The following is a 71,828-nucleotide window of genomic DNA, read 5'->3' as shown; positions in this document are numbered from 1 at the left end:
GGTGAAACGTTCAGAGTGTCCCAGGTAGAAATGTAACCGATGGAGCTCCTGAAGTCGTCAGAACTGGTTTCCACAGCCTCGGTAACTGTACTGAGAATATTCTGACAGTTATACGTTAGCTGAAGAAGGTAAACATTTTGAATGATGAAGTTGAAGAGTAGGAATATTAGGAAGATGAGAACCAGTAAAGGGGGATAGGTGGAGTCAGAGTGCTGAGTGCTCATCGGAAAGACCCCAGACAGTACATCTCTCTGACAAAGGCCTCCCCACAGGGAAGGAATTCCGTTCAGACTCTGACACCAGGCCCCTGTACAAAGAGCCAGCATTGTATTTAAAAAGTGTGGCATCACAAAAGGCCCCCTCACAAAGGAAAAAGCACTGTTCTGTCTGCCCGGTTTCCTCCCCGCCAGAGCTAAAAAGGCACGAGCAGCGGTAGGCTAATCCAGCACTGGGAAAGACCATTCCCGTGGCGAAGGGGTAGAGGACTCCTATGAGACTCTACAATCAGCTCTGTTGCATTGCGTTCAACCTGCAGCCTCTGTTGCACTGGCTTTGACTATTGGTATCTGTTGGCTTGTAATACATGGATCCTGACGCCTCACAGCTGTTGTGGCAGGTAGCCTAGCGGTTAAGAGCGTTGGGCCAGAAACCAAATGGTCGCTGGTTCGAATCCTGAGCCGGCAATGTGGAAAAATCTACCATTCTGCCCTTGAGCAAGGCAGTTAACCCCCAACAAAAAATGCTCCCTGGGACATGGCTGTCGATTTAAAAGGCAGCCCCCCCCCGCACCTCTTTGATTCAGAGGGGTTGGTTTAAATGTGGAAGACACAATTCGGGTTGAATGCATTCAGTTGTGCAACAGACTAGATGTCCCCCTTCATAAACAACCGGTGTAGACTAAAGTCCAAGTCCATGTGCATGTAGATATGTAAGTAGATATGTAAATATAGCCTAGGTAGGGGTAAAGTGACTAGGCAACAGGATAGATAATACACCGATAATACACCGTTTGGTTAACTATTTAGCAGTCTTATGGCTTGAGGGTAGAAGCTGTTCAGGGTCCTGTTGGTTCCAGACTTGATGCATCGGTACCACTTATTCCGTGCTAGCAGAGAGAACAGTCAGTGGCTGGATTCTTCGGCAGTTTTTAGGGCCTTCCTCTGACACCGCCTGCTTCCACTGACACCGCCTGTTTTTTTCCCGGCCCAGATTACACAACCACCGACTTTTGCGAGGGAAGCTACATTACGGTCAGGCTGACAAATGCGCGAGCAGACATTTTGTAATTTTTTTCAGAGCTCACAGATGGTTGGATTCCTTCCACGGTCGCAGTTAAACTGGGCAGACTCAGAATAGCATGACCCTAAAAATCACTAAACCGCCCTCAGTGTGTTTTATGTAATTGTACATTTCCATTGAGACAATACTATTTTCAGAACACTTCTTACAAACATATAATTCCACAATCCCCCCCCCCCCCCCCTTGCTTTGTTGTGGGAGTACTAATCTCTAAATTTCCCCCCGTCTGTATATGTTGTTTTCTATCACTCAGGTTTAGGCTAGATACAGGCCTAGCCATCTTACTTTTTCTGCAAATGTCACTGACCCTTAGACCTTGAGTATTGTTTTTTTCAATTTTTTTATAGCTAAAACGCCTAAATCCTTAAAAGCTTTATTCACAAAAAAGCATAAATGGAAGAACTGCTGCAGTATTAATCCTGCTGCATTTATAGACACTCTGCTAATGAAGGGAGAGGCAACAGCAATGAGTGTGTGGCTGGGATTTGGGGAATGGGGCAATCTAGTATATTGATCGTGTTTCTCTGACCAGGGAAATGATTGAAGAGCACTAGATCCCATTATCAATAGTCATTGAGATTGGTTGGTGGTATCACTGTCAATGGATGTTTGGTTAGACTGATTGGATTCTCAAAACGACCCTGAGGGATTGGGACAGTGGCCTTTGTCTAAGTGACGCAGACCCTCCAACAGTTGAGTTGGAACATTGTTCTCATAATGTTTTGTATTATATCAATTTATAGACTTTTCAGCGGCCGCTTTTAGAGCGTTATCAATATGCGTGCGGCTATGGGAAAGCCCCCTTTTGCAGTGATCGAGTCTGACTCAAACATATATCATATAAATATATCTGCTCCTGAATGTGCAGGTAGGTAGCAGGCAGCCACGCTTAATCCCTGCCTTGGCTTTCCCTGCTTGGTTTTACAGTGACTTAGATGCTTATTTTCAGTGTCACCAAGTCCATTCTCGAAGCCAAGCCAACTGCTGGTGATAGAGCAGTTTTATGTGCTAAAGGATGTATTTCTGAATGTGTGTCTTAATTGTCCTTATTTATGGGAACACTTGTCTGTGCGTATAAATCAGCTGGGCACCGCTTTGTTTTTCTTACGTCACACCCCCGAGGGCAGCGCTGCACTCTCCTCTCCTCTGACTCACGTAGCCAGCCTCCTCAGCAGCAATTGGAAGAGCGCACGAGACACTTCCGAGCAGCGATTGGACGGAGCAGTCCTCTTTGGAGAGTTCTCTCTGCATCATCACTGTGTGTGTGTGCATGGTTCAGTGTGCATAGACTTACCCTCTTCTTATCTGCCATTGATGGGGATGATCCTGTTGGATCTCTCGTTTTCCACCATTCATCCAATGGATTATTGCTCCGAGTTTGGTGAATGGATGAAATGTGGCCAGTGATTTCCCCCGGAACCTACGTCATGAAATGCGCGGGAAGGACACGAAAGCCTTTTAGCTCATCGCTCTGCTCTTCCTGCTTTGAAAATGGCCTCGAGGTCAAAACTGCAGGCACCCATTTCCAACTGTGTGCTGCTCTGCTCACACACAGCCCAAGCAGCAGCGCAAACCAAGTTGACATTGGCATGGAGGGTTCGAGCAGCGCGGAACTTCAGAAATCAGAGTGAACTTAAATGTACTGGTGCTGCAGTGCCAGATGATCGGCTTATCCATCTCGTATACTCATCTGCCTAGCCGTGGACAAGCCCCCTACGTTCAATGGTGTGGAGGCCAGAGAAGTCTCCCACCATTTAGGACCCCAAAGATACTGTTAATAGAACACTTGTCTCTGTTCCAATCTTGTGAATTTGTGGTCTTTTTTTCCGTTTGGGGTTGTATGGCATGGTCATTGTGTGGGTTTCTTCTATTGGATCTGTGAGGAGTGGGTGGGGAGAAGGAGATGGCGGCTCTCTCGGGGTAAAGGGGGGTTTTTAGTGTCCAGGAATACTGAGGGCAATCCAGCCCACGCTGATTCCGACCCTGGGTCCTGCCTGGCCGTGCTGGCTGTCCCTAAATGGTAGCTGAGCAGGGTGAGCCTCTGGCTGTCTGTCCGGATTTCAACGTTAACTTTATTTTTCCTCACTGTCCCAGTCGGTGTCTCTGTCCTGCTCACAGAAGAAATAGAATGATTAACTGTGTGGGTGTCTGATATGCTGATAAGTGCAGAAAACCAGAACCTCCTGACCAGCTGTCCCAAACGCCAAAATCAGCCCATAGTAGACACTCTGTTGGGTCTTCCCTGAACCTCCAAACTCACCCCCCCCCTCCCCCCAATCCAAAGTCTAAATAGTGTTCGGCCTGCAAATGTCAATTGTAGTAAGCAATGTATTTTAGTCTTTTTTTTACATTTGAAGTGAGAACCATATCTTAAATGTAAAATAAAGTACAAAGGACAATCAAACGATGCACTGTTTCATTTTGTAGCTGCAAGCATATCTTGTTTTCTTGTGAGGATTTTCCACTCAAAACATTTGTTTTCAGAGCTAGGCCTACTATGCTTTAATATTTCTGTTGTTAACAAATCTGTTCACTCAGCCCCACATTCAGTCTCTCTAAATAGCGCACTATGTACGTTTTTTTGTTGTCATTTTGTATCTCGTCTCAGTATAATCAGGGGGCACTTTGTCCTGCATTATCTGGGTCTGTTTTGATCCAGTCCTCCTCTAATGGAGTGCTGTTCCGCGACAGCAGGGCCGGGGATGCTGGATAAAATGGGTAGACCGCTGCGTGGCCTGGCCTCTAGCTCGTCTGTTGTGTTAGGCGAGACGTGGCTGGCGGAAGCGAGTGAATGAGGGAAAGGTGTGTGTGTGAAGGAGTGTATATGAGGCCGTGTTAGTGGGCGAGCTCCAAGAACGGCCTCTTCAATTGCTCTGAAGGTCCTGTAGAGCAAAGGAGTGCTGCTGCTTTTAGGTAAGCACCAGGGAATGACGTAAGTGGAAACGCAAAGCACTTTGGGTAAGCAGTATCCTTGAGCCTCAACTTATTATTGTGACTAAAATAAAAATTCAATATAGGATGTGTTCCTCCACTCAGCGATCTGTGAATAGTTGCTGCTTACCCCGCAGACTCATAGAAATTCTACATATTCAATTTCTAGGCTTTTATTACCCGTTGGAGATCCATATTGTTAGAACAGTGTCCCATTCTAAGAACTTCCTCTTGTAAGGGTTAAGCAGTGTGTTCCCTTCCTGAGAGGAGGGGGAGCAGGCAGTGTGTGGGTGTTCTCTGCCCTGTCACCCTGGCCAGCTGGTCCCAAAGGGGAGCTTTGTTTCTCCCTCAATTACACTCCTAAAAAGGACTCCGGTCGGAGACTAAGTTGTTGACATGGCCTGTGCTCTGCTCTTGTCCTGTTAAGCCTAGACTAGTTTCTAGAAAGTTGTCTTTTCAGGATCGCTGAGTAGGCTATTCAATACCAGGTCTCTATGGAGTAGTCTGGTGCCCTGTTCCTCTGTTTCCCCTGTTTGCTGACAGACATTAACCTCGCTGTCACAAATGTTGCCAGCCAGTGATTGGTTTGGTGCCTGCCCTGTCTTGCCAGTGATGTGGCGTGGCGGACGGGAACATGAGATGTTGACACAAAGTGGAGTGTGTCTGTTATAATTGGAGTCATAACATTCATTACTGTCAGACCTCACCGCTGCAGTCGACATGAGATGTGCTTTTTTTTCTTCTCTCTGAACAATCAGGATTTTCTGACCACCATTAATCTTTTCTCCATTTTATATCCCTGACCCTGATCTTTCGCCAGTCCATTTGTTTTTGTTAAGCATTTAGAACCAGAATTCATAAAATGGACCTTCAATCTCTGCTGTCGAAGGCTGCCACCACCATGTCACAGTGACCTGATTTAATTAAAACATTTTTTTTTTTTTTTTTTTTTTTTTTTTTTTTTTTTTTTAAATCTCGGCAAACAGCAACGCAACGGACTCCTGGACAGTCTGTTCCAAGAACTTGTTTGCCTGTGGGTAGCCAGCTCCCCTGTGAGGAGAGTCGGAGTGAGGTCTGAGAGGATTAACAGCCTGTAGTCGCTCCCCTATAGAGACACTTCCATCCTTCCTCTGGCTGACTACTGACAACCTTGCAACAGTTTGCATGTCTCTTTTGCACTGACTGACTTAGTGGGTGGATGACAATGGTAGGTTTCATGAACCATGGGTCTCTTGAAGGGATGTAGCATTATGGTTAGTTTTGACCAGTATCAGCTAAAATGGGCAGTAAGAGGCAGATTGGCTGACTCGTTTGAAGACTGTTCTGATGAGAACAATGGGACACTCATGCCAGGATGTCCTCAGCCCACCCTGCCAAGACTCTCCTCAACTGTGCCAGAGAGACTTATGGTGTCGATAATCTCTTCTCAGTAGGCCTAATTATCTCACCCTTCGTTACCTTTCGCAGTCTGATTTTACACGCACTAAAGATCTAGGTTAACCCATGTCCTAAAGACCGATTTGGAATCTCTTAAAACCAAAGCACAGCTCAATCCCATACTTCCTCTTATAGCCCAGTTAAGACTGGGTCTGGTTTATTTGTTGAAGCTACCATTCCCCCACCATCCACATTGTAGCAGTCCAGGCTCCGACTTCTGTCGCTACTGCTGAGTGCACACACACAGGGCTATCCTCCCTCCCCTGGAATCAAAGACAATAAGCCTTCTCTCTGTCTCTCTCTCACTCCCCTCTACTGTATCTTCCATGAATGTTCCTCTGCTGTAACGAACTGATCTGTGAGCTCTCTGAGAGGATAAGTACTCTGAGGAATGGCCTGTCTGCTCTTGTTGGCATGGCCCAAGGCCTGACTGCCCTGGCAGTGCCATGTCAGAGACCGATCAATCCATGTCATCTCTCTCACAGACGTGTCACCGTCCGCGGCGGCCCATTGGAGTATCCTCTGTTTACTAAACACTCTGTTAGGGAGTTTTCCCTTCCCTTTAGCTCGTCAACTGACTTCACCTTCGTGTCTCCGTAGCGGAAAAACCCCACCACATCAAAGCTCACTCAGTTCAGTTCGATCCCGCGCTCGGTTCTGGTCATTTTTATTGCCTCAATGTTTGAAAGATCAAACTTCTTCACAGAGGGTGGTAACTGACCAAAAAATACTCTGGGTTTTTGTCTTCCCGTGTTTGTTAAGCTTGGCAACATGATATGGAGGGGGATATTGGCAGAGGATGTTGGGAGATATATATTTTAAATGCCTCACTCCCTCTAATAGCTAAATGACAGCATCTTAGGATCTGGTCTGTTTCAGTGGACCGAGTTGTCATGCAGTCAATCATTACATTGTAGGCACCTCTTCTCAAAAGTGTTTTGAAAAGCGATGTGAATGAATCTGTTCTATTATAAATCTCCAGGCCCCAACACACACTGCAGATCAGTGTCCAAGCAGTGAGCAGCCAGCCCATCTCATGTCTGCCGATGTGGGGTAGGCTAGTTCCCAGGCTCCTGTTACTACGGCCTGCTCCTCAGCATTCAAACTTCCTTCAGGGCATCACGTTGTACTGACTCAATCATATTGCATGTCATGCCAGTATGGGCTCCACATGCAGGCTTGTTGTCATCCTCCCATGATTGGTGCATTATTGATATCAATGCTTCTGAATGCATAGTTAGTTCTGGTTGTGGATGAGTAAAGGAGACCGGAAGTGAACTTAGTCGGACTAGTGTTTGCCCACTGAATACAGTCCTTCGTTGTGGAGAAGACGCCATGAGGAAAGTCTGTGGACTGGGAAAGAGGAGAGCGAGAACGGAGACAGAGCGATTCCACACGCAGGTGGGATAGTCTGGGGATTTGGCCAAACGGTATCTTGCATCTCCTTCCTATGTTGAGGAAAAACATTTTCTCTAATGAAAAAGGGATGACGCAATGTGTAGTAAAGACAAGGTAGGCTAACCTAAATTGTAGCTAAAGAATTGTCTATAGATAATACCTAGGTATTGGTGGGAACCAGAAACAGAATGTGTAGTTTTTTATATTTTGACAGGGAGTCATGCTTTCACATCAGTAAAAAGGTACTCAATCAGCCTTGTTGAATTGCCCTAGAGGCACCAATTCAATAGTGGAAAAACAATCAATGAATGTGTCAATACAAGGCATTTCTTAACATTGTGCAAATATTTCCCCTCAACATGTCCTGGCCTCCCTTTATTGCTTCAAGGGGTTTGTGTCTCTTTCCTGGTCTGATCCAGCTGATGTGCAGTCATGTCTGAGACTCTTCTTCTCCCCATCCAGCTATGAGCCCTCCAGCCAGAGTAGAGCGCAGTCTGTAGCTAGTGTTGGCAGTACAAAGAGTGCCCAGAGTTCAAACGCCTCTCACACACATCCTCCAACTGCATATACAGAGTGTTTCAACAGGCTGGTGTCGTAATACGTATTCTTATAGTACATTTATCCTGGACTCACTCTTTCTCTACCTCCCCTATTTCTTTTCTGTTTCACTTTCTCACTCACCTCCTTTCCCTCCCCCTCAAACGGTTCATTCCTCTTCCTGTCTGGCCTTCATTCTTCCTCGTTCTGTCACATCCCTCCCTCTCCCCTTTCTCATAGTCCTCCAACCCACCCAATAATCAATCAATCAAATTAATTTATGTAGCCCTTCTTACATCAGCTGATATCTCAAAGTGCTGTACAGAAACCCAGCCTAAAACCCCAAACAGCAAGCAATGCAGGTGTAGAAGCATGGTGGCTAGGAAAAACTCCCTAGAAAGACCAGAACCCAGGAAGAAACCTAGAGAGGAACCAGGCTATGAGGGATGGCCAGTCCTCTTCTGGCTGTGCCGGGTGGAGATAATAACAGAACATGGCCAAGATGTTCAAATGTTCATAAATGACTAGCATGGTCAAAAAAAATAATAATCACAGTAGTTGTCGAGGGTGCAACAGGTCAGCACCTCAGGAGTAAATGTCAGTTGGCTTTTCATAGCCGATCATTCAGAGTATCTCTACCACTCCTGCTGTCTCTAGAGAGTTGAAAACAGCAGGTCTGGGACAGGTAGCACGTCCGGTGAACAGGTCAGGGTTCCATAGCCGCAGGCAGAACAGTTGAAGCTTGAGCAGCAGCACGGCCATGTGCACTCGGGACAGCAAGGAGTCATCATGCCAGGTAGTCCTGAGGAATGGTCCTAGGGCTCAGGTCCTCCGAGAGAGAAAGAAAGAATTAGAGAGAGCATACTTAAATTCACACAGGACACCAGATAAGACAGGAGAAATACCCCAGATATAACAGGCTGACCCTGGCCCCCCGACACACAAACTACTGCAGCATAAATACTGGAGGCTGAGACAGGAGGGGTCAGGAGACACTGTGGCCCCATTCGATGATACCCCCGGACAGGGCCAAACAGGCAGGATATAACCCCCACCCACTTTATCATCCTCCCAGGCCTGTACTGGTCCCATGTGTCTCCGGCACCTCCCTCCCTGTCTTGTTTTCATTCTCTCTGTTGAACCATGGACTCTGCCTGGTGCGATTCCACAGTATCAGATCTGATCACATCTGTGCCTGTTTATTTTCCTCATGACTGTAGCCTATTGCTTTGTGCTGTTTGAAGCCTCTCCTCGCTGTTCTCCTGGAACTCTTTCCAGAGATTGACCCCATGGTGGCTGGTTGCTCAGTGGGTATCACTCAGCTCTGTGGCTTCACCCTGGAACAGCTTACCCTGCAGCCGACCCTAGTGAGGCTGGGCCTGGAGCAAACACACATGCCGGCCTCAGGATACTTCTATAGTAATATGACTAATATACACTCGTGGCCAATTTATTAGGTACACCATTCACAAATGGTTCGCTCCTACAGACAGTCACGTGGCCGTAGCTTGCTATATAAAACAGGCATCGAGGCATTCGGTTACTGTTCGATTGAACATTAGAATGGGCAAAACAAGTGACCTAAGCTACTTTGAGCGAGGTATGATCGTCGGTGCCAGGCGCGCCGGTTCCAGTATCTCAGAAACCGCCGGCCTCCTGGGCTTTTCACACACGACAGTGTCTAGGGTTTACCGAGAATGGTGCTACAAACAAAACCATCCAGTCAGCGGCAGTCCTGTGGGCCAAAACAGCTCGTTGGTGAGAGAAGTCGAAGGAGAATGGCAAGAATCGTGCAAATAATGGCGCAGTACAACAGCGGTGTGCAGAACGGCATCTTGGAACGCACAACGCGTCAATCCTTGTCCTGGATGGGCTATTGCAGCAGATGACCACACCGGGTTCCACTCCTATCAGCTAAAAACAAGAAGTGTCTCCAGGGGGCACGCGATCCCCAACACTGGACAATTGAGGAGTGGAGAAACATTGCCTGGTCTGACGAATCCCTGTTCCTGTGACGTCATGGTGACGGCAAGATTTGACGTAAGCAGCATGAGTCCATGGCCCCATCCTGCCTGGTGTCAACGGTTCAGGCTAGTGGTGGTGGTGTAATGGTGTGGGGAGTTTTTTTCCCCTTGCACAAGTTAGGTCCCTTGATACCAATTGAGCAACGTTTGAAAGCCACAGCATATCTGAACATTGTTGCTGACCAGGTGCATCCGTTCATTGCTACAGGGGGTCCGAACCAGTACTAGATGGGTGTATCTGATAAACTGGCCACTGAATATATATATATATATGACTAGAGCACAATAATAATAATAAAGTATTTATCCACAATTATAAACCGGGTGGTTCCAGCCCTGAATGCTTATTGGCTGAAAGCCGTGGTATATCAGACCGTATACCATGGGTATGAAAACATGTATTTTTACTGTTCTAATTACGTTGGTAACCAGTTTATAATAGCAATAAGGCACCTTGGGGGTTTAACGTATATGGCCAATATACCCCGGCTAAGGGCTGTATCCAGGCACTCCGCGTTGCTTCATGCATAAGAACAGCCCATAGCCATATAGCACACTTCCCCGGGCCTTATTGCATAATGAGACCTCACCTTTGGTGGTCTTGGCCAGTCAGTCATGTTACACAACTACCAAAAGCCCGCCTTGCCAAGCGAATACACTGCCACCTGGTGACGCGACCTTGCCACTGCAAATGCCTCTGTCTGGGCTGAGGGGCACCTATCCTCCCCAGACACTGTAAATGTGGCACGGGATGGTCGTTTGGGCCATGGGTTTGCCTGTGATTCTGCCTGGCTGGCTGGCCAACATTGACCTGGTTCCTCTCTAGGCTACAGTCAACTAGCCATGCCTAGCTCCATTGAGAGGTGACAGTGTGTTGGGTTAGCATCTATTATTTACATCTCATTAGCCTCGCAATCACTGAACATGCATAATAATGTCTATATTATGTGCTGGGGTGCTGTGCAGTGCGGCAAGGTTAATACCGTTAATGCAGACTGCAGTAGGATGCAGGGAGAGAGAAGGCTAGTATTCACTACTATGCAGCATTGGTGGTGCGCCACAAGGCTTTGATCTCTGTCCTGTCTCACCCCGGATGCGGGATTGGCCCAGCCCAATCCCGCTTCAGTCATTACTGGTGGTATAGAAAAGGATGAATCCGATGTATTCATTTCATGCACTAATGTGGACAATTAGGCCTGACTATGAGGCATTGCCTTAGCCGCATTGGATAGAGATCCACACGTTTGCTCTCTTGTCGGTGATCAAGATGAATGGTCTTCCTGACTACGGTCAATAATATTTTCCTGTAATCTGTTTAAACATCTCCTCCCTCTGCTCTGTGATCCGTGTGTGTTACTGTTCGGCAGGAAATGTAGGCTAACCAGTTTTCTAGAACGGTAGCTCATTCATCATGCTTTGCTGATAATCCTTAGCCTGGCATCCAAACTGTTTTCCCTGCGTTCCCCTGTTCACTACAATGGTGGGCACAGCGTTCAGTCTGGTTTAACCAGGTTAGGTAATCCTAGTGCCGGGCCAGAATGCTGCTATAGGGCAGGCAGTTTACCCTGTACCCTGCTAGAAATCTGTGGTTCTCCCTCCCTGTCTTTCTTGCATAACCATCATCTCTCACTCACATGTTAGCTAATGCTATGCATGCAGCTGTGAGCACTGTGCACGCAGGCCTGCCTTTTAATGGCTCTGCGTGGTCAAGCCGTCATCTGAAGTGGCCATACAACATTTACTGCGACGCAGCCTCCGCAGACGTCAGGGCGTTCATACTTCTCGTGCTTAGTTGAGCAGAGCAGAGCTATTGTGGAGGTAGTTGTCAAGGAAGTGAGTTTGTGTTCACACAGGGCGTACCGCCCCCACCTACCGCCAACCAATCATGTCAATGCGGAGCTATACGAAGGCCTCCGCGTTGTTCCAACATTTTGAGAGGCGGGCGGCGACGCGGTACGGAGATTGATTTGGCCTCTGCGTGCGTCCGGAGGCTCCGCAATTACATCACACCCTCCGTACGAAGCCGCCAACCAAATTTTCGGATCAAGCGTGAATAGGCTTTTAGAGCGACATATGGGCATTTGAGGAAACGAGTTGATTTGCGGAGCGTAACATCCGTTCACGTCCTCTGCAATAACAACATTCTCAATGTTGTGGTGGATGGACGTCAGCATTCTGAATGGAACTCATTCATAATCCTGTGGTTGCTCATGCATTCATTGAATGTACGAACAGTGATCATGCATGTCAGCCTCCCTTTTTATTCTGGTGCTGACCTTGTCTAACACCATATTACGAAATGGAAATGATCAATTGCCGCGTTCTTCGTTCTTGGCATTCTATCTCCTATTGATAACCAACACAGTTAGTTACTCTCCTGGAATGTGTCATCAGTCAGCCAGTGTGTCTGATCGCACAGGGCTAAAGCCTTGATTAAGACTGTTGGATCAATGCCTTGTTTACTGACCCTGGGTCCTCTCCTCCTGCCCTATGAAACCTCTTAGACCCAGATGCCATGGTCGTGTGTGTCGGCTGTCGCAGAGAAGTTTGCTCCGGACACTCATAAGGTCAGGAGGCACATGTCCAAGCAGTCCGTGTCCGTCACATTTACATTACATTTACATTTAAGTCATTTAGCAGACTTATCCAGAGCGACTTACAAATTGGAAAGTTCATACATATTCATCCTGGTCCCCCCCTGGGAATTGAACCCACAACCCTGGCGTTGCAAGCGCCATGCTCTACCAACTGAGCCACACGGGACCAGCATGACGATCCGGCGTTAGGACCAAGTCGGATGGCCAAGTTTGAAATCAGTTCCCTGATGCCCCTCGTTGACCTTTTGGTTTGAACTTTGATTAAAACATGTAACAGATTAAAATATTTTGTAAGAAATGAAGCCAAACCTTTGTTATTGTGATCTCTCACTGCTAGGCAAGTGGGCGTTGGTTGTTGTAAACTGCCACCATAGAGATCCTGTGCGTCTATTTCTTCTAGTCTACAATATTTTCTAGTTCAGCAGCCTTGGTCTCACACAAACAGAATGGGCCTAATCACTTACACAACGTCTCTATTGTCTGTCCCAGTGGTGGCAGCCCAGGGTCTCTCCTTGGCAGAACCCACTGTCCTGATCCCCCTGATTCTGAGGTAACACCGCCTCCAAAATACAGCTCTGCAATCCTCCTTCCTACCATTTCTCCCTGGGTCCACCGGTCTACTATGGATGACCTCAATAGTCCCCCAGCCAAGAGCCATTCAGGGTCACAGAGTTGTTGGCCGTGATAAAGAATCCCCAATCCAATCCAGCCTGTGAACAATTAACAATTAAACAAGTAGAGAGAGGAGAGGAAAAACAAAAGTGGGGAACAATTCTGCATTGTTTCTGAGGCACAGCACATGGGTGACAGTCCGGACCAGTTAGGGCTGGATCGGGGGGGTAAAGCCGCATGGGTAAAGAGAGGGTATAAATGGACCAGGCCCACAACTGCTCGTTTTCCAGACCCACCCCCTCTAGTCCAAACACAGTTTCTCACCTCACAGCAGTACACCGAGTCATGTTGTCGAAGAAGAAGGATGAAGACAGTGGAGGTGAACCCAGTAGGAGAAAGGTAAGACGGGAGGAGGAGGATGGATTAGGCTGGGACTTGACAAGCTTCGGTAGAAGCTGAATGAAATTCAATCTACGTATGTATGTGTACAGGCATTTGTGGATCTCATTGTCTTGGGCCTCATTGCCGGTGACTTTTCCCACTCGTTCTGCATTTATTTGGTTGGCAGACGCAGACTTGTGTCCGAGCACTGTATTGTGGGTGTGTAAGGGAGAAGGAGAGAGAGAGAGATGTTTGAGGACTGTGTATATACATTGGGTCAGTACCCTGCATGGTTGTAATGAGAGTGGAATAAATGCCACGTGTGGACCCAGGAAGAGTATCTGCTGCTTCTGCAACAGCTAATGGGGATCCAATTAAAAAGCATTACCACCAGCCATGCTTCTCCCTCTGAGTGAAGGGGAAGGAATCCATGATGAGGGAACCAAGTGGATACTTTGAAGAAGAAAAAAATGACTCTCTATCGTGAGTGTGCAAGACCTTTGTCTACCCCGTGACTCAGAATCAATCTGTCTGGTTGGTGGTGTGAAATTCAGATTGCACAACCATGAGTCACTCCCACTCCCTCTCTCTCTTCCAGTAGTCACGCCGTAGTTCCTGTATAGAGAGGTGAACAGACGTGTCTCGTTCTCTGGACGTGCGTCAGACACTCCGTGGGCTTATTTCGGCGTGACTGTGTCCTGTGTCAGCGTTTTGTGCGTGCACACACTCATTCGACTGTTTACGCTTTGCTTTGCACTCTGGAATGAGAAGCTGAGTGTTTGCACGCATTGCAGTGTAGTCCAGGTGGTTGGAAAACCGGATAGGATTAAAGAATTATTTTTCTGTTAATGTAGTTAAGATTTTCAATTATTTTGGTGCTGCAAAACGGCTATTTTTATCTTGAAATGTCCCGGGATCATATTTGTAGTGATTTTGAACATTTGTACAGCGTTAAATAATCATTCAATAATACCGCTCTACGCCACGGAGATTCATACCTTTTTTTACATCCCGTTTTTATCACGGTCACATCATTTTATTCGATTTTTCCATTTAAGTTGTGTCCTTGTTGCCTGTTATATGGCACCAGTAAGTAATCCATCAATATTACCAGCAGCGTATTCCATCCTAACCAAAGCTCCCTCCCTGGCTCTGGCCATGTAGGTCTTACATAATGCTACTGCAGATAAATCTGCGATTTTTAACCAGTGGTTGTTCACTGTAAATAGAGTCTCGTGGTGAGCTGACTAGGCTCATTTCACCTTAGGGATGAACTGTTGTGCTAAATCAATCACTAGCCCCTAACCCATGGACACTTGATGCCCCCACACCCCTTTATAGATCTTACAGAACCTGATGTGGAAACTCTGCATAGCCTTGAGTGCTACGGTTATCTCATTGCTTAGGATATACCCATCTGATACTTCCTTTAAGATGTACAAGGGGCCCAACAAGGGAAAAAGTCTTATCAGGGAAGGAGTTTTTGTTTTGGACTGGGTGTTGGAGGTTGGACATTGGTGCCTGTGTGGGCGTTGTGGTCTCATTCCTCCCTCTCTGCCAGCAGATCCAGTTTGCGGACCAGAAACAAGAGTTCAACAAACGTCCCACCAAAATCGGCCGCCGCTCTCTGTCCCGATCCATCTCCCAGTCCTCCACAGACAGCTACGGCTCAGGTACCGAGAATATACACACACACACACCTGACACACTCACGAGCCCCCCGATACCCCCTGTGCCTAACTCGAATCACAGCCCAGGTACAGGGTCCAGTATCACACGGTAAGAGTCTATTCCCAGACACGTGGGGAGCAGGACTGTTCTCCGTAACGTGTAACTGGATTAAGATGAGACGATACAGGCCACAGAGAGCCGCTAGTGTTCTCTCTAGTTTCTAACGCTGTGTTCCAGTGAATAATAACTTGCAGACACACACACACCAATGTCCTTGTGAAATTTTGAGATCAGTATTTTTTTTCTTCAGGCAGGCAGGCCAGTGTAAATTTAAAAAAAATAAGGTTGGGGTCCATACAAGAGGGGGGGGGAGAGAAAGTCAAAGGGTGAGAGAAAGGTAGAGGAGAGGCAACGTTCCCACTATACTAGTAGTCCTGGTCACCTGGTTGTCACACTCCTGGTTGTTCCCAGGGCTCCTAGAGGCCCCTTTTCAAGAGAGAGGGAGAAAAAAAGGAGAGAGGAGAGGAGAGGTGACATTTCCACTGAAGCGTTGGGAATGGCTCTGTAGTAGGACGAGGAGGGGCCTGTCAGCCCTGCGTGTCATAAAAAGGGTGTGACCCTTGCTTTACAACCAGAGTTAATCTGGTAGGGAGACATGTTTGTCAGGAGAGAAGTGTGAAATGCCACGTCCCTGGTGTGACTCTGGCCTCTCATTCTGCCACTTGTGAAGAGATGTCACTCAGCCTACCTGGCTGTCCCTCGTCTTTTTGAATGTCACGCACAGACACTCACGGGCCGCTTCGCCCAAATGCCTCAAAAGTCCTCTCTCCCTCCTTTCTTCTTTGTCCTCTCACTGTACCTCATTGCATTCTGTCCCCCCCACTCTCAACCCTTTCTCTTCCTCTCTCCCTCTCTTTCCTGACCCCCTGTACTGTAACCCTCAGCTCTGTGGTTGCTGTAATTATTCCCACAGAAAGAAAGAGTGAACAGAGTCAGAGTCCCTACTGTCCCCCCCCCCCCCCCCCCTCTCTTTCTCTCTCCCTCTCTCACGTGCTCATTGTCCCAGCCTCATTGTCCCAGCCCTGGGGCTTGAGCGCACACACACTGCGGGAGAGCTGTAATTCGACTTAAGGCGTCCGCATGCTTCCCAAACCCGAAACAGTTCGTAGATATATTATGATGACATTTTGTTTTGTATTGGTCTTCAGCATAGTTTTTTTTTCTTCTTCTTTTCGTTTGTTCGAGCGCACGACGTCGGTGATTGGTCGACCGCAGGGATTCTTCAATTGAGTGTTTGTTGTCATTCGAACGAGATACGACTCGTTTTCATGCACATTTTTTCACTTGAGAAATACTGCATCTAACCAAAGGTTAATGTCAACCTGCGTGACTAAGATCTCCTCGGCAAAAACGTCAAATTGAACGACAGATGTCTTGAATTATCTTAAACGAATTCAGACTATTTTGAGGAAGTGTACACTGGCTATGGCGTCTCAAGATGGACAAACAGTACCATTGCCGCTTTTTTTCTTGTTTTTCAAGCCAAGGTCTTTTTAAGGGAGTAATGCGAGGCACAGATGTTCACTTCACCTAGCCAAGTTCTACTAGGATCAAACCGAACCTAGTATGTAGACGCCCATGCTGAGCAGGTGTATTCTGCCCTGGGGCTCAGTCCCGAGATATAGCTCATAATGTGAGCTATGTAGTTGTTTTGGACGTCAGAGTAGATTGTGGCCTAGTGTGTGGTCCTGTCACGTGTGTTTTTAGTTTAACGTCTATATCCTGAGGACATGGTGAATGTGCAGTATAATATGTGGGTGTGCGTGCAGCTCGTGTGCTGCTGTTGAGTGTGCGTAGACGTGTTGTTGCGCGCGCGCGTGTCCTGTCCTCTGACTCCTCTCTCTGCCCTGCTCTCTCTTTCAGCTGCGTCGTACACGGACAGCTCTGACGACGAGACCTCTCCTCGGGACAAGCAGCAGAAGAACTCCAAGGGCAACGGAGACTTCTGCATCAAGAACATCAAGCAGGCCGACTTCGGACGCAGGGAGATCGAGATCGCGGAGCAAGGTGGGCTAGGGCTAGGGACGAGGTGTGTGCATACAAGTGTGTGAGAGACCGAGCGAGAGAGACTGATTCTCTGATGGTGTGATTGTGTTGGATGTGTGTGTGCCATGCTGACAGCCCATCTCCTCCAGGGCTGTGTGCTCAGTGGCCGTATGTTCCCAGCCTGTGAGATAAACAGCAGGGGGGGGGGGTGCCTGCCTCTCCCACTAATACCCAATCGAGCACACCGTGATGGGACACTCCATCCTCTGCTGAAACCCAACAGGACACACCACTGACCACTCACAGTCCCACGTGTCTGTACTGCACCACTGACCACTCACAGTCCCATGTGTCTGTACTGCGTATCATACATTGCCTTGTCTACTACTCAACACACAACCCCAGCGCTGTCTGTACAGCTGACCCCGCGTAGCTCCCAATTATGTTACTACAGACAGACCATAGCCAGAGCTGCATAGCTCCGACTCTGTCTGTACAGCTGACCCCAGATAGCCCTAACGCAGTCTGTACTGCGGGCTACAACACTTTGAACTTTTATAAGTCGCTATACAGCTGACCTCTCAGCCCTGGCTCGGTAGGCCGTATCACACACGGCCCGAGCTCTGTACGTCTAGGTGACAGGGCAACAGAAGCCAGAGGGGAAAGATTCCACCGTCTGGGAGGGTTCCCAAAGCACGTTGGCCAGCTAACTTTGATTTACCCACGTTTAACCACTTGAATTACATTTTTTGATAAAGATTTTTATTTGACATATTTAAAGATTATACGGAGAAGGATGCCTTGAAGTTTTGAAACGGGACCGATGGGTTTTGTAGTAATGTTGTTGTAACGTTGGGTCTAAAATAACTTGTCGGTTGCGTTGTCTCCTCACAGAGATGCCAGCCCTCATGGCCCTGAGGAAGAGAGCCCAGGGAGAGAAGCCTCTGGCTGGAGCCAAAGTAGTGGGCTGCACCCACATCACAGCTCAGACAGCCGTGAGTTACACACACACACACACACACCACCATCCACCGCTCAGTCCACTGTGAATCTGCCGCTTCTGCTCAGAAAACCACGACTCACAGATTCATTCATACTGACTGTTACTAGTCTTAAGCCAGCTTTACACTTCTTTCAGCGGCAGGACTTTGCTTTGAACACGAACGTCTCCGTTGTCTGTGTCCTTAACTGAGCGCGCGGTCTGGTCTGTGTGTGTCGCGCAGGTGTTGATGGAGACGCTGACTGCCCTGGGGGCTCAGTGCAGGTGGGCTGCCTGTAACATCTACTCCACTCAGAATGAGGTGGCAGCGGCTCTGGCCGAGGGAGGTGAGTGTGAACCGGGCCGCTTCATTTGAGCGTCTTTCTCTTTTCACGACCGCTGGCTCTCTCAGTGCCCATCATATCTCTCTCAGGGTTCTCTGTGTTCGCGTGGAAGGGCGAGTCGGAGGACGACTTCTGGTGGTGCATCGACCGCTGCGTCAACCTGGAGGGCTGGCAGCCCAACATGGTACGTGTCTGTCCCCCCGTCAAACGCCATCTCTCAGTAGCGGACTTTGTTGCGGTGTGAGTGGCGTCGTCCTTTATCCCGATCAGTCAGAAAGACGCGCGTTGTGTGTCCCGTTCCAGATCCTGGATGACGGCGGAGACCTGACCCACTGGATCTATAAGAAATACCCCAGCATGTTTAAGAAGATCAAGGGAATCGTGGAGGAGAGCGTCACTGGAGTACACCGGTGGGTGGATCACTGCTCACACGCAACTTCATTATATGTTGACTCATTGTCTAGACTGAGAAAACCAGTATTTTTGCCAGTAAGCTTCCCCTTGTCAGGGGTTTGTTTCGAAGTGGGTGGTCTATCTTCTATGGCCATGTCTCCATCTAGTGGCCATAATGGGTAATGTCAGGTTTTACTGCTTTATAATGATGCCCCCCGCCTCTTTTTGCTGCTCTCTGTGTAGGTTGTACCAGCTGTCCAAGGCGGGAAAGCTGTGTGTCCCGGCCATGAATGTCAACGACTCTGTGACCAAGCAGAAGTTTGACAACCTCTACTGCTGCAGGGAATCCATCCTGGACGGGTAGGACAACTCCGGCATGCCCGGTTCAAAGCAGAAAGACCGAGGAAGATTGCTTCGTTGTTGTGGGGTGATTTAAACATTTGTCATGCTAAGTGCTCGTGATTTGTGTTTCTTCGCTCTCCCTCCAGTCTGAAGAGGACCACTGATGTAATGTTTGGGGGCAAGCAGGTGGTGGTGTGTGGATATGGAGAGGTAAGTCTGTCTTACCTACTGTGAATTAGTGATGGGGGGGGGGGGGGGGACATCTATAGTTGCATATCGCTATATTATTTGTGGACGATATTATATTGATATTTGACTCCCAAGTATCGCTAAAATAATAATACAATAATGTTTTTGCTACTGCAGGTAGCATTAGCTGTACCTGCACCAAATCTCTGCTGTTTTTCTCCTTTTTTAATGGAGCCAACGTGTTTTCAGCACGTTTATTACCCTGACTGATCAAAACTAGCTTTCTCATGCTCTCTCGTCTCTCTGCAGCAGACATTTGGGGAGCAATATGTTTGGAACATCAAATCGTAATACGTATAGAATCGGCACCTACGTATCGTGTTAACGTTGTATCATGAGGTCCCTGGCAATTCCCAGCCCTACTGTATATGGTACACTTGTCATTTTTGAACCCTTATTTTACCAGGTACGTTGACTGAGAACACGTTCTCATTTACAGCAACGACCTGGGAAATAGTTACAGGGGAGAGGAGGGTGGGATGAATGAGCCAAACGGAAGCTGGGGATGATTAGGTGGCCGTGATGGTATGAGGGCCAGATTGAGAATTTTATCCAGGACACCACGGTTAACACCCGTACTCTTATGATAAGTGCCATGGGATGTTTAGTGACCACAGAGAGTCAGGACGCCTGTTTAACGGCCCATCCGGAAGACGGGTCCCTACACAGGGAAATGTCCCCAATGCATTCTACTGGCCCTTCAGCACCACTTCCGGCAGCATCTGGTCTCCCATCCAGGGACCGACCAGGACCAATCCTGCTTAGCTTCAGAGGAAAGCCGGCAGTGGGATGCAGGATGGGATGCTGCTGGCGATCTGAACACCTTATTATATCAAAATGGACCACCAGAGGAAACTATTTACCTTCCAAGTCTATAGTAGAGCCTCCATCAGTCCTATACCCATGTGTGTTTTTTATTTGTGTATCCATAGGTGGGGAAGGGCTGCTGTGCTGCTCTCAAGGCCATGGGCTCCATCGTCTACGTCACTGAGATCGACCCCATCTGTGCCTTGCAGGCCTGGTAAGTTCAGCCAATCAGAGCCTGGCACATGAACTGATCGGCCAATGTCAGCAGGGTGAACGAGGAAGTAACGCGTTTGTTTCCCGTCCCTGTTCAGCATGGATGGCTTCAGACTGGTGAAGCTGAATGAAGTGATCAGACAAGTGGACATTGTCATCACCTGCACAGGTGAACACCTCTCCCTTGTCCCCTCAGTCAGCACTAGATGGCCACGTTAGAACAGATAAGTGGAAACGGTGTCAAAATTACCAACCAGGTGCAAGTACCTGAGCTGTTTGGCATTTAAGTCAGGGTTAGGGTTTCGATTTTTTTTTGTAAAATCGCATTTGTGGTTGAGAACCACTATACTCCCATCCTTTCCAGCATGGGCATAGCAACAATAACCACCTTCTCCCTACTGCTTTACCGCTCGACTGATTCAGCCTGCGCCACTCTATTCTCACACACACACACACACACACACACACACACACACACACACACACACACACACACACACACACACACACACACACACACACACACACACACACCCAGCAGCCTAGAGGGTGACTAGGTAGTAGGGTATTGACCAGTGATCAACAACCGGTCCATCATGGCCTCCCGGGTGGCGCAGTGGTCTAAGTAGCTGTGCCACCAGAGATTCTGGGTTCGAGCCCAGGCTCTCTCGCAGCCGGCCGCGACCGGGAGTCCCATGGGGCGGCGTACAATTGGCCCAGCGTCGTCCGGGTTAGGGAGGGTTTGGCCGGCAGGGATATCCTTGTCTCATCGCGCACTAGCGACTCCTGTGGCGGGCCGTGCGCAGTGCACGCTGACCAGGTCGCCAGGTGTACAGTGTTTTCTCCGACACATTGGTGCGGCTGGCTTCCGGGATGGATGTGCGCTGTGTCAAGAAGCAGTGCGGCTTGGTTGGGTTGTGTTTCGGAGGACGCATGGCTCTCGACCTTTGCCTCTCCCGAGTCCGTACGGGAGTTGCAGCCAGCGATGAGACAAGACTGTAACTACTACCAATTGGATACCACGAAATTGGGGAGAAAAAAGGGGTAAAAAAACAACCGGTCCATCGCCATCTCCAAGGCATTCCTAGTCACCAAACATTTCTGTAAAAAAACTCCTAGCGTTCCTATTTTTCATTTTGAGCTGTTGGTGGTAGGTGCATTTGATTCAGCAGACCTAGTGCCGGGAAGGTAAAATTGTTCCCATTCTGAACCATTTCATGTGTCTGAAAGTAGAACTCTGCCTACCCGGCAGGCCCAGAGAGCAAATCAAATAGCCAGCGGTAGGCCTATAGGTGCAATCAGATGGCTCAGATCACCTTATCTGTGCAGTTTCCTGGAGCCATAGACTGTAAAAAGAAGCCTTTCGAAACGTTTCAACCATGACTGGAGAGCGACTCAACGAATACAGCAAAGAGCTGTATGTTTTAAGATGTTATTCAACCCTGTCAACACTTTGCCCATTTTATGGATTATAAAAGTTTACGTTCTTCCTACTTCCACTCACGATACAACCAGCACTGCAGCTTTAATAAACGAGTAGCAAAGTGTTCCGATAAGCTTGCGTTGTTGTTATTAGCGGCTTGTGACTCTTTTTAATATGGAGGAATATTTCACTTTCTCTGGTCATAGGAGTAACAACATGAATTGGTGCACGATGCAGTGCGACTTGAGTTGCATCGTCGGCTGTCCCCTTTTCTCAGAGGAGGGAAAGAGGAGGGATGGGGAATCGGGTGAGAGGCAGCCTCACCGCTGCTCCCTCCCCTCAGACTGACCATCAGATGCACGCAGGCCATCAGTCCAGTTCTGTTCCTAACTAGTATAACAAATGATCTATTACCAGTGTGGCCATGCACCTACAATTTGTAAATATCATTTCAAAATGGTCTGAGAAGAACCGCATTGGCAGGGCAATTCACGATTTGCCAATATGCGGTGATAATATATTCGGCCTATAACCTACTCCACAGACCTCATTACTACAGAACTGTTTTTAATTGGTTAATGTTGCGTAGGCTTACATTTTGAAGTCATATTTTAAATTTAAAATATGGTGGTTGGTGACCACTGGTGTAGACATTACAGAAGTCGTCTCAATCAGTCCGACCTGGCAGCCATGCGTGTAGCCAGTCCGTTAGTGCTCCACATTCAGATTGAGTGAAGAGTTCATTGAGACAAACTGCATGCCTCCCTAGTCAATTAAGCACGAAGTGTATTGACAAGCTGCAGTCCTCATCCGCGTTAATTGAAAAGGGACAGACAACCTTAATCACTCACGCGAATGTGCATGAGTGTGCACACAAGACATGCACGTGCACACTCAGACTTAGTGGTATACAATGCAATTTAGACACTTATTCATACAGTAGGTCTATGTGGAGAGTGGATGTGGAGCTCTATGGTGCATTTTGAGTAGATTTTTTTTATATATATATTTTTTAAATATATATATATATTTTTTAAATCTAGCACAGGAGATTTATTCCAAGCATAATTTGTGTAGCGTATACAGCAACATAATTCCTTTTTGAAGTGAATTAAACATCATTCGGCATGTATCGACCCAGCAAGAGTTATTGGTAGTGTTCACCGCTCTCCTCTGCCCACTTGTGAATTTCTCTGACGTTTCAGTGTACAGTAGTGAACATGATGAGGGTCATATTGATGGTATGTTTACGACGTTCCCTCTCCTCCAGGAAATAAGAACGTGGTGGTGAGAGAGTACTTGGACCGTATGAAGAACGGCTGTATCGTCTGTAACATGGGACACTCAAACACCGAGATCGACGTGGTGAGTCGAGCGTGTGTGCATGTTGGTGGGGGGGTTGTATGTACGTGGGTGTGTTATTGTGACTGTGACAGCTTAACTGATCGTGTGGGCGGAAGACACTGCTGTCACCAATGCTTGTCACATTATTGTCACTGTGGGGGAAGCTGTGATACAACAATGGTCCCTGACCTGACGTTGTCATAGTTACTTGCTTGCTGTGGCCTATGCCTGTCAGTTATCACTGTTACGGTGACATCCCAGGGTCATAATGAAAACATTTTAGAGACTGTTGTCATCAGGGCCTGAAACTAACTTTTTGGTCCACCTTTTTTTGATATAAAAATCTACCAGACACTCAGATTTTTTACCAGACAAAATATTTTTTCAAAACGGATGAGCATGTTTTTTGTAATGTTTCCAAAACAATACATGTATTACTAGTAAGAAATTAAGTGGTATATCACTCAATGTTATTTCACTTTTAACCAAAATATCTCAGATGAGATAAAAATGTTCAGCTGCCCCTTTAAGGGCGGGAGGTTACCGTGGCAATGAGGGTACTGCGCCTCTGGAGTCGTCAGTGACAGCTTTCCTGTGCTATAGAGAATCTGACTAGTAGCCGATGTCTTTGCTAGCAGTTGAAGCGAACTCAAACATTGAAAAACAACCTAGCTTGTGAACAAAACAATGTAAATAGCCAAGAAACACAAGGACAATCTCTCACTTTATACTTTCAAGTAAATTAGACCAACTTTGGCTTCCCGAGTGGCTCAGCATCATCTGGGTTAGAGGGTTTGACCGGCCGGGATTTCCTTGTCCCATCGCGCTCTAGCGACTCCTTGTGGCGTGCCGGGCGCCTGCAAGCTGACCTCAGTCGACCAGCTGGGCGGTGTTTCCTCCGAACACATTGGTGCGGCTGGCTTTTGGGTTAAGCGAGCAGTGTGTCAAGAAGCAGTGCACGGCTTGGCAGGGTTGTGTTTTGGAGGACGCACGGCTCTCGACCTTCGCCTCTCCCCAGTCCGTAGGGGAGTTGCAGCAATGAGACAAGACTGTAACTACCAATTTGGAAAGCACGAAATTGGGGCGAAAAAGGGCTAACATTATAATTAGACCACCTTTTATACTTGTTGCACCGGTTCTAAAATGAGTCTTCAGCACCGTGCACACAGCTCCCCAGCCAGGCGGTGTTCCTGCACATTTCGCCAGGTGGGATATTATTATAGGAATTGTAGTTCTTTGTGTGATTAGCTACCAGCTATGAAACAAAACGACAGAAATACTTTGCAAACAGCCACTGCAACATTTGTTTAGCTATACATGAGCTCATACTAGACTTCTAACATCATTTTTATTCGCAAATGGGAGTGAAATGCTTGTGGGGCCCTGACACCCGCCGACGTGGCTGGTGAAATGGACATCTTACCCACCAATACCAAAATCGACCCGCGGGTGTTCGTTTTAGGCCCTGGTTGTCATATTGAAGCTGTTCGCGTGGTAACTGTTTCCTGTCCATTTGTTGTCCTCTCCTCCAGGCTAGCCTGCGGACCCCGGAGCTGACCTGGGAGAGAGTGAGGTCACAGGTGGACCACGTCATCTGGCCCGACGGCAAGAGGATAGTGTTGCTGGCTGAGGTGATCTATTATCACCCTCATCACATTAGTACAAGGCTCTCCATGACGACTGCCTCAAATCACTGCTCAGTCACACGTGTCAATGATCAGATCTATAAATCCTCTCAACTTCTGAATAACTGGGCAGAATAGATCCAAATGATCCATAGGCTCTGTCTCTCTGTCTGTCTCTCTCTCTCTCTCTCTCTCTCTGTCTCTCTCTCACATAGCAAAGAGAGGCTCTCTCTCTCTCTCTGTGTGTGTGTACAGCACTCCCTCTCTCATAGCAAAGGGAAGCACTCTGTCGGTCTGTGCAGCAGTCTCTTGCCAGAATGAAACCGCTGAGAGCGAGCCAGGTAGAAGGACAGGCTGGCCAGGTGCTTCAGTGTGCCTGTCTGTTTGATCTCCTCCAGGCTTTAATCTGCTGTTTGTTTGCTCTCTCACTCCTCCCTCTTTGACTCTATTCTCTCCATCTTCACTCCTGGACTCTCTCACTTCTCCTCTGCTGTCTCGATCTGAGAGGCTTTCTCCAAGAGAAGTGTCTGTTTTGTTAGTTTGGTTCCGCAGAGCTCATCTGTAGTCTGTGTTCTGTTCTGCTGACGCACTCCACTCTCTACGGAACAGGGAAGTGTGGGCTGACTCAGTTCCACCAGGCAGTGTGTGCATACTGCATAAAGTAACGGTACGCCCTGTTATACTGTTACTGGTACTCGCAGCGAACAGGGAGTTGAAACGGAAGCTGCACCACCAAAGCTTAATTTCTACATACTAACACGACACGTTGCAGCTCTCTGGGAAACGAGAACATTGTTGCAGGCTTTCTGTGTCACTAAGGAGGGTATGATAGCGGTAGTAAATGCAGATCAGTTCCTCCTCCTTTGTGAACGCTGCCTCGTTAGCAGTCTGAGCTCAGGAACAGTACCAGTCCCTTTTTCTCTCTCTGTTTACATGTCTGTCTGCACCACATCCCAGACAACTTCTATTATTCTGACCTTGGACTCGGCAACACTTTTTCTGATATTTGATGTCAATGTGAAACACACACACACACACACACACACAGTATCTTATCATTGACATGGAGGTGTAGAATCTCTGATTCTGTGTGCTGTTAACTGGTTGTTAACCCAATGTGTCTCCATCTGTCCTCAGGGTCGTCTGCTGAACCTCAGCTGCTCTACGGTCCCCACCTTTGTCCTGTCCATCACCGCCACAACCCAGGTACTGTGTGTGCCTGTGTGCGTTTAGTGGGGTGGATCAGCGTGTGTCTGTGTGTGTGCGCCACTTCGTACAGTAATCGTAGAGATTCGGGTCTCGTGCATTGCTCTGCCGCTGGCACCAGGCCGTGTGCGTCGTGAGCGCGACCGTGGGGTTGCCATTGGTAACCGACGTGTGTGGGATTGACATCCGGGTCTTGTCTCATACCTCAGGCCTTGGCTCTGATAGAGCTGTACAACGCCCCGGAGGGACGCTACAAACAGGATGTCTACCTGCTGCCCAAGAAGATGGGTAAGAGACCGTGCTCTATGTCCACACACACACATACATACATACATACCCCTTCATCCCTCCTCTGTCCTCGGTCTCGCGCGCATACACACTCCCTAATCCTTATTCGCTCAGGTCTCAGCCGAGGCAGCCGGTAGTGACCTGACAGCACCCGTCCGCCTGTCTGAACCTCTGACAAAACCCTTTTAGGAGAAAACATTGAGTTGAAAGGGGATCAGCCAGAATGCACAACAAAGACTCAACTCAGCAAAGAGAAGCACTAGATATCCAGGATGGGGATGAAGATAGTATGAACTCTTCCCCTGCAGCCATGTCTTGGATTGGGTTATAGATGTTCTATGTCATGATACGAAACGAACACGGGGTGTTTGTGTATGTGGTGTTTAGTCATTTGTCATATTCATTTACAGCCATTGCGCGGACTAGGAAAATATGTAATTCATGGTAGAATGCTTTCTATTTAGAGAGAAGAGGTGTGTCTGGGTGTGTGTGTGTGTGTGTCTGGGTGTGCTTCATTCACAGTAGAGTACATCTCTGCATGCGTTGGTGTGTGTGACTGCAGCTGACAGCGTAGCCGGGTCTCTGCCCCCCCCAGCCTATAGAGTAAAAACAGGGAGGACGAGAGGCAGACTGGCAGGGAGGCTCAATATAGGTCAGCCTGTCAGAGCCTGCTGCTAAGCTCACTGCACCATCACTGACAGAGAGAGACGGAGGGAGGGAGAGACCGAGACGGGAGAAGCAGCGCCAATGTGCTCATCACAAACAAATACATTAGTAAATAACCAACAGCCCTGTGTCCCTGCTAGCGAGAGTAACTTAGCGCTCTCACTCTTTCTCTTTATCTTTCTCTTGCTCTTTTTTCTCTCTCTCGCTCCCCCACTCCCTTCCTCTGTATTATTCCAGATGAGTATGTGGCCAGTCTTCACCTGCCTACGTTCGATGCCCACCTCACAGAGCTGAGTGACGAGCAGGCCAAGTACCTGGGCTTGAACAAGAACGGGCCCTTCAAGCCAAACTACTACAGGTAAACATTAACGCCCGAATGCTTCGATTGTCTGCTAATATACGCTGCTCAAAAAAATAAAGGGAACACTTAAACAACACAATGTAACTCCAAGTCAATCACACTTCTGTGAAATCAAACTGTCCACTTAGGAAGCAACACTGATTGACAATACATTTCACATGCTGTTGTGCTAATGGAATAGACAAAAGGTGGAAATTATAGGCAATTAGCAAGACACCCCCAATAAAGGAGTGGTTCTGCAGGTGGTGACCACAGACCACTTCTCAGTTCCTATGCTTCCTGGCTGATGTTTTGGTCACTTTTGAATGCTGGCGGTGCTTTCACTCTAGTGGTAGCATGAGACGGAGTCTACAACCCACACAAGTGGCTCAGGTAGTGCAACTCATCCAGGATGGCACAATGCGAGCTGTGGCAAGAAGGTTTGCTGTGTCTGTCAGCGTAGTGTCCAGAGCATGGAGGAGACATGGAGGAGACCAGGAGACAGGCCAGTACATCAGGAGACGTGGAGGAGGCCGTAGGAGGGCAACAACCCAGCAGCAGGACCGCTACTTCCGCCTTTGTGCAAGGAGGAGTACTGCCAGAGCCCTGCAAAATGACCTCCAGCAGGCCACAAATGTGCATGTGTCTGCTCAAACGGTCAGAAACAGACTCCATGAGGGTGGTATGAGGGCCCGACGTCCACAGGTGGGGGTTGTGCTTACAGCCCAACACCGTGCAGGACGTTTGGCATTTGCCAGAGAACACCAAGATTGGCAAATTCGCCACTGGCGTCCTGTGCTCTTCACAGATGAAAGCAGGTTCACACGCACATGTGACAGACGTGACAGAGTCTGGAGACCCCGTGGAGAACGTTCTGCTGCCTGCAACATCCTCCAGCATGACCGGTTTGGCGGTGGGTCAGTCATGGTGTGGAGTGGCATTTCTTTGGGGGGCCGCACAGCCCTCCATGTGCTCGCCAGAGGTAGCCTGACTGCCATTAGGTACCGAGATGAGATCCTCAGACCCCTTGTGAGACCATATGCTGGTGCGGTTGGCCCTGGGTTCCTCCTAATGCAAGACAATGCTAGACCTCATGTGGCTGGAGTGTGTCAGCAGTTCCTGCAAGAGGAAGGCATTGATGCTATGGACTGGCCCGCCCGTTCCCCAGACCTGAATCCAATTGAGCACATCTGGGACATCATGTCTCGCTCCATCCACCAACGCCACGTTGCACCACAGACTGTCCAGGAGTTGGCGGATGCTTTAGTCCAGGTCTGGGAGGAGATCCCTCAGGAGACCATTCGCCACCTCATCAGGAGCATGCCCAGGCGTTGTAGGGAGGTCATACAGGCACGTGGAGGCCACACACACTACTGAGCCTCATTTTGACTTGTTCTAAGGACATTACATCAAAGTTGGATCAGCCTGTAGTGTGGTTTTCCACTTTAGTTTTGAGTGTGACTCCAAATCCACACCTCCATGGGTTGATAAATTTGATTTCCATTGATAATTTTTGTGTGATTTTGTTGTCAGCACATTCAACTATGTAAAGAAAAAAGTATTTAATAAGAATATTTCATTCATTCAGATCTAGGATGTGTTATTTTAGTGTTCCCTTTATTTTTTTGAGCAGTGTAGTATGTCACATACACTGGCTATACCAAACATTATGAACACCTTGCTAATATTGAGTTGCAGCACCCCCCCCCCCCCCCTGCCTTCAGAACAGCCTTAATTCATCGGGACATGGACATGTTGACTCAATGCTTCCCACAGCTGTGTCAAGTTGGCTGGATGTCCTTTGGGTGATGGGCCATTCTTGATACACACGGGAAACTGTTGAGCGTGACAAACCCAGCAGCTTTGCAGTTCTTGACACACACCCGGTGCGCCTGGCACCTACTACCATACCCCGTTCAATGGCACTCAAATCTTTTGTCTTGCCCATTCACCCTCTGAATGGCAGACATACACAATCCATGTCTCAATTGTCACAAGGCTTAAACATCCTTTTTAACCTGTCTCCTCCCCTTCATCTACACTGATTGAAGTGGATTTAACAAGTGGCGTCCATAAGGGATCATAACTTTCACCTGGTCAGTATATGTCATGGAAAGAGCAGGTGTTCTTAATGTTTTGTCTACTCAGTGTGTATGTTTCGTGGCGTTATATTACAAAGGTGTGATGTTACACTGCATTTATATCAGTTATAATGAGAAATCAATGAATCAATCAAATGTATTTATAAAGCCCTTTTTACATCAGCCGATGTCACAAAGTGCTTATACGGAAACCCAGCCTAAAACCCCAAACAGCAAGCAACGCAGGTGTAGAGGCACTGTGAGACTGCTATGCTGCTAGAGAGATATGCTGGTAGAGAGATATCCACAGTGCAAGATTGTTCCATTCTTCCCATGTTACATAACTGTAACAACATGATTTGACTATTTTTTTTTTCTCCCCAAGGTATTAAACCAACTCTGAAATGAAGAAAATACCAAGGCTCCATAAATCGTACAGAACCCAGAAGAAAGGAGAGAGGAGGAGCTCTGTGCTTATTGCTCAGAGTGGAGGGCGTGGCTTTACCTGCGCTTTGGCAGTGTTTATTTATTTACGCTAGAATAGTGTAACTCTAACCTTTTTGAGCTGCTCCTGCCATTTTGCGCTCCTTAGCAAGCGTCTCCTGGAGTTTCCACCATTTTCGTTTTCTCTTAGCTACTTGTGTGTCAGTCAGTCGTACGTAAAAACTCCATTAACGAGATCTTTTTATTGTTCGTTTAAAAACTAAAGATGGAAAAACTATTGATGAAGAAAAACAAAAAAACTGAAATGTACAAAAAAAATCTGAACGATGACCTCTGAAGATTTAGTGATGGACGTGTGGTTCTTGTCCTGTTGTCTGTCTTTTCCTACTCTTGATTTGTGTTTTGTTTTCAAAGATAAATTGAAAGGGCTTAGATGAAGAGGTGGAAGGGGGGGGGGGGGGTCATTGGGTCCAATCATATCCTGTCTTTCATTTGATCGTTTGATTCAGATTTATTCGTTGTCTTGTTTTTCGGTATGTTTTAATGCGTTGGTTGTTCTATTCCCTCAATCGAACTGGACAGAGACAGGCTTGGGGCCGGGTTCTTTCCCTGCGATAGGTGGGAGAGTGAGGTCTCAACCAATCAGCTGCCTGTCCAACAGTCACTCAATAATAAACTGTGTTCCTCAGCTCCCAAACTGCTCTCATGATGATGCTAGTGTTGAAGTTATATGAAAAGTATTCCGCCAACCAGAGTTTATGACGTCCACGATGTCCGGAGCTAGATTCTCCTTTCAAAGCATTATACTGAATTATAAACTGGGTAGTTCGAGCCCTGAATGCTGATTGGCTGAAAGCCGTGGTATATTAGACCTTATACCACCATGACAAAACATCTATTTTTACTGTTCTAATTACGTTGGTAGCCAGTTTATAACAGCAATAAGGCACCTCCGGGGTTTGTGCTATATGGCAAATAAACCACGGCGTCGTACATAACAGCCCTTAGCAGTGATATATTGGCCATATACCACAAACCCCCTGGAGCTTTATTGCTTAATTAGAGGCATGACAGGTATGGGAGATCATTACAAGGGGATATATTTAGATATTTATGTAGAAATGTCGATTTTTCTATCTTTCCTCCACCCATCTAATATCTTACCTTTTGAAATGAAACATCTGTCATTATAAAGATAAGCAATTAAATGTTATATGATAAATGTAATAAATGTTCTGGATGATTTTTTTGAATGCTGTGACAGACTATTTCAGTGAGATACAAAATGTACAGCCAGGCTGGTACTTGTTTCTTTGGCCGGGTCCTCAATAGTAAGCAAATCTGTATAGTACTTACAGCTCTGAAACCAATTGGTACACATAGCTGTTGTCAGGGGTTAGTTGTGTTTAACTGCAGTGAGGCTATAGCTTGATGACTGGATCATTACATATGCTTGTAATTAGTTGGGGACCGACATTTCACACGTTCTTAAAAAAAAATAAAAAAAATGTCACCACTTCAGACTTCAGTTTACCTCGTTGTTCCAATTTCTTATGTATTTATGATAAAAGGTAATAGTCACCTTTTATAAATGTCCAAGATTTGGTGTCATCGTTAGTTTGACCTGTTTTTCTGTTGAGGGCCAAACTCCTCTGGTACGATTATTAGTCCGACTTAATTTCCTCAACATTTTAGATAACTTTAACAGCTGGGATTCTAACAAAGTTTTTCTCCTGAACCAAAAGCCCATAGTACAAGCCAGCGGGGAGGATCCAGCTTTTATTTATTTCTACATTGCATAGAATTAACTAAATCCATGAGAATATACACCCATATGCTCCCAATCCTACATTCTAAAATGTCACTGTGTTCATGTCATACTCGTGAGCTACCATTTGTGCATTTATGCCCCCCCCCCCTGCCTCCATAATAACCATCTTCCAAGTCAGAGACCCCGTCTGTGGGACCATCCATACTACCCATATGTCTGACTTTTGGAACATTACCCGTGTGTGTGTTAGGGTCATTTGTTGTTAGGACATGGTTGCTTCGATGCCGTTGTCTCAGGATCATAGCCCGGGGGTGAAAGAACATTCGTCGGTCCAATAGCTGCATCACGTGGGCAGGGTTAACGCCAGCATCTTGTATGGTTAACTCAAAAGTATAGGAATTACAGCATATCAACTCTTGTATTTATTGTTGTAAATCCTCAGTCAGTACAAATGGAAAATTCTTCTCAAATTTTTAAGTTGTCGAAACGATGTTTAAATATTGCAAGTGATAATGATAGATGAGCAATAATAAGTCTGTAATCTTAAAGAATAAAAATGTAAAATATTGTATCAACCTTTGTCGTCTGTGCTGTATTTGTATTCATTTTCATGTATTTTATTGAATATACCTACATTTAGATATAAAGATTGCTACCAATGCCTATTAGGCATCTATGGCTGCGTTTACACAGGCAGCCCAATTCTGATCTTTTGCCACTAAATGCTTTTAAATGATCAGGTCTTTTGTCAATTATTGGACAAAGTGTTGGGCTGCCTGTGTAAACTGATTTCCCATGGCCTTGAGGAGGGCATTTCTTGACTTCGGCTGATCTGCTGCTGGGAGTTCAAAGAATGACGGACATCAATAATGACCACTTGAGCGAGGAAGAGGGGATGTTATGTGAGGTGCTAGAAACAAAGTATTATCATTGTGAACTAGGGCGTTTCACTACAGCTTGGATGATTTGATCACTAGGCGCTGGTACCAGTGTTTGGCCAAGTTTTACAGGATGGCTTTAGATTATGTTCCCTCAATCGTATTAACAAGCCATGTGGCTTATAAGACGTATGACTGCAGTTAAATTGTGAAAGAACACGCTATGCTTCTAACGTTAACACGGGTTATTCAGTGACTCAACAAGCGATATATTCTGTGTCCATTTTAATTATGTTCTCAGAACTCTCGTATACGTTTGGATACTTATTCAGTCATGGGGTTTATAATTGGGCTCTGCGTTCAGATTAAATTGATTACTGTGTTGCCGCATGACACAGTGATAGGGGGTGACACTGGGTGTGTCTCGAGCAGTCGAAAGCAGCTGTTGTCGCCACTCAGTCGTAGTGAGTGACCTAATGAGTGCACCCACTCTGCTACAGACACCCTGAGGCACACGCACAATCAGATGCTGACTGCCTATTATCCCGTTCATGCTACACACACACACACCGATTTCATTCAGTTCATGTGAAAGATTTGTCCCTCAAAGGCAAAAACGCAAGTTAAAGAATTCATTATTAAACTGTTGTTTTGGTCCATAACAGCCACCAATATTAACCGTATGAAATCAAATGTATTTGTCACATGCGCCGAATAAAAAAAGGTGTAGACTTTACAGTGAAATGCTTACTTATGAGCTCTTTCCCAACAACGCAGATTTAAAAAAGCAAATAGTAAGAAATAAGAAAAAAAATAAGAAAAATAAGCAAATAGTAACACCATTAAGGTGGCCTTATTAACAGAATGACATGAACACAGGTGTTTCACACCATAATCATGTTTGTTTTGACCTGTGTTCTTCATCCATAAATCCCTGCGTCCAGTATAAACACCCTCGCACCCAACCAGCCACCATGTGTCAAGTTCACGTACGTGAAACAGATATGACCTTTGCGCTTTCATTAAACTGTACACTCCAATCAGATCATGTCAAGTGCTTTTCTCAGCCAGGGGTTGTTGCGGGGGCTGAGAGTGAGCCAGGCGATCTACACCAAGCAGCCTCCTGCTACAGTCACTAATCAATAATTCACTGTGGCGGTGGTGGGATGAGAGTGACCGTTGAGTGGTCTAGGTCTAGTCTATCGATCCCTACATTACCACCACTCAATGTGACAGCTTGCCTCAAGGGATGAATGTTTTGGGGGAATATTAAATTCCCTCTAGAGCAGTGTTCTTCAATCATGATCCTGGAAGCCCTGACAGGGTGAGCAGGCTTTTGTTCTGGCCCACCAGTAACATACCTGATTTGACGAAATAGTCATCAAGCTCTTGATTAGTTTAAGCTGCTTTGTTACAAGGTTGGTGTGAAATCATTTTATTGACTCATAAGTTTTGTGTCTTGTCTCAGGTCTTGGATTGATTGAAATACCCGCTCTGACTAAGGTGTGAAGGATATCACGATATGACAGATAACGTATAGTAACGACCCTGGGTTTATAAGCGCGGAAATCGACTCTGCCGCATGAGCATGCTTTTGCGGCACAGTCGATAGCGCGCCGGACCTCGGGCTAGAAGGTCGAGGGTTCAAGACCTGCCCCCTGCTGTTTCATTACACTGGTGTCAGAAGTGATCGGACCTTGCATCCACGACAGTGCGTGTGCTTGGCCGGTCAGCGCGTTCCTGTAAAACGTAGAGCCGCAAGCTAGCGCGAGGACGCGCTCTTTGAAAGGAGGGAGTAGTGTAACGACGTTTATAAACGCGGAAATCTACTCTACCGCTCGAGCATGCTTCTGCGGTACAGTCGATAGCGCGCCGGACCTCGGGCTAGAAGATCGAGGGTTCGAGACCTGCTCCTTGCCTGTTTCATTACAATATCCAGTCATTCTGACAGATCAAGATGGATTACACAGCTGTGTGAACACGGTGTGGTTACATTCAAGCAATAGATGCAAGTGAATAGCCTATCAGTACTAAATTATAATAGCGAATGTTTCATTGAATCCACAGAAACGGACAATGTTCCTAATGTAGGTGCCATTATGGAACGCTCAGCATCAGCACCAATTCATTGACCGCATTAGATCACTCGCATCCTCTACCCTACTGATTCACTCGTGGGCAAGACCAACCCGCCAGTCACCATTTACAGTAGAAGTTAACCCCGCCCTCTCTGGCGTCCAGTCAACCAATCACATCGACGGGGACGGATTTTCTGAACTTGGAATACTGAAATCTGTTACAATTTGACAGGCTCGAGAACCTTACCGGAATGCACGAGCTGCAGAGAGAGTGAACGAACCGATGCAGGCAGACGAAATGGAGGTACCTATCATTAATAACATTAACAATAACTGCAACAAACAAAGGCCTCTGTCGAATGGGAGAGATGTGCTCAAGAATCTGCTGAAGGATTGGGAGGTAAAGCCAGTTTGTAGCTAATCGTTGAGCCGGTATAGAGGGGTCGGTGTCCGTGTGGTGTGTTGTTGCTGGGGAGCTTTAAATGCCCTTTTGCTACAGAGACGCTTTTGAAAGCATGCAGCCCGGGTTGTTATTTTGGTGACAACGCAAGTGGATGCTATAAATACCGTAAGCTTATGGTTAATTCTGAACGTGGCAAATACAGGTAGCTAATGTGACTGTCAATGTCCAGGACGTTTTGTGGTCGAATCTTATCTTGCACCCGCCGCTTGTGAATGTGTGCACAACATCGTAGACCGGTGTCAGATTGGCAAATATACAGTAGGTTTATATACACAGTATTGATGTTCGGCATATAATTAATAATAATAAATAATAATTCGGTGTGTGCTTATTTGTCCCATATGCTCGGGCAGCAGCCTATCTGTAGTTATGTCAGTGTGTGACTCAATATTATTTTTGAATTGTATTTTTTGTCAGTGCAGAAGAGTGGATTTGAAATTGATAGAATAAGGCATAGGCTATTAGCTAGTATCCTAATTATTACATATTAAGAGGTCCTTACTAACTGGATATTTATCAAATACAAAGACACACTAATAGGTTTTCAAAATGTTTCCGTAATTATATTGTACCTCAATGGCCTGTAGTTGCATTCAAGTAAACACGCTTGACATTATGTTCCATACTACTATGATACAGCATATTGTTTTCTAATAACTCATTAATTCAGCCATTAAAAACGAAAACAAATCAATTGCATTTTGGATTCATGTCTTGGCAGTGCAACCCAGACCCAGACTAGCCCTGCTAGTGGGTGAACTGTGGTGGTAGGCAGCCTACAGCTTCATTTTTTATGTAACCTATATTTAACTAGGCAAGTCAGTTAAGAACAAATTCTTATTTACGAAGACGGCCTACCCCGGCCAAAACCTGGTGTAGTCAAATATCTAAGACTAGATTCAGTGCGCAAGCCACACAATGTACGCCTAAGTCATCATTGCCGATATGAGATATGATCAAACCACTTAATTATCTTTCTTTGTCCAGGATATTCCTCATGTGATCTGTGTTCACGTTTATTATTGCGTTGGCCCATTGGCTTGGCTGGCTGGCTTTGGTCATAGGTTATTTTTAACATACGCTCATATGAGTGGAGGGTTGATTGGGGGCTGGTGGGTATTTTGACGTGATGCCCAGTGTTTGCGCACAGTGACGGTGGAGCGCAGGGTTCACAGTGCCAGTGTGGAAGGAAGGGTAGTGTTTATAGCAAGCTGGTTGGGGGGGTGGAGAGAATTGTTGATGCCCATGGGCAGCTGAGTGAGAGACACCAAATTCCCCACTCTCCTTCAGACAAACATGAAAGAGCTCTATTGAGAGCAATAACAATAAAAACCTTTCGTTTTTCCCCCAGTGCAACAGACACAACCTTCTGGCATCCTCTCATCTCCTCTGGGGGAGGGGGTGGGGGGTGGGGGGGGGGGGGGGTGGGGGGGACTAAGCCAATCAGACACTAGGATTGAGGCCTGTGTTTTATTATAATCCCAATCAAACAATCGTGCGCTGAAATTTTAATGGGGTTGAAGGTTTATCTCTGAGAAACATCACAATCTGCACTCAAGGCAATGAGTCTCACGGTCAGTACAGTCAGCACAGTGACATCGGTGTCAGTGGTATTAGAAATATGATACCGATTAATATTTTTTCTCTAGTGGTGATGATACTGTGCTGGGCTGGAACGAAAGCCTCCGCCCTGCAGATCCCTGGGACCAGTGGTTTAGTGTGTGATTAACCTACAGTTTGAACACCTAAGTAGAGCACATTTTCGATGTAGCACGTCATACCATGACTGGTCCATTTTCTCTGTGGACCAAAATATCTTCCCTAGTTATTTCCCTCCGAAGCTTACCTCCATTGTCTCCCTGTCACACCGTGAGACTGTCGGCCCCTGAACCCCAGGCTCATCCTCTGGGAATGTGTCATTCTCCCTGTCAGAGGGTACGCCATCATCTTCTCTCCTCAGCCTGCTGTGACTCCTGCTCTCTCAGCCATCTGAGATGCACAGTGTGTGTGTGTGGGTCATTCTGAGTCCAGCCCAAGCGTCTAATCTGGATGCAGAGGAATGGACAGAAGTGTAGTGTGAAAAATAGCAGCCAAACAATCCTGAGGGGTACCAGAATGACTTATTTGGACTCGTTCCACCGACTCAGAACGTCTTAGCTCTCAGATTGTAACTGAAAACCACCTCATAAGACACAACAAGTCTGCATCTGGAGTGGGATCTGTGGCAACTGCATTTGGAATGAACAAATCATGAGGCCAAACAACTCTTACATTTTCAATCCCTCCTATTGAATCTCAACCTAATCTGACAGACTGTTTCTGGCTCTGAGGCTTTGGGTTCTTCAGGTTCCAGTGAATTACAGATGTTCGCCTATCCCTGGCTATTGCTGCCCTTCTCTGGTAGGATGCATGGAAAAACAACTACAGACAGTCCTCACACTTCAGCAAAGGCTCAGGCACTGACACATGCCATTTAAGGACCGTAATTGGCTGTCATTTTCTTTGTCACTAAATTGCTGCTGAGACACTCTCTCAAGGCTGACTAACGGCAGGTCTCAACCTATTTCAAAGTCTAGTCTGTCTCTGTCCAAGTGCTACAATCTTTTGTGTTGGCTGGCAGTATGAGAATGTTGTTGTTCTGTGGTGCTTTGATAACTGGTGAGATCATGCATACTTTATCAGTCTGTCTCAACCTGGGAAAATAATGTTTTTAGAGGCTATGACGGCAAACAGAGGTGGGCTCTGTCTCTGTCCTTATTCTCGCCGTGTGTGTGTGTGTGTGTGTGTGCGTGTGCGTGTGCGTGTGCGCGTGTGTGTGTACTATGGTGTCCTGCAGTAAAATGCCCAGAGGGCATGGGGTGAGGCTAATGTCAGAGCGGCATCAAAGATCCTTAACTGGATACGTCCGTTAACCCATTCTGAAATGCAGGGCATGTTGACTCCTGTGCACCTCTCATTCAGTTTTTCCACTCTGATTGTTGCCTGTATTTGCATAGCCAAGCAATAGTTATAAAGGAATTCAGGGGGGTGTGTGTGTGTCATGTGCCTTCATTTCCCTTTGCAGTTCTGCCTAGACTTCAATGTTGCTTTCTGTTTTCAGAGCTCCATGGAGTCCCCTAACCTGGAGTTTGAGTATGGGGACACAGACAGCCTGACTGCTGAACTCTCAGGTACGGTCTTTAAACCCTAACCCAGCGGTCACCAACCCTAGACCTGGGCAGCTATTGGGCAGGCTTTTGTTCCAACCACAAAGCACCTTATTCAAGCACCTTATTGATTAGTTGAAGCAGGTGCTGGAACAAAATCATGCAAGGTAACCCCTGTAGCTTTGGTGATCACTGTTGTACAGTGCTGCGCTGTCAGCAGCTACATGGGATTGAGTCAACGCAAGATCATAGTTTTCCCTTGTTGAATGCAGCTGCATTGGTTAGGTAGCTAGTCCCCCTGAGGCATTAGCTGACACAAACGCACACTACAGTTGCTCTCTTGTGACTGTTCCTCAGGCTGGAGTGACAGTTGGACTTTAACTACTGTATACTCGCTGAAGAAGGATTAGTCAACGATGTCATGAGTCTAACAAAAACACTCTACAGAAAGGATAACTGGGAGCCAAAATAGATTCTTAATGAAAGGGACTTAGTGGGACAGTTGGCTTATAATATATGCAATTTAGCAGATACTTTTATCCAAAGCGACTTCCATAAATTTGACAAATGTGCGGCCCCAGGAATCAACCCCACAATCCTGGCGTTGTAAATCCCATGCTTTACCAACTGAGCCATACAGGGCTTCCACTACAGTATACCCCGTGATGTCTTTCATGACATTACCTCGGTTGAATCCTTCAGTACTGTACTGTATGTCATCCTGTCTGTCTGATGGTTCCCCTGTCTCTCCTGTTTGTCCACAGAGATATACAGTTACACGGAGGAGCCCGAGTTCGCCCTCAACAGGGACTACTTTGAGGAGGATTTCAGGAGCCATGGTACTGTTACCTTCTTGCCTGTCAGTGGCGGATTTGTCTTTCCAGCCAACTATGTGTGTGTGTGTGTGTGTGTGTGTGTGTGTGTGTGTGTGTGTGTGTGTGTGTGTGTGTGTGTGTGTGTGTGTGTGTGTGTGTGTGTGTGTGTGTGTGTGTGTGTGTGTGTGTGTGTGTGTGCGTCGTGCGTGCGTGTGTTCGTTCGTGCGTGTTCTTGTGCATACGCGCGCATGTTTTTTTTTCTAAAGCAGTGAATGTGCCAAAAGGCTTTCTGACTCACCTTGAACACGCTGTTTGTTTGCATACCCTCTAATGTGTTTGCCTGTTATTCTAGCGTTTACGGAGAGAGAGTATGTAGAAGTGTAATGGAGTGGATTCTCGCCATGGTAATCATCCGGAAAGAGAAAGTCTGATAGAGAGAGGGGGTGAAAGAGAGAGATGGACAGAGGGAAAGGGAGAGAGGGTCGAGGGAGCTGATTAATTGACCGCTCCCAGGTGTAACATTTCCCTTTTTCTGTAAGTGGTTCAAATGGAGAGAAGGAGGGAGAGTATACAAGTGAACTGTCAGCAGTGGTGTGTGTGTGTGTGTGTGTGTGTGTGTGTGTGTGTGTGTGTGTGTGTGTGTGTGTGTGTGTGTGTGTGTGTGTGTGTGTGTGTGTGTGTGTGTGTGTGTGTGTGTGTGTGTGTGTGTGTGTGTGTGTGTGTCTGATTGCTTGCTCTAACCTGACACTTTCAGCAGGAGGTTTTGGGAGAAGGTCACACATACAGTTGAAGTCAGAAGTTTACATACACTTAGGTTGGAGTCATTAAAATCCTTTTTCAACCACTCCACAAATTTCTTGTTAATTAACACACTATTGTTTTGGCAAGTCAGTTAGGACAGGACACCTACTGTGTGCATGACACAAGTCATTTTTCCAACAATTGTTTACAGACAGATTTGTTTCACTTATAATTCACTGTATCACAATTCCAGTGGGTCAGAAGTTTACATACACTAAGTTGACAGTGCCTTTAAACAGCTTGGAAAATTCCAGAAAAAGCTTTAAAAGCTTCTGATAGGATAATTGACATAATTTGAGTCAATTGGAGGTGTAGCTGTGAATGTATTTCAAGGCCTACCTTCAAACTCCTTGCTTGACATCATGGGAAAATCAAAAGAAATCAGCCAAGACCTCAGAAAATAAATTGTAGACCTCCACAAGTCTGGTTCATCCTTGGGAGCAATTTCCAAACACCTGAAGGTACCACGTTCATCTGTACAAACAATAGTACGCAAGTATAAACACCATGGGACCATGCAGCCGTCATACCACTCAGGAAGAAGATGTGTTCTGTCTCCTAGAGATGAACGGACTTTGGTGCAAAAAGTGCAAATCAATCCCAGAACAACAGCAAAGGACCTTGTGAAGATGCTGGGGGAAACAGGTACAAATGTATCTATATCCACAGTAAAACAAGTCCCATATCGACATAACCTGAAAGGCCGCCCAGCAAGGAAGAAGCCACTGCTCCAAACCCGCCATAAAAAAGCCAGACTATGGTTTGCAACTGCACATGGGGACAAAGATCATACTTTGGTCTGATGAAACAAAAATAGAATTGTTTGGCCATAATGACCATCGTTATGTTTGGAGGAAAAAGGGGGTGGCTTGCAAGCCGTAGAACACCTCCCCAACCGTGAAGCACGGGGGTGGCAGCATCATGTTGTGGGGGTGCTTTACTGCAGGAGGGACTGGTGCACTTCAGAAAATAGATGGTATCATGAGGATGGAAAAGTATGTTTATATATTGAAGCAACATCTCAAGACATCAGTCAAGAAGTTAAAGCTTGGTTGCAAATGGGTCTTCCAAATGGACAATGACCTCAAGTATACTTCCAAATTGTGGCAAAATGGCTTAAGGACAACAAAGTCAAGGTATTGGAGTGGACATCACAAAGCACCTGACCTCAATCCTATAGACAATTTGTGGGCAGAACTGAAAAAGCGTGTGCGAGCAAGGAGGACTACAAACCTGACTCAGTTACACCAGCTCTGTCAGGAGGAATGGGCCAAAATTCACCCAACTTATTGTGGGAAGCTTGTGGAAGGCTACCTGAAACGTTTGACCCAAGTTAAACAATATAAAGGCAATGCTACCAAATAAATGTGATGAAAGAAATAAAAGCTGAAATAAATCATTCTCCCTACTATTATTCTGACATTTCACATTCTTAGAATAAAGTGGTGATCCTAACTGACCTAAAACGGGGAATTTTTAAATGTCAGGAATTGTGAAAACTGAGTTTAAATGTATTGGGCTAAGGTGTATGTAAACCTCCGACTTCAACTGTACATACATACATACAGGAACACGCACATCTTGCCAAACTCTGCTCTGTAGCCGTTGCCTCTCTTAGCGCCATGACAAACAGAGCTGCCTTAGCTGTGGTTTTGCCGCGAATAGACAACCGCCATAGCCTACTACCGTGACCAACTGTTCCATATCATGAGCATTGTTATTAAACAGCTGGTCGATTACGTTTTATCTCCTAATGTGAATCCTTTTTGACCGGATGAATTGGACGGTGTCCATTTTGCTGGTCTAATCTCCACATCCATTCGACCCCTCTCACATTCTTTCAAACTCTAGCCCAGTTCGTTTCTGTGCTGTAAATGTGGTTGTATTCCTACCCAGCTTACTGAGTTAAAGGAAGGTTCATAATGAGGAACAATACATGTGTAGCGCCAGGCATACAATTTCACAGAGCTTTATTGTCCCCAAAGGGCAATTCTGTTGCAGCTGCAGCATATTACATAAATTAAGAGAGCTAGGCTAGGTCTTGTTCTTCCCACTCTGTTTCCCATAAAGCCAATAGGAATGAATAGATGGATCCGTGGAAAGCTTGGCTGTCTGTCTGTGCTGCGGCGAGAGATAGGAGATGTGCTGTCTCCCTGTATCTGGGTTTTAAATATGTCAAACGGTGACGGGGCCCTCATCAATGTTTTAACACATCTGCCAGACTGCCACTCTCCATCACTGCTATATCTGTTATGCACCCATGTCCTCTGCGTCACTACTCTCCAAGCACTTTTACCATAATGACATTATCAGAGCACTTATCAGAGCTGCGCATTAAAAGTTACATGGGATGAACTTTATACAGTGAAGTTTTGTCAGAGAGTTAGTGCTTTCAGCAAGTATTCACACCCATTGACTTTTAACACATGTTGTTGTGTTACCGCCTAAATTAAGATTTTGTGTCACAGGCCTACACACAATGGTCCATATTTTCAAAGTGGAGTTGTGTTTTTAGACATTTTTACAAATTAATTAAAAATGAAAAGCTGAAATGTCTTGAGTCAATAAGTATTCAACCTCTTTATTAAGGCAAGCCTAAATACGTTCAGGGGTAAAAATTTGCTTAAAATTTCAAACACAGATTCAAGCACAAAGACTAGGGAGGTTTTCCAATGCATCACAAAGAAGGGCACCAATTGGTAGATGGGTAAAAAAAAAGAAAATAAAGCAGACATTGATTATCTCTTTGAGCATGGTGACGTTATTAATTACACTTTGGATGGTGTATCAATACACCCAGTCACTACAAAGATTACTCAGTTGCTGGAGAGGAAGGACACTGCTCAGGGATTTCACCATGAGGCCAATGGTGACAGTTACAGTGTTTTTTTGGTTGGTTGCTTTAGCATCTTTCAACACCCTGCATTATCACATTCATGCATGCAAAACACTCACTTACACTACTGATTACTGATTACACACATCATTGTATATTATACCTAGTTACTTTATTACTATATATATAGTGTTTTGCATGCATGAATGTGATAATGCAGGGTGTTGAAAGATGCTAAAGCAACCAACCAAAAAAACACCAAGAAACACAACCAAATCTATAAAGGTGTCTGCATGGAGAGAGTCTCCTCCATGAATGGGGAAGTGGTGTATTTATCCTGGGACACACTGGGCTCAGGTGTTTCCCATGTAGCTGACGACCCTCCCAACTCCGCCCACCGGCATCCTAATAAGGAAACAAGAACAAAGAGAGAATACGGCAGACAGAGTGGGAGGGTCGTCACATGGGTGCCAGGACACTTTGACTCTGAGACCGCTAGCTGCTCCTGGGTCAGTGTGAGTTTAATGACCAGACCTGATCCCTGCTAATCTTTTTCACGTGTGAAAAGGGCAGGGAGGGAGTGGGGGAGAGAGAGAGCGAGGGGGAGAGAAATGGACGAAGAAAATAAAAAGTGAGGGAATGGGAGAAAGAAGTGAATAGAATAAGAGAGCGACAGACGTCCAAACTCAGAGTCACAAGGTCACACAGTCCTACAAAGTGACATGACTCACCTGGTTTCTTTCACCCTGTCCCTGTCTCTCTGCAGTGCGGGGGAGGAGGTGGATTGAGCTGGGTCAGGAGCAGCAGAGGGCCTATGTGATGAGACTACTAGATGCTCTGGAGGTCACTGACCGGGACAAGAGGCTGAAGGTGGCCCGGGCCATCCTCTACCTGGCACAGGGTAATCATCATCATCATCATACTGTTGCTGCTTGCTATAGACCACCCTCTGCCCCCAGCTGTGCCCTCGACACCATATCTGAATTGATTGCCTCCCCATCTATCTTCTGAGCTCGTGCTACTAGGTGACCTAAACTGGGACATGCTTAACCCACCCGCCAATCCTACAATCTAAGCTTGATGCCCTCAATCTCACACAAATTATCAATGAACCTACCAGGTACAACCCCAAATCCGTAAACACGGGCACCCTCATAGATATCATCCTAACTAACTCGCTCTCCAAGTACACCTCTGCTGTTTTCAATCAAGATCTCAGCGATCACTGCCTCATTGCCTGCATCCGTAATGGGTCTGCGACCAAACGACCACCCCTCATCAGTGTCAAACGCTCCCTAAAACACTTCTGCGAGCAGGCCTTTCTAATCGACCTGGCCGGGGTATCCTGGAATGACATTGACCTCATCCCGTCAGTAGAGGATGCCTGGTTATTCTTTAAAAGTGCCTTGCTCACCATCTTAAATAAGCATGCCCCATTCAAAAAATGTAGAACTAGTAATAGATATAGTCCTTGGTTCACTCCAGACCTGTCTGCCCTTGACCAGCACAAAAACATCTTGTGGCGTTAGCATCGAATAGCCCCCGTGATATGCAACTTTTCAGGGAAGTTAGGAACAAATATACACAGGCAGTTAGGAAAGCTAAGGCTAGCTTTTTCAAACAGAAATTTGCATCCTGTAGTACAAACTCAAAAAAGTTCTGGCACACTGTAAAGTCTGTGGAGAATAAGAGCACCTCCTCCCAGCTGCCCACTGCTCTGAGGCTAGGAAACACTATTACCACCGATAAATCCACTATAAATGAGAATTTCAATAAGCATTTCTCTACGGCTGGCCATGCTTTCCACCTGGCTACCTCTACCCCGGTCAACTGCCCGGGACCCCCCACAGCAACCCGCCAAAGCCCCCACCATTTCTCCTTCACCCAAATCCAGATAGCTGATGTTCTGAAAGAGCTGCAAAATCTGGACCCCTACAAATCAGCCGGGCTAGACAATCTGGACCCTCTCTTTCTAAAATTATCTGCCAAAATTGTTGCAAACCCCTATTACTAGCCTGTTCAACCTCTCTTTCGTATCGTCTGAGATTCCCAAAGATTGAGCCAATAAGAATACGGTGATTGACAGAGTCGAAAGCTTTGGCCAGGTCAATGAAGACGGCTGCACAGTACTGTCTTTTTTTATCGATTGTGGTTATGATATCGTTTAGGACCTTGAGCGTGGCTGAGGTGCACCCGTGACCAGCTCGGAAACCGGATTGCATAGCGGAGAAGGTACGGTGGGATTCGAGATGGTCGGTGATCTGTTTGTTAACTTGGCTTTCGAAGACTTAGAAAGGCAGGGCAGAATGGATATAGGTCTGTAACAGTTTGGGTCTAGAGTGTCTCCCCCTTTGAAGAGGGGGATGACCGCGGCCGCTTTCCAATCTTTAGGAATCTCAGACGATACGAAAGAGAGGTTGAACAGACTAGTAATAGGGGTTGCGACAATGGCGGCGGATAATTTTAGAAAGAGAGGGTCCAGATTGTCTAGCCCAGCTGATTTGTAGGGATCCAGATTCTGCAGCTCTTTTAGGACATCAGCTGTCTGGATTTGGGTAAAGGAGAAGCGGGGGGAGAGTGTTGTGTGGTGAGTGAGCATCTGTTGAAGCCTATGTGTGTCTGTTGTGTGGCGTTCCCCAGGGGTGTTTGATGAGTGCGACACGGACGCGGACGTGATCCACTGGTCTCGCCACAACGTGTTCCTGCTGTATGACATGGGCATCTTCACCGCTCTCCTGGAGCTGCTGAGCATGGAGATAGAGTGAGTAGGACAACATTACTACAACCGCACCACAACATCACTACAATGTCTCGTAATTACTGTGTTATTATGTTTTTCAACAAGTGTTAGCACCACTGTGGTTAGCGCTTACTTCCTCCTTTTACATTTTTTTGATTTCACCTTTATTTAACCAGGTAGGCTAGTTGAGAACAAGTTCTCATTTACAACTGCGACCTGGCCAAGATAAAGCAAAGCAGTGTGACACAGACAACAACACAGAGTTACACATGGAATAACATGGAATAAACAATAAACATGCCAATAACACAATAAACAAGTCAATGACACAGTAGAAAAAAAGAAAGTCTATATACAGTGTGTGCAAAAGGCATGAGGAGGTAGGCAATAAATAGGCCATAGTAGCGAAAAATGACAATTTAGCAGATTAACACTGGAGTGATAAATGAGCAGATGATGGTGTGCAAGTAGAGATACTGGTGTGCAAAAGAGCAGAAAAGTAAATAAAAAACAGTATGGGGATGAGGTAGGTAGATTGGGTGGGCGATTTACAGATGGACTATATACCGATCGGTTAGCTGCTCAGATAGCTGATGTTTAAAGTTGGTGAGGGAAATATAAGCCTTGATTAATGGTCCAAAGCAGCTGTTTTTATCTCAATATCAAATAATTTACAGGGTAACAATTAAGTACCTTACTGTTATTGTTTTCGATTTAAAATGGTCAAAAATAAACTAAATGTGTTTCTTAGCAAAGTACAATTTCTCAAGCAAGAATTTTGCTCGGACTGTCTGGGAGTGGTCTGAGTGGGGAGGGGGAAACTGAAAACTAGCTGTTGTTGGCAGAGATGTTTGTAACTGTTTCTTATTGGTCTATTAACTAATTTACCGTTTGGTGATGTCACCAGGCAGACCATAACTCCATCCCACCAAAACAAGCTGAAATTTCAGGTGGCCTTTTCAAACAACTCCTACACTAAAAGGACATCATTATTTTATTTTTTTCACAGTATTATTCCAACCTCATAGGTTGGAAATGTGTAGAAAACACAGGAAAATCACTTGTTTGACTGCACTGGGCCTTTAATGCTACAGAGATGGTACACAGTAGCATTCTCTCTGACTAACAGGGGAAATCAGTAAAGTAATGTACTGCTCTGTAGGTTTAGGCTTATTAGAACATCTTAGTAGCTACATTTTCAGAAACATACATATAATGCATTGCAAAATGAATAGGAAATATAGGCAAGACATTGACAAGGTTATAAATAATGATTTTTAATTGAAATAATAATTGTGTCCTTCAAACTTTGCTTTCGTCAAAGAATCCTCCATTTGCAGCAATCACAACCTTGCAGACCTTTTGGCATTCTAGTTGTCAATTTGTTGAGGTAATCTGAAGAGATTTCACCCCATGCTTCCTGAAGCACCCCCACAAGTTGGATTGGCTTGATGGGCACTTCTTACGTACCATACGGTCAAGCTGCTCCCACAACAGCTCAATAGGGTTGTGATCCGGTGACTGCTGGCCACTCCATTATAGACAGAATACCAGCTGACTGCTTCATCCCTAAATAGTTCTTGCATAGTTTGGAGCTGTACTTTGGGTCATTGTCCTGTTGTAGGAGGAATTTGGCTCCAATTAAGTGCCATCCACAGGGTATGGCATGGCGTTGCAAAATGGAGTGATAGCCTTCCTTCTTCAAGATCCCTTATACCCTGTACAAATCTCCCACTTTACCACCACCAAAGTACCCCCAGACCATCACATTGCCTCCACCAAATTAAATCAAATTACATTTTATTTGTCACATACACATGGTTAGCAGATGTTAATGCGAGCTTGGCGAAATGCTTGTGCTTCTAGTTCTGACCTTGCAGTAATATCTAACAAGTAATCTAACAATTTCACAACAACTACCTTATACACACAAGTGTAAAGGAATGAATATGTACATATAAATATATGGATGAGCGATGACAGAACGGCATAGGCAAGATGCAGTAGATGGTATAGAGTACAGTATATACATATGAGATGAGTAGTGTAGGGTATGTAAACATTATATAAAGTGGCATAGTTTAAAGTGACTAGTGATACATTTATTACATCCAATTTTTTATTATTAAAGTGGCTAGAGATTTGAGTCAGTATGTTGGCAGCAGCCACTCAATGTTAGTGATGGTTGTTTAACATTCTGATGGCCTTGAGATAGAAGCTGTTTTTCAGTCTCTCCGTCCCAGCTTTGATGCACCTGTACTGACCTCGCCTTCTGGATGATAGCGGGGTGAACAGGCAGTGGCTCGGGTGGTTGTTGTCCTTGATTATCTTTTTGGCCTTCCTGTGACATCGGGTGGTGTAGGTGTCCTGGAGGGCAGGTAGTTTGCCCCCAGTGATGCGTTGTGCAGACCTCACTACCCTCTGGAGAGCCTTACGGTTGTGGGCGGAGCAGTTGCCGTACCAGGCGGTGATACAGCCCGACAGGATGCTCTCGATTGTGCATCTGTAAAAGTGTGTGAATGTTTTTGGTGACAAGCCGAATTTCTTCAGCCTCCTGAGGCTGCTGTGCCTTCTTCACCACGATGTCTGTGTGGGTGGACCATTTAAGTTTGTCCGTGATGTGTACGCCAAGGAACTTAACTTTACACCTTCTCCACTACTTGAAAGATGGCGTCAAGCACTCCTCCAGCATTAAAAAAAAAAAAATCTGCGTCTCACGAATGTTCTTCTTTGTGATCCGAACTTAGATTCATCTGTCCATAACACTTTTTTCCAATCTTCCTCTGTCCACTATCTGTGTTCTTTTGCCCATCTTTTATTTTTATTGGCCAGTCTGAGATATGGCTTTTTCTTTGCAACTCTGCCTAGAAGGCCAGCATCCCGAAGTCGCCTTTTCACTGTTGACGTTGAGACTGGTGTTTTGCGGGTACTATTTAATGAAGCTGCCGGTTGAGGACTTGTGAGGTGTCTGTTTCTCAAACAAGACACTCTAATGTACTTGTCCTCTTGCTCAGTTGTGCACCGGGGCCTCCCACTACTCTTTCTATTCTGGTTAGAGCCAGTTTGCGCTGTTCTGTGAAGGGAGTAGTAGACAGCGTTGTACGAGATCTTCAGTTTCTTGGCAATTTCTTGCATGGAAAAGCCTTCATTTCCCAGAACAAGAATAGAGTTTCAGAAGAAAGTTCTTCGTTTCTGGCCATTTTGAGCCTGTAATCGAACCCACAGATGTTGATGCTCCAGATACTCAACTAGTCTAAAGAAGGCCAGCTTCTTTAATCAGAATAACAGTTTTCAGCTGTACTAACATAATCTCAAAAGGGTTTTCTAATGATCAATTAGCCTTTTAAAATTATAAACTTGGATTAGCTAGCACAATGTGCCATTGGAACACAGGAGTGATGGTTGCTGATTTCATAAAAAAATCAGCCGTTTCCATTTACGATAGTCATTTACAACATTATCAATGTCTATACTGTATTTCTGATCTATTTTATTTTAATGATCGAAAAATGTGCTTTTCTTTCAAAAACAAGGATATTTCAAAGTGACTCATCAACAAGTCAAATACTATACACTGAGTGCATAAAACATTAAGAACAGTCATCCTAATATTGAGTTGCAGCACACTTTTTGGCCTCAGAACAGCCTCAATTCAACGGGCATGGGCTCTACAAGGTGTCGAAAGCATTCTACAGTGATGCTGTCCCTTGTTGACTCCAATGCTTCCCACAGTTGTGTCAAGTTGGCTGGATGTCCTTTGGGTGGTAGACCATTCTTCATACGCACAGGAAACTGTTCCGCATGAAAAAAAAAACAGCGACGTTGCAGTTGACAAAAATAGGTGCGCCTGGCACTTACTACCATACCCGGTTCGAAGGCACATAAATATTTTTCACTCTGTGAATGGTATTCATACACAATCCATGTCTCAATTGTCTCAAGGTTTAAAAATCCTTCTTTAACCTGTCTCCTCCCCTTCGTCTACACTGATTTTAAAGTGGATTTAACAAGTGACATCAATAAGGGATCATAGCTTTCACCTGGATTCATCAGGTCAGTTCTTAAAACCTCTACCGCTTCTCTCTCCCGGATCCGGGATCCTCCTCATCAAAAAAGCTGACTAGCATAGCCTAGCCTAACGCGACAGGGATATCATATAATATAATTTTCATGAAATCACAAGTCCAATACAGCAAATGAAAGATAAACATCTTGTGAATCCAGCCATCATTTCCGATTTTTTAAATGTTTTACAGCGAAAACACTATGTATTTCTATTAGCTAACCACAATAGCAAAAGACTCAACCGCATATTTTCACCATTTTTCTACCGCATAGGTAGCTATCACAAAACCGACCAAATAGAGATATAATTAGTCACTAACCAAGAAACAACTTCATCAGATGACAGTCTTATAACATGTTATACAATAAATGTATGTTCTGTTCGAAAATGTGCATATTTGAGGTATATATCATAGTTTTACATTGCAGCTACCATCAAAAATATCACCAAAGCAGCCAGAATAATTACAGAGAGCAACGTGAAATAGCTAAATACTCATCATAACATTTATGAAAAATACATGGTGTACAGCAAATTAAGCGAAAACACAATATAGCATTATATTAGCTTACCACAATAGCCAAACACACAACCGCATTTATTCACCGCATAGATAGCATTCGCAAAAACCAGCAAAATATATAAAATTAATCACTAACCTTGACCAACTTCATCAGATGACAGTCTTATAACATCAGGTTATACAATACACTTATGTTTTGTTCGAAAATGTGCATATTTAGAGCTGCAAACCGTGGTTATACATTGTGAATATGTAGCATCGATTCACCAAATTGTCCGGAGATATTTTGGACACTCACCTAATCTGACCAAAGAACTCATCATAAACTTTACTAAAAAATACATGTTGGACAGCAAATGAAAGATACACTAGTTCTTAATGTAACCGCCGTGTTAGATTTTTTAAAATAACTTTACCATAACAAACAGCTTACGTTATAGCGAGACAGCGCCCGCAAAAAGGGCGAATAATAGGACTCAACATTTTGAAATACGAAATAACATCATAAATTGTTCTTACTTTTGCTGAGCTTCCATCAGAATCCTGTACAAGGAGTCCTATGTCCAGAATAAATCGTTGTTTGGTTTTAGAATGTCCTTCTCTCCTGTCGAATTCGCTCCAAGGCTAGCCAATGCTGATGATGTTCCCAATTTCTCTCGACGCAGAGAACGGAACACTCCAAGTCCCATTAAACGTTGAATAAACTGATGAAACTCGGTTGAAAAAACCTACTTTATGATGTTTTTCTAATATCTATCAAATAAAAACAGAGCCGGAGATATTAGCCGTGTATACCGAACGCTTATCATAAGACAACATGGAGGCACTTCCCGCGCCTAGGTAGAGAAAGGAAATTCTGGTCACGTCATTCCAAGAGCTCTTGTTCGACCTCAGATCAAGCTAGACACCCCATTCCACCTTCCACTGCCTGTTGACATCTAGTGGAAGGCGTATGCAGTGCATGCATATCCATAAATATTAGGCAATTGAATAGGCAGGCCCTGGAACAGAGCATCGTTTTCAGATTTTTCACTTCCTGTCTGGAAGTTTGCTGCAAAATGAGTTCTGTTTTACTCACAGATATAATTCAAACAGTTTTAGAAACTTGAGTGTTTTCTATCCAATAATAATATGCATATTGTACGATCTAGAATAGAGTACGAGGCCGTTTAAATTGGGCACGATTTTTTACCAAAGTGAAAACAGCGCCCCCTATTCACAAGAAGTTAATGTTTTGTACACTGTACAATTTCAGGTGGTCTTTTCAAACAGCTCTTACACTTAAAGGGCATCACATAAGCATAACACTGAATCAATAAGTAGGTATATTACATGTCCCCACTGAGTCAATTCCTCTGTCACCTTCCTGCCTGAGGTTCTTCCTCTCCCTAAGTGAAGATCTACTGCTGCCTCAGTCTTTTGGGTCTCTACCAACCTTAGCCATTGACTAATCTGCCTAATAGGAATGCCGTAGGTAGAGGCTGGTAGAGATGGTGCTGATAATAGCTGGTTGGCTAGGTGGAGTGTGTGTGTGTGTAGGGAATTGAACATCTATTTTTAATTATTCTCCTGGTGGGAGTGACTAGGGGAGGTGGGAGGTGGTACAGGCCATGGTCTATGTGTGTGTGGAGAGGAGACAGACAGCTTGATCATGACTCAGTGTCCAGGAATGGCTTCCTGTTCTGTTTCTTCTGTTGGGTATTTCTGTCCATCCCCTTGGCTCCTCTTTAATGAGAGAGTTACCGCCAGTCTAATCCCTGCTGAGTGTTGCTGAGGGACCCTGGATAGTGTGGAGTTAAACACACGCAGGCACGTACATGCACACGCACATTCACAGACCGGCAGAGAGACGCACACACACACATTAACCAGTAAATTCATGAATACACCATTCTCTCTTTCTCTTTTCCTTCCTACCTCCCACATCCATCCCTCTTCGCTTCAGCTAGGATATGAGGCACCTACTGGCTCTCAGTGAGGGGGACAAGAGCAGCGAGAACAGGTTGAGAGCAGACAGAGAGGGAGACGGAGCACTGGCCTCTGTGATTCACATTTCACAGCTCACTGGCGAGGCGGCAGAGCCTTCAAGGCGTTGTTTCCTTCCTTTAGTCTATGTGCTCCTCTGTCCTCGTCTCTTATTGACCTCTGACTCTACAGCTTAGCCTTAGCAGGGAAGCAGCCGCCTCCTATTACTTCGTAGCACCTGTCAAGCTGCGGAGCCAACACACGGAATGATCTCTGTCTGTATTTCTCCTCGGCCATTTATCCTGCCTGCACTGGTGTTCATTCTCAGTTGTGATTTACGCTGGGTTTTTTTTCACTTCAAATCAAATACTAGTTTGTCACATGCTTCGTAAACAACAGGTGTGGACTAACAGTGAAATGCTTACGGGCCCTTCCCAACAATGCAGAGAGAAAGAAAATAGAGAAATAATAGAAAAGTCAAACACTTATTAATAGATACACAATGAGTAACGATAACTTGGCTATATACAAGGGGTACCGGTGCCGAGTCGATGTGAAGGGGTACGAGGTAATTGAGGTAGATAAGTACCTATAACTAGGAACAAAGTGACAGACAGTAGTAGCAGCAGCGTATGTGATGAGTCAGAAAGATGAATGCAAAAAGGGTCAATGCTATTTGGTTAACTATTTAACTATTTAGCAGTCTTATGGCTTGGCGGTAGAAGCTGTTCAGGGTCCTTTTGGTTCCAGACTTGGGTGGCTGGAGTCTGACAATTTTTAGGGCCATCCTCTGACACCGCCTGGTATAGAGGTCCTTGATGGAAGGAAGCTTGGTCCCAGTGATGTAATGGGCCGTACACACTAGCCCACAACCCTCCAGGGTCCTTAGCTTAGTGATGGTCAGTCCAGTGTGGCTCAGTTGGTAGAGCATGGCGCTTGCGACACCAGGGTTGTGGGTTCGATTCCCACGGCGGACCAGTGTGAAGATGTACGCACTCTGGATAAGAGTGTCTGCTCAATGACAAAACAGGGAAATGTAAAAAATGATGAGCTTGGAGGGCACTATGGTGTCAATGAACCTCATTCTCATGTAGGTGCTCCTTGTGGGAAAGGGCAGTGTGGAATGCAATAGAGATTGCATCATCTGTGGATCTGTTGGTGCGGTATGCGAATTGGAGTGGGTCCAGGGTGTCTGGGATGATGGTGTTGATGTGAGCCATGACCAGCCTTTCAAAGCGTTTCTTGGCTGCAGATGTGAGTGCTACGAGGCGATAGTCATTTAGACAGGTTACCTTTGGCGTTCTTGAGCACAGGAACTATGGTGGTCTGCTTAAAGCATGTCGGTATTACTGGGTCGGGAAGAAGTTTAAAATGTCAGTGAATAAACTGGCCAGCTGGTCAGCGCATGCTCTGAGTACGTGTCCTGGTAATCCGTCTGGCCCTGCGGCCTTGTGAATGCTAACCTGTTTAAAGGTTTTCCTCACATCGGCTACGGAGAGGGTGATAACTCAGTCGTCTAGAATAGTTGGTGCTCTCACGCATGGTTCTGTGTTGCCTCATAGCAAGCATAGAAGGCATTAAGCTTGTCTGGTAGTGTCACGTCACTGGTCAGCTCGTGGCTGAGTTTCCCTTTGTAATCCATGATAGTTTGCAAGCCTTGCCACATCCGACGAGCGTCTGAGCCAGTGTAATAGGATTCGATCTTAGTCCTTTGCCTGTTTGATGGTTCTTCGAGGGTGTAGCGGGATTTCTTATAACCGTCCGGGTTAGTGTCCTGCTCCTTGAAAGTGGCAGCTTTAGTTCAATGTGGATGTTGCCTGTAACCCGTGGCTTCTGGTTGGGAAAGGTATGTCAACGGTCAATGTGGGGACAACGTCGTCAACGCACTTATTAATGGAGCTGGTGACTGATGTGGTAAACTCTGAAAATGCCATAGGATGATTCCCGGAACAAATTCCAGTTTGTGCTAGCGAAACAGTTCTGTAGCTTAGCATTCGCTTCATCGGACCACGTCCGTCACTGGTACTTCCTGTTTGAGTTTTTGCTTGTAAGCAGGAATCAGGAGGATAGAGTTATGATCATAATTGCAAAATGGAGGGTGAGGGAGAGCTTTGTATGTGTCTCTGTGTGTGGAGTAAAGGTGATCTAGAGCTGTTTCTCCTCTAGTTGCACAGGTGACATGCTGGTAGAAATTAGATAAGTCTTCCTGCATTAAAATCACCGGCCACTAGGAGCGCTGCCTCTGGATGAGCATTTACTTGTTGGCTAATGGATCTATACAGCTCGTTGAGTGTGGTTTTAGTGCCAGCATTGGTTTGTGGTGGAAAATAGACATCTACGAAAAATATAGATGAAAACTTGGTAAATAGTATGGTCTACAGTTTATCATGAGGTATTCTAACTCAGGCGAGCAGAACCTCAAGACTTCCTTTAATATTAGAGATTGCGCACTAGCTGTTGTTAAGTAAGAGACACACGCCACCCCCCTTGAGCTTACCTGATACTGCCGTTCTGTCCTGCTGATGCATAGAAAAGCCAGCTAGATGTATATTATCCATGTCCTTGTTCAGCCAAGTTTCCGAGAAACATAGGATATTACAATTCTTCAGATCCCGTCGATGGGATAGTCTCGAGCGGAGCTCGTCCAGTTTGTTCTCCCGTGATTGTACATTCAATAGAACAGAGGTGGTTTATTTACTCGTAGCCGTAGTTTCATCAGGGTGCCCGCACGTCGGCCTCTATATCGCCGTCTCTTTCTCTTCTGAGTGTTGAGGGGATAGGGCCTGGTCCGGGGTGAGCAGTATGTCATGAGCCGCCGACTCGTTGAAGTAGGAATATTCTTCCAAATCGAGGTTACTGATCGCTGTTCTGATGTCCATAAGCTCTTTTCGGTCATAGGAAACGATTGGGGAAAACATCTATGTACAATTTATTTGGGGGGAGGGATCAGCTCATAAAACGCCCGCTATACATTCCATTGCCATTCTAGTCTTTGTCACTTTAATTATATGAAATGAGAACTTCCTGACCCCATGACCTGACCAGGGCCTAGACATGAGCGATATCTCTGGTCTGTTGTGTTGAGCTGTCTTGTGGTATGATTTATACTGTATGCATGCTAAACTACTTCTGTGTTTGACTCTGCAGTAACAACCAAGCCTGCAGCAGTGCAGTGAGGAAACCTGCCATCTCTCTGGCGGACAGCACAGAACTCAGGTGAGCATCCTTCCACCTCACTGATTTTTACACCAGTCCCCCAATCAGCCAAGCCAAGGTCTTCAACCCCAGCCCCAAACCCCAAACAGAAAGCAATGCAGATGTAGACGCATTGTGGCTTGGAAAAACTCCCTAGAAAGGCAGGAACCTGGTCAGTCCTCTTCTGGATGTGCCGGGTGGAAATTATAAGAGTACATGGCCATTTAAGGCCAGCTTGTTCTTCAAGATGTTCAAATGTTCAAGGATGGCCAGCAGGGTCAAATAATAATCAGTGGTTGTAGAGGGTACAACAGGTCAGTACTTCAGGAGTAAATGTCAGTTGCCTTTTCATAGCCAAACATTCAGAGGTAGAGAGAGGTATTGAGAGGTAGAGAGAGCCAAAACAAAAACAGCAGGTTCGTGACAAGGTAGCACGTCTGGTGAACAGATCAGCGTTCCCTAGCCGCAGGCAGAACAGTTGAAACTGGAGCAGCAGCACGACCAGGTGGACTGGGGAGAGCCAGAAGTCATCAGGCCAGGTAGTCCTGAGGCAAGATCCTAGGGCTCAGGTCGTCCGGGAGGAGAGGGAGAGAGAAAGAATTAGAGGGAGCATACTTAAATTCGCACAGGACACCAGATAAGACAGGAGTATTACACCAGATATAACAGACTGACCCTATCCACTAGATATAACAGACTGACCATAGCCCCCCGGCACATAGACTATTGCAGCATAGATACTGGAGACTGAGACAGGGGTGGGTCGGGGGACACTGTGGTCCTGTCCAACGATACCCCCGGACAGGGCCAACCAGGCAAGATATAACCCCACCCACTTTGCCAAAGCACAGCCCCCACACCACTAGAGGGATATCAACAGACCACAAACTTACTACCCTTAGACAAGGCTGAGTATAGCCCACGAAGATCTCCTCCACCTGCACAAGCCCGAGGGGGCACAAAACCGGACAGGAAGATCACATCTGTGACTCAACCTACTCAAGTGACAAACCCCTCCTAGGGACGGCTTGGAAGAGCACTAGTAAGCCAGTGACTCAACCCCGGTAATAGGGTCAGAGGCAGAGAATCCCAGTGGAGAGAGGGGAGCCGGCCAGGCAGAGACAGCAAGGGAGGTTCGTTACTCCAGTGCCTTGCCGTTCACCTTTGCATCCCTGGGCCAGACTACACTCAATCATGGGACCTACTGAAGTGATGAGTCTTCAGTAATGACTTAAAGGTTGAGACCGACTCTGCGTCTCTCACATGAACAGGCAGACCATTCCATAAAAATGGAGCTCAATAGGAGAAAGCCCTGCCTCCAGCTGTTTGCTTTGAAATTCTATGGACAGTAAGGTGGGGAACTAAATAACACGTCCTAATAGCTTGTAGAAAATGGAGGCCATTATGGCTTGTTTTCCATCTGAATCAAGGCGTTAATGCACAGGACACTGCCTCGCTAATGTTGTATAATTACTGTAGGGTGATTTAGGCTGATGCATTAGCTAGGCAAGTGCATGTGGGAACGTGTACAAGAGCATTAAGTATGCACACACACACATTTACAGATTCACACATATACAAACTACACATAGGCAGACATAATGTATGCACAAACACAGCTTTTCTACCTCAGTAGCTTACAGACTATTTGTCTTGATGCATGCATGCACACACCTGTTCATTCTGACCTCTGACCTCTTGTGTTCCACTAGGGTCTTGCTAAGCATCATGTACCTGATGGTGGAGACCATCCGTCTGCAGACAGAGGACGACAGGCCTGAGTGGAGAACTGCCAGAGAGGCCTTCAAGACTGAACTGGGTTTGTGTTTGTGTGTGTGTGTATGTGTGCACTGTAAGAAGTTTCTGTAATTTCAACAGTAAAACACTGTAGAATGCAGTAAAATACCATAAATGTGTTTTACAGCACACTAAGACTTTAATTTCAACAGTAAAACACTGTGAAATGCACAGTAAAATACCTTAAATGTGTTTTACAGAATTAATTATGGTGCATTGTGGGTTAATGTTGTGAGCGGGGAAAGCGTGTTGCTCATTAACATACTGTATGCTAATGTGCGCCTTGTAAGAGGCTATATTTGTTGCAACCGTGAGTGAGAATGCTGTACCCACCCAGAATACAGTAATATACTGTATTTTAGGAATTCTACAAACCTTGTCCTGAAAATCTACAGTAACTTACTGACAATTGCTGGCAGTAATTGACTGTAATTCAGAATAGAGTACTAAACTGCATTTTTGGAGTGCCTAAAACCTTTTTGAGCAGTAGTGGGTGCATGGTATTGTTGTCTTTTAAGAGGCTATATTAGTGAGAATGCTGTATGAATTTAACTGATATATAGTAGTTCCCTAACAATGAAATGTATATAGGGAACAGATCAGATTTAGCCTGGCTGACACAGCTCGAGACCTGGTGTCTGCCAGACTAGATCAGAGTGGCAGTGGGTCTTAAACCTTTAATGGTTGAATATTTAACCATGTCCATTTGATTTGTTTCGCCCTGTAATCACGGCCAGTTTGGAAGCCTTTGTTTAGGCCTCTAGAAGTGCAAGTGATATAAAACACCAAATGCTCATAAATATGCTGTAATATACAAATACCTAGCAGCCAACCTTCTTGCTCCAATCCCTTGTAATCACAGTAAAATACTGCAATAATTACTTTCTTACAGTCTATTAGTCACCTTTACTGTATTGGACTGTGTTTCATTTCTTTGACATTATAGTCATTTACAGGAAGGTGGCGTCAAGCTACCGTGAATATCTCAGTAATGTATTGGCACTATCCAGAGATAGTCAGAGATATATCATCAAGATATCTTGTTGTAATAACAATTATTTTGAAGACCAATGTATCCTTAACTACAACAATATTTTCAATCACGGTTACAGAAACTTTTCACATGCTATGACTTTGATATGTGTTTTTTTTTTCTCAACTTTGGTTGAATGCACCGACTGTAAGTTGCTAATGACAAGAGTGCCTGCTAAATGACTCAAATGTAAAAATGAAAACTTGCAAAGAACACTGGGTAATTACAGAAATATACTGTAATTGTAATTGGTACTGTAATTTAGATTACAGTAACTGACTTGGTAGTGTAAATTAGATTACAGTACCATTTTTGGTACCGTAAAATGGATTACAGTAGCTGTACTGTAAAATAAAGTACAGTAACTTACTGGCCAATTGCTGTCAGTAAGTTACTGTAAATTATACAGGAAATGTTTTAGTGTGTACACTGTATGTGTGTGCTGGCTGTTGACCCTTTCCTCTAACCTCAGGTTCTCCTCTGTACAACGGAGAGCCATTTGCCCTGTTGCTCTTCACCATGGTGACCAAGTTCTGCAGTATGAACGCTCCACACTTTCCCATGAAGAAGGTCCTGCTACTGCTCTGGAAGACCATCCTGGTCAGTAAGCTACAGCACAGACACCATCACCTGTCCGTTTAGTAGGCTAGCCGCTTCGCAACAGAGGTATTTCATCCACCACTATTGTAAATTCAAAACACTTGTTAGAATGACGTTAGAATGCTAACGTCGTGTCAGGCAAGACTAGCTCCCACAATGGAATCGATGGGTTTGTACAATTCGGTTTGCCAATATCTGCATAGAGCTCTGTCCGTGTGTTCATGTACATCTCTATGGCTTTCTGTGTCCATCTGTCTCTGTGTGTGTTACAGTTCACGATGGGGGGATTCGAGGAGCTCCAGGAGATGAAGGTTCGAGGCAGAGAGAGGCTGAGCCTGCCTCCCCTACCTGAGGACAGCATCAAGGTGGTCCGGAGCATGAGAGCAGCCTCTCCTCCAGCCTCGGCAATGGAGCTCATAGAACAGCAACAGCAGGCCAAGAGAGGACGCCGCAGCCGCAGGGTACGTATCCTACAACCATTATATCATGCACACACTGTTCCTGGAGCTTTTCACATACACACACACACACACCTGTGCGCTAGACTCACTTGACTGAATACACACCTGATGTGTTCTAACAGCGAGCCTAACTAAACCCGTGCAGTCACAGCCTCACGCGCCATGCCCTCTAACAAACATGGATTGCTCAGCCTGACTATAGCAGTAGAGAATGTGAATAGGAACTATGTGCACACCATCAGTGTACTGTATTCTCCCTGACACGTTGCTCTTTTAACTTCTTCCTCTAATCCTAATCCTCCTCTAATCCTCCTAGCTGTTGTTAGACTAGGGCTCGGACTTCACCAGGCTCTCAACCGCCCTCCTCTTCCTTGTGTCCCTACAGAGTGCCTTTGTTGATAGCTTGGAAGGAGACAGTCCCTTTCCCAAGAAGCAGGTCTTTACCCACTTTCCCTCTGCATTTTCCCTGCCTCGGGCTGGTTCTTGCACCTTCTATTCCTCCACCTCTTTCTTTTCCTCTTCTTTCTCCTCTTCCTCTTATTCCTTGTCCTCCTCCTCTTCCTCCTTCCTTTTTTCTCCTCCTTCACTGCGTTCTGCACTGTATGGGTGGGTACAGAGACGGGTCTGGCTGTGGTCGAGGTCCCTGCGGACATGACGGGAGCTTTCCTCTAGTCTCCATCTCCACTGGGTTGTTAAGCCGCCACCGTATCGCTGTAGACAACAGTTCACTGCAGCTTCTTTCCCACCACGCAGCTGAATGGCTTGTTCTCCATGGGATATGAGTCATATAGGTCTATGCTGGTCACACTGCTTCCGTTACCTCTGTTGCTCTCCTCACCAGCACGCAGTCTACCTGGCGACTACTTACTAGCACCACACCGCCATACGTTACACTGCACTGGCGCTCCGCTGCTATTAAATGCAACCCCCTTGCCTGATGCTTGTCGCATTGATGATGCCTCAGTCATTCATTAAAACTATGGAAGTGGTTTGAGAGGATTGGGTTTGTGTTTGTATGACTGATTATGGTTGTAAGTGGAATGTTTAATACTTGAATATGGAGTTGGGCCCAAACGTTCCTCTGGTTTTTTACTGGGAGTTTCTGTAACCTTTTTGTCTTGGAGTGCAGCCTCATGGTAGGTAAGTCTTGAGTATTGCTTTGGGTTGAAGTGGGAAGCCAGGGCCTAACCCTGTGTGTGTGTGAGGGGACGGCCTCTTTCATGCCCCCTGCTGGTTGTTCTGGTTTCCAGCCCCTGGTAAAGCAGGACAGCTTAGACACGTACAACGAGCGAGACCCCTTTAAGAACGATGACGCACGCGACGAGGAGGAGGATGGCGAGGAAGCCGACAGTGGCATCGAGGGCGAGGTGGACCCCCTGGACCGTGATGTCATCATCCAGCCGCCACCCCCACCGCCCCCGCTCAGACCCCCCACTGAGAGAGCGTCCCTCCCCAAGGGTCTGCCCTGGGCCCCCAAAGTCAGGTAAGGCTGGAACGCCCAGTTCCAAACAAACCTCTCGCCCCTCGCCATAACTCTTAAACCTTCTGTGTTTGCAGATCTGAAGGGATTGGAAAGGTGTAATATAGCTGAAGCTCCCCAAAAACCACCAGAAGGCAGGGTGGATCGATCACCTTATTGCTTACCTCAGATCTGCAAACTCAAGTGATAACATACAAAATAAAATGTACACTGGGTTCTAGTTTTGTTATTCTGCACACTCGTGCTGCTGATAGCGCCCCCTCTGTTTAGGAGGACTCAAAGTAACCCACCTCAGTCACTCATACAGTAACAGCCAGCTCCCCCTCGCAAGATGGCCTCTGTCTACACATTAGTGAAAGTGGCCTATCTCTCCTGTGTGTGTGTGTGTGTGTGTGGGTGGACTTGGCGACATGAATAATAATTTAGCACATGAGGTGGAGTTCCAGATCCCAATATCACACAGAGTACAGAGGCAGCATCGCGTGTGACTGATGAGGCTTTAAGCAGCCAACATGGTACCCTAAAGTGTGTGTGTGCAAACACTCTAAGGTGGATGTCTGTGGGAGAGGAGATGCATCATCTGGTTAGCAGCCGTACGTCTTTGGTCGGTCTGTTTGGATAGTGTCGCTACAAGCCCGGGAAACCAGACCAGGAAGCACAGTAGGTCTAGTAGTGTGATCAGTGAGAAGGTGGATCTCAGACTGGGGGTTAGTGAGGGGCAGCAGGCTTCTATCGAATCTATCGGTCTGTCTCCACAGAGAGAAAGACATCGAGCACTTCCTGGAGACCAGCAGGAACAAGTTCATCGGCTTCACTCTGGGAAAGTGAGTGTCGCGTTCACTGTGTTGTCTGAAAGGCTCGCTCCCTGTAGTACACTGCCGTGTGTGGTCCTAGTTATCGCAGTGCCAGTGAATGTTCTCTCTCGGCTGCTGTGTTTGTTTTTCTAGTGACACAGAGACACTGGTCGGTCTTCCTAGGCCCATACACGAGAGTGTCAAGACCCTTAAACAGGTAAGCAGGAGAGAAATCACTCTTATCCTTCCTCTTCTATCCTTTCCCCCTCTCCTCTTAATCCCTCCATCCCTCTCTCTCCACCAGGATCGAGTGTTACACTGGTGATGAAGTATTGACGTTTATTTGACCAGCTAGTCAATATCCCTGGACGTTGACATCCCACTTAGAAATCAATTGTGTGTTTTGAACTGACTGTGAAACACCTTTACACTGAGGAATGCCATTCTGTGTGTCAATCTGTGAATACTAATGAACGCCCGTTAAAAGCCGCTTCTGTTTACACATCGGGCGCTGCCTGACGAGATAATGTCAGAATACTATAGTATATCGCTATGGTGAAGTCTCATTGAAAAGGTGTGAAGTGGAATAGAATATGGAATGGATTGTGGTGATGAAGTGCTTTGCGCTGGTTCTCGTCGTGCTTTATATGGTATTGTGTATTGTGGCTAACTCACCATATCCAACACCCTGCTCTCTTTTCACTCCAGCACAAATATGTCTCTATAGCCGAGATGCAGATCAAGAGGGAAGAGGAGCTTCAACAGTGCCCCATGACCCTGGTCAGTGACTCTTCTCACTGTTTGCTTTATATGAAATTACAGGAACTCCTCTATTTGAATGAGTTTAATGCTAGGCTAAAACTATACTGGAAAATGAAGTGGGGGGGATGTCAATGTTTTGACACCTCGTTGCACCACACCTCCCAAAAGGATAATGTCTGCTCAATGTCAAAATGTGTATATTTTTAAACTGTAGAGCATTGTGTTTTATGTTGTAAATGTGTCTTTGTAATTACATTTTAATTCTATTTTTGCCAGGTCTCTCTTCTAAAATAGATTCTCAATTTCAATGAGTATAACCTGGTCAAATAAAAATATGATATTTCATTTTCTAAGTGTTGGGACAGGGCTCTGTGAATGGAAACAAGATGACTTAGACCGTGTGCAACTCATATTGTGTGGTGTTGTGTTGTGTCAGGGAGAAGAGGATGTGGATGAGAACCCAACAGAGATTCTGTATCTGGGAATGCTTCCTAACCTGTCTCAGTATGTGGTGAGGACATCTACCATTATATTCTGCTCTACCAAGACACTTCACATGGCATCATCTTACTTTGCATCTCAAACATCATAGATTTTTACTAAGTATTTGCTGTCTAGACCTGTCATGTTTCAGAGCTGAGAGGTTGAAAGCTAAAACCCACGTTGTATTTATCAGATTGCCCTTCTGAAGCTGCTGCTGGCTGCAGCACCTACCTCCAAGGCCAAGACGGACTCCATCAATATACTGGCTGATGTGCTGCCAGAGGAGATGCCGTGAGTGTAATAGCCTTCTGCCTCTCCTTGTTCCCTCACGGTCATCTTTGCTGTTCATGCTTAAGTTGAGTAATGGCAATAAGGAGGACATTTAATTTAGTTTGTTCATAAATAAAGTCAGTGACTATAGATTTGTCATGTCAAGGGAAGTTGTTGCTATGAATCACATAAAAGGTGTGTGTGTGTGTGTGTGATGGCAGAATCACGGTCCTCCAGAGCATGAAGCTGGGTATTGACGTGAACAGACACAAGGAGATCATTGTCAAGGCCATCTCTGCCCTTCTGCTGCTGCTACTCAAGCACCTGAAACTCAATCACATCTACCAAGTAAGCCACCTACCACCACTGCCTCTCTCTCTCTCTCTCTCTCTCTCTCTCTCTCTCTCTCTCTGTTTCCCACCTTTCCCCCCTCACACACCAGGTCAGCCACTATCTCTTGCTCGCCATCCCTTTCTCTCCCCCACCCCCTCAGGTCTGCCGCTGCTCTCTCGCTCTCATCTCTTCCAGTGGTGTAGTGGAGGGTGAACGCAAGTAAACGCAGTTTAACCACTTTTGCAGAAAAAATGCATTGAAAATATAGGAAGCGTTACTTTTTTCACCACAGCCGGCGAACAGTTTACCCAACAATTTTTTTTTAACCACTACACCCCCCCCCCTTACCCCCCCCACACCTTTCCCACCCTCACACACTTAGTCAGCCTCCACTCTCTCTCATCTCCCTGCCTTCCACATTCACCACCACATTTCTCTCTCTTTCTGTCTTCATCTCCTCTCACAGCCCCCACCCATTTGGCTCCTGGGAGCCGATAACACAGATCCTGCACTGGAATGATAGGCACACAGTCAAAGGTTCATACATCTCCCTGCACACAAAGAGGGAGGCAGGATAGAGGGAGGCATGATAGAGGGAGGCAGGAGGAGGAGGAGGGTTGGAGAAGTACCATCAGACAAGAAATGGGTACATAGCTGCACCATCCATTTTCCAAAATGCAAAGCTGGGCTCCCTCCAAAATCTGCTCTTGTAAAGGAGGATTATAATTGCTATTTTGGGGCGATTAGCTTCATGTATCGTCGTCCTACTGCTGCTTATCCCTGAGATGAGAGTGTCTCTCTTCAGCACACGAAACCATGTACCTTTAAAAGGGATTGGTTCAAGGTTTACTTTTTGGCACGCAACCACTATTGATAGGTAGTGAATCGTCTTCAGAGAGAAATGGAGAATCTGCTCTTTTGACAATAGTGTGCTTATACCTGGCTGCATCCCATACCTGGCAGCATGTCAGGACTGTTCTGTCAAATCCTAAATGAAAAAGGAGCTAGTTCCCCATTCAATAGGATGAAAGATGAACATAGCTGGATGTAAAATTATAGTAGCGCCATCTACTGGCCAAAAATGATTACGTTCACTCTTATTTGCCACTACCAACTGCCAAATGAAGCTTGTTACAAAGATGTATTATTGCAACTGCAGAACCCAGCTCAGTGAAAGGGTTAAATGAGTCTGCCTATGGCTCCTATCCTGCTGGCTCTTAGACGGCCGTGGCGCAGAGCTGAGTACTTCTAGGGAGAGCAAATTGGCTAAATCCTCTTATTGGAACACCCCTCATTCCCATCGTGAGAATGTAAAGGGGTTGTCATTTCAGAGTGTCTTTTACACCCCAAAAATTGGATGATAGATTGCTCATCATAGTTCCTGCTTTGAATTCATAGGCACACAGCAATGACAGTAGCTGTGCTAACAAAAAGTGGTCTTGAACGTTCTTTTGATGATAGTAAACGATTGCATGGAATGTATAAACGAGGAGAAATCGGTCTATTCCTGAACTCTGCAGGCTGCTCATAAAATATAGAAAGACTGGGGGTTGGAGGATTAATATTTTATTATTTAATAGCTATGAATTTTTATTATTAGGAGTTAAAGGGCTAGTGGGCCTTAGTGCTTTATCTGGACCTCCATGGTTCCTGTGCACTAAAGACAGTCAGTGACTTTGCAGTGACCTTGTACTTCCTGTGTGTGTGTGTCTCTCTCTCTCTCTCTCTCTAACTCTAACTCTCTCTCTCTCTCTTTTCAGTTTGAGATTGTCTCTCAACACCTGGTGTTTGCTAACTGCATCCCACTCATCCTCAAGTTCTTCAACCAGAACATCATGTCTTACATCAGTGCCAAAAACAGGTAGGACTCACTGACTACAACTGACTACCACTTAGATTCCGCCACAGTGCCAGAGGTGCATCTGCACCCACATAAAGGCATGACTTCCGTCTGCCAGGTATTTGTTTCCTGCTCATAAAAGACACCGGCGGCTGCAGGGTGGAGGTGCCAAAACACAGGGGGGTTCAGGTGTGGATGGCAAATGTGTCTCTCTCACCTCAATGACAGGTGTAACACCACTGTTGACACGAAGATGGGATGTAATAATCTCGTTTGTGCTCTCATTGTAGTATATGTGTGCTGGACTTCCCTCACTGTGTGGTCCACGAGATGCCTGAGCTCACGGCTGAGAGCTTGGTGAGTCCAGATCACAAACCCATGTGTTTACATCAGACTGTTCAAATGTTAAAGACCTGGCTATGGGTTTGGTTTATCTGTTGGCTGTGATTAGACACTGGCCGTGTCCGGCTACCCATCCTAAATACTAGGCCTTTATATATGTATTATTTTATGGGCGTTTCAATTCTCCTCACCCTGTTGTTGCCTGCGATTTGTAGGAAGCCGGAGACAGTAATCAGTTCTGCTGGCGTAATCTCTTCTCCTGCATCAACCTGCTGAGGATCCTCAACAAGCTGACTAAGTGGAAACACTCCAGGACCATGGTGAGAGAGACCTGGTGTTGCCTCTCTTTATGATCATATGTCCCTTATTCAGTACCCACTTGTAGAACCTATCAGATCCTTTCAGATCTACAAGAGTGCCGAGGGTGTACAGGCTAGAGGACAGTTTGCAATTCAAAGATTTGTGACGGGACACTTTTGAGATCCACTGTGTCCTTCTCTTCCACCTCCTCCTCTCTTAGATGCTGGTGGTGTTCAAGTCTGCTCCCATCCTGAAGAGAGCGCTGAAGGTCAAACAGGCCATGATGCAGCTGTATGTCCTCAAGCTGCTCAAGATCCAGACCAAGTACCTGGGCCGCCAGTGGAGGAAGAGCAACATGAAGACCATGTCAGCAATCTACCAGAAAGTACGACACAGGCTCAATGACGACTGGGCCTATGGCAACGGTAAGACGCAGAGGAAATCAACTTTTGAACGCATACCTGAAGTCAACTCTTAATTCACTGGTGTGTAGGAGATGTGAAAGCCATGCAACGAATCAGAATTTGATGATGAATGTGAAATGTAATGCGGCAGGTACATACTATGTGCCTTTGATTATTGATCTCCGTAACTGAACGTCCAATCAGCCAACTGCTGTAAGATGAAGGCCGGTAACTAAGGAGGTGTTGCCATAGCAACCAAACCAGGGGCCAGCTAGGGGTGAGAGGCCCTCAGAGGAAAAGAGACGACTGTCTGTCATCACATGTCTCAGGTTCTATTCTCAATGGACCAGATAGACAGAGGGAAAGAGAGGAGAGAGCTCCACTGGTTCTTCAAATCAAATGTTATTGGTCACGTACACCTGGTTAGCAGATGTTAATGCTAGTGTATTAAAATGCTTGTGCTTTTAGTTCCGACAGTGCAGCAATATCTAACAAGTAATCTAACAATTCCCCAACAACTACCTAATACACACAAATCTAAAGGGGTGAATGAGAATATGTACGTGTAAGTATATGGATGAGGGATGGATGAGCGGCATAGGCAAGGTGCAATAGATGGTATAAAATACAGTATATACGGTTGAAGTCAGAAGTTTACATACACTTAGGTTGGAGTCATTAAAACTCGTTTTTCAACCACTCCACAAATTTCACACACACAAACTATAGTTTTGGCAAGTCGGTTAGGACATCTAGGACATCTGTATGATACAAGTAATTTTTCCAACAATTGTTTACGGACAGATTATTTCACATATAATTCACTGTATCACAATTCCAGTGGGCCAGAAGTTTACATACACTAAGTTGACTGTGCCTTTAAAAAGCTTGGAGAATTCCCCCAAATTATGTCATGGCTTTAGAAGCTTCTGATAGGCTAATTTACATCATTTGAGTCAATTGGAGGTGTACCTGTGGATGTATTTCAAGGCCTACCTTCAAACTCAGTGCCTCTTTGGTTGACATCATGGGAAAATCAAAAGAAATCAGCCAAGACCTCCGAATTTTTTTTGTAGACCTCCACACGTCTGGTTCATCCTTGGGAGAAATTTCCAAACGCCTGAAGGTACCACGTTCATCTGTACAAACAATTGTACGCAAGTATAAACACCATGGGACCACGCAGCCGTCATACTGCTCAGGAAGGAGATGCGTTCTGTCTCCTAGAGATGACCGTACTTTGGTGCGAAAAGTGCAAATCAATCCCAGAACAACAGCAAAGGACCTTGTGAAGATGCTGGAGGAAACGGGTACAAAAGAATCTATATCCACAGTAAAACGAGTCGTATATCGACCTATATAACCTGAAAGGCCACTCAGCAAGGTAGAAGCCACTGCTCCAAACCCGCCATAAAAAAGACAGACTATGGTTTGCAACTGCACATGGGGACAAAGATAATACTTTTTGGAGAAATGTCCCCAGGTCTGATGAAACATAAATAGAACTGTTTGGCCATAATGACCATCGTTATGTTTGGAGGAAAAAGGGGGAGGCTTGCAAGCTGAAGAACACCATCCCAACCGTGAAGCACGGGGGTGGCAGCATCATGTTGTGGGAGTGCTTTGCTGCAGGAGGGACTGGTGCACTTCAGAAAATAGATGGCATCATGAGGAGGAAAATGATGTGGATATATTGAAGCAACATCTCAAGTCATCAGTCAGGAAGTTAAATCTTGGTCGCAAGTTAAGGACAACAAAGTCAAGGTATTGGAGTGGCCATCACAAAGCCCTGACCTCAATCCCATAGAACATTTGTGGACAAAACTGAAAAAGCATGTGCGAGCAAAGAGGCCTACAAACCTGACCCAGTTACACCTGCTCTGTCAGGAGAAATGGGCCAAAATTCACCCAACTTATTGTGGGAAGCTTGTGGAAGGCTACCCAAAACATTTGACCCAAGTTAAACAATTTAAAGGCAATGCTACCAAATGCTAATTGAGTGTATGTAAACTTCTGGCCCACTGGGAATGTGATGAAAGAAATTAAAGCTGAAATAAATCATTCTCTCTACAATTTTTCTGACATTTTACATTCTTAAAATAAAGTGGTGATCCTAACTGACCTAAGACAGGGAAATGTTACTAGGATTAAATGTCAGGAATTGTGAAACTGAGTTTAAATGTATTTGGCTAAGGTGTATGTAAACTTCCGACTTCAACTGTACATGTGATATGAGTAATGTAAGATATGTAAACATTATTTAAAGTGGCATTATTTAGAGTAGCTTTGTATAAAGTGTCTAGTGATCCATTTATTAACGTTGCCAGCGATTGGGTCTCAATGGGGTGGCAGGTAGCCTAGTGGTTAGATCATTGGACTAGTAACCGGAAGGTTGCAAGATCGAATCGCTGAACTGACAAGCTAGAAATCTGTCGTTCTGCCCCTGAACAAGGCAGTTAACCCACTGTTCCTAGGCCGTCATTGAAAATCAGAATTTGTTCTTAACTGACTTGCCTAGTTAAATAAAGGTAAAATAAATTAAAAAATGTAGGCAAGAGCCTCTCTAAGTTAGTTATTGCTGTTTAGAGATAGAAGCTGTTTTTCAGTCTCTCAGTCCCAGCTTTGATGCACCTGTACTGACCTCGCCTTCTGGGTGGTAGTGGTGTAAACAGGCCGTGGCTCGGGTGGTTGATGTCCTTGATAATCTTTTTGGCCTTCCTGTGACATCGGGTGCTGTAGGTGTCATGGATGGCAGGTAGTTGGCCCCCGGTGATGCGTTGTGCAGACCTCACCACCCTCTGGAGAGCCTTGCGGTTGAGGGCGGTGCAGTTGCCGTACCAGGCTGTGATACAGAACGACAGGATGCTCTCGATTGTGCATCAATCGAGAGCATGTCCCTCTGCTGTAATTTAAATCCCAGAATTCACTGTTTTCTCTGTATTGATTGATTATTGAGGTCTATTGTCCTTTAACAACAGTATAACGCATTTTCCAAACAGAAAATCGACAGAGACAATGGATAGGGTTATGTGGTGCTGTTCATCAAGTTAACCTCTAATTCCTCCCAAACCCGGATCCGGGAGCACCCCCATCAGTAAAAAAGCTGACTAGCATAGCCTAGCATAGCGTCACAAGTAAATACTAGCATCTAAATATCATTAAATCACAAGTCCAAGACACCAGATGAAAGATACACATCTTGTGAATCCAGCCATCATTTCTGATTTTTAAAATGTTTTACAGGGAAGACACAATATGTAAATCTATTAGCTAACCACGTTAGCAAAAGACACCACTTTTTTTACTCCACCAGTTTTTTACTCCATCAGTAGCTATCACAAATTCGACCAAATAAAGATATAAATAGCCACTAACCAAGAAACAACTTCATCAGATGACAGTCTGATAACATATTTATTGTATAGCATATGTTTTGTTAGAAAAATGTGCATATTTCAGGTATAAATCATAGTTTACCATTGCAGCCACCATCACAACTCTCACCAAAGCGACTAGAATAACTACAGAGAGCAACGTGTATTACCTAATTACTCATCATAAAACATTTCTTAAAAATACACAGCGTACAGCAAATGAAAGACACAGATCTTGTGAATCCAGCCAATATTTCAGATTTTTTAAGTGTTTTACAGCGAAAACACAATATAGCATTATATTAGCTTACCACAATAGCAAACCACACAACAGTATTGATTCAAGCCAAAAATAGCGATAACGTATAACCCAGCAAAATATATTCATTTTTTCACTGACCTGCTCAGAATTCTTCAGATGACAGTCCTATAACATCATATTACACAATGCATATAGAGTTTGTTCGAAAATGTGCATATTTAGCGGCACAAATCGTGGTTATACAATGAGAAAAGTAGCCAAGCTGCAAAGAAAATGTCAGGAGAAATCTTGGGAAAGGCACCTATTCTAATCGATAAGTAATCATAAACTTGACTAAAAAATACAGATTGGACAGCAAATGAAAGATAAATTAGTTCTTAATGCAATCGCTGTGTTAGATTTTTAAAATTAACGTTACTGCGCAATACAGCGTGCGCTAAAGCGAGACCGCACCGAAAATTCATGGCGGAATTATTATTTGACATTTGTCAACATAAATACGAATTAACAGCATAAAGACTGCTTACTATTAGCTGAGCTTCCATCAGAATCTTGGGCAAGGTGTCCTTTCTCCAGAACAATCGTCTTTTGGTTGAAAGATGTCCTCTTCTACTGTCGAAATAGCCGCTAACGTTAGCTATGTGCCGGAAAGGTGTCCAACTCCTGATAGCGCGTCACAAAGAAATCCCAGAAAATCGCAATAAACTGATATAAACTGCTATAAGTCGGTTTACATTAACTACCTTATGATGTCTTTAACAACTATAACGAATAAAAACATGACCGGAGATATAGAACTGCTAAAACGAAAGCTTTGCAGGACGCCATTGTGATGTCCCTCTTGCGCCAGGCGCCCCGTTGAAAAGAACGGTACTTCCGTTCCACGGTCTTATATAGGGCCCCAGATGGTGCAATCCACTCCATTCAAATTCTCACCGCTTACTGACATCTAGAGGAAGGCGTATGCAGTGCATGTAGCCCCATAGCTTACATGGGGACTTATAAACTGACCCTAGAACAGGGACCTCGATTTCAGAAATCTCACTTCCTGACAGGAAATGTGCTGCAGAATGAGTTCTGTTTCACTCAGAGAAATAATTCAAACGGTTTTAGAAACTAGAGAGTGTTTTCTATCCAATAGTAATAATAATAATATGCATATTGTACGAGCAAGAATTGAGTACGAGGCAGTTTAATTTGGGAACGAAATTATTACAAAGTGCAAATAGCACCCCCTATTGCCAAGAGGTTTTAATAGACCTGCGAATAAAACTCTGTTGCTTTTTTGTCCTCCAGATATCGACGCGCGGCCGTGGGACTTCCAGGCGGAGGAGTGCGCCCTGAGGGAGAGCATCGAGAAGTTCAACAGCCGTCGCTACGACAAGAACCAGAACGGCGAGTTCGCCCCGGTGGACAACTGCCTGCAAAGCGTTCTGGGCCAGCGTGTTGAGCTGCCGGAGGACTTCCACTACAGCTATGAAATGTGGCTGGAGAGAGAGGTGTTTTCACAGCCTATCCAATGGGAGGGTCTACTACAACAGGCCCAATGAGCGGGGAGGACACACATACCAGGGACACAAGCCTACGACTACTGTGATCTTCGTGTAAATATGTGGCAGAAATAGAACATCTGTTTGTAATCACCTGTATCCATGCAGAAATTGTACAGTAATGATATAGACAGTAATAACGTTGTCATGGCAACTTGGCAGGAGCAGGCTCTTACAGTACAAGCTATGTGGAATACTGTCACTATTCTGTCAGTCACAACAACCAATCCAACCACTCTATCCAAACCACCAGTTCATTTTTTCTCACTCAATTTGGTTCGCTTCTGTGCTTTGTGGAATAATTCATTTTAAAACCATGGCATGTCCTTTTTTTTTTATGAAGATGTACATTTTAAGTACCGACACTGTTTTTAGTTTATGTTGCAATGTTTTACATGTGTATTTATTTATGATCACAGTCATTATGTTTTAGTTCGTAAATCTCATAGCTGCAGATGATATTGTGGTTGATTTATATATTTCTAGAAAAAAGGCATTTTTGGAAAGATAGTACTGTGTATTAACAGGCTAACAATTGATTGATTGTTTTCAATTAAAATAGTAAAACATATACAAAAATAGCTTCTTAGCCAAGAGCAATTTCTCAAGCAAGAATTTTGCTTGGACTGTCTGGGAGTGGTCTGAGTAGGGAGGGGAAAACTAGCTGTTATTGTCAGACAGGTTTTGAACTCTTTTATCAGTCTATTAACTAATTTACCCCGCCTGCAGATGTCACTAGGCAGACCAAAACTCCATCCCAAAGAAACAGGAAGAAACAGCTCTTACATT

The 71,828-nt window shown here is 45.5% G+C and overlaps 2 protein-coding genes across 3 annotated transcripts in view; both read left to right on the top strand.

Annotated features, from left to right (window-relative positions):
* LOC120031887 (putative adenosylhomocysteinase 3) overlaps positions 1-31,203 on the top strand; it is a 43,642-nt gene extending 12,439 nt beyond the window's left edge. The window contains exons 2-17 of one of the 2 annotated variants that reach the window (XM_038977697.1): positions 14,781-14,889; positions 16,811-16,954; positions 17,828-17,928; positions 18,157-18,259; positions 18,346-18,440; positions 18,560-18,666; positions 18,893-19,009; positions 19,138-19,201; positions 20,173-20,261; positions 20,359-20,429; positions 22,954-23,048; positions 24,560-24,658; positions 25,790-25,858; positions 26,068-26,146; positions 27,050-27,170; positions 29,619-31,203. In XM_038977697.1, coding sequence (XP_038833625.1) covers positions 14,781-14,889; positions 16,811-16,954; positions 17,828-17,928; positions 18,157-18,259; positions 18,346-18,440; positions 18,560-18,666; positions 18,893-19,009; positions 19,138-19,201; positions 20,173-20,261; positions 20,359-20,429; positions 22,954-23,048; positions 24,560-24,658; positions 25,790-25,858; positions 26,068-26,146; positions 27,050-27,170; positions 29,619-29,625 — 1,470 coding nt within the window. In that variant the 3' untranslated portion in view covers positions 29,626-31,203. Of the gene's footprint in view, positions 1-14,780; positions 14,890-16,810; positions 16,955-17,827; positions 17,929-18,156; positions 18,260-18,345; positions 18,441-18,559; positions 18,667-18,892; positions 19,010-19,137; positions 19,202-20,172; positions 20,262-20,358; positions 20,430-22,953; positions 23,049-24,559; positions 24,659-25,789; positions 25,859-26,067; positions 26,147-27,049; positions 27,175-29,618 lie in introns of those variants that run through there. The other variant, XM_038977698.1, reaches the window with a different exon arrangement.
* Positions 31,204-37,973: 6,770 nt separating this feature from the next.
* On the top strand, positions 37,974-71,536 carry LOC120031791 (striatin-interacting protein 1 homolog). Its single transcript, XM_038977611.1, has 20 exons — positions 37,974-38,037; positions 38,778-38,852; positions 43,232-43,366; positions 45,106-45,226; positions 54,907-54,975; positions 56,667-56,773; positions 58,257-58,384; positions 58,657-58,845; positions 60,096-60,328; positions 61,084-61,149; positions 61,273-61,336; positions 61,828-61,899; positions 62,318-62,392; positions 62,558-62,655; positions 62,856-62,982; positions 64,728-64,828; positions 65,098-65,164; positions 65,365-65,469; positions 65,670-65,874; positions 70,786-71,536. The coding sequence occupies exons 1-20, from the start codon at positions 37,974-37,976 to the stop codon at positions 71,037-71,039; spliced, it is 2,355 nt and encodes a 784-aa protein (XP_038833539.1). The 3' UTR covers positions 71,040-71,536.
* Positions 71,537-71,828: the final 292 nt, after the last annotated feature.

Source organism: Salvelinus namaycush, chromosome 38 (genome assembly GCF_016432855.1).
Source record: "Salvelinus namaycush isolate Seneca chromosome 38, SaNama_1.0, whole genome shotgun sequence".
NCBI classification, from domain to species: Eukaryota; Metazoa; Chordata; class Actinopteri; order Salmoniformes; family Salmonidae; genus Salvelinus; species Salvelinus namaycush.
The sequence above is the reverse complement of the archived record's forward strand: the minus strand, read 5'-3'. Positions and strand labels throughout refer to the sequence as shown.

Bases quoted from the DNA above. Each gene is read 5' to 3' on its own strand.
- LOC120031791 (XM_038977611.1), top strand. From the start codon at position 37,974: ATGGAGTCCCCTAACCTGGAGTTTGAGTATGGGGACACAGACAGCCTG. The intron at 61,900-62,317 runs GTCAGTGACTCT...GTGTTGTGTCAG, and splicing joins AACAGTGCCCCATGACCCTG to GGAGAAGAGGATGTGGATGA. The intron at 64,829-65,097 runs GTAGGACTCACT...CTCTCATTGTAG, and splicing joins TACATCAGTGCCAAAAACAG to TATATGTGTGCTGGACTTCC.